This window comes from Gopherus evgoodei, chromosome 1 (genome assembly GCF_007399415.2).
Source record: "Gopherus evgoodei ecotype Sinaloan lineage chromosome 1, rGopEvg1_v1.p, whole genome shotgun sequence".
NCBI classification, from domain to species: Eukaryota; Metazoa; Chordata; order Testudines; family Testudinidae; genus Gopherus; species Gopherus evgoodei.
This window is the reverse complement of record NC_044322.1, coordinates 170,786,883-170,858,971: the sequence shown is the minus strand read 5'-3', so window position 1 is coordinate 170,858,971 and position 72,089 is coordinate 170,786,883. Positions and strand designations below refer to the sequence as shown.

General features: G+C 41.2%; 1 long non-coding RNA gene across 1 annotated transcript; it reads left to right on the top strand.

Annotated features, from left to right (window-relative positions):
• Nucleotides 1–15,738: 15,738 nt before the first annotated feature.
• Nucleotides 15,739–34,489, top strand: LOC115646495. The gene is made up of 3 exons (XR_003999035.1): nucleotides 15,739–15,825; nucleotides 18,385–18,395; nucleotides 34,479–34,489. It is a non-coding gene; the product is annotated as an uncharacterized LOC115646495 (long non-coding RNA).
• Nucleotides 34,490–72,089: the final 37,600 nt, after the last annotated feature.

Sequence of the window (72,089 nt, the reverse complement as noted above, 5' to 3'; positions counted from 1 at the left end):
ACGTATTGGCCGCCACTTCCAGCAGCTCCCATTGCCCTAGAGCAGCAATTCACAGCCAGTGGGAGCCACGATTGGCTAGACCTCTGGACAGGGCAGGTAAACACACCCGCCCGGCCCTCCAGGGGCTTTCCTTACACAAGCAGCGACCTCTGTTTGAGAAACCCTGCATTACAGTGTGACTACTATTGTTAGTATGTGGACAGTATTCTGCCATGAAATTGATAGATCTAGTGAAAACAGTAAGGGCTCAGCTGGAATCTTGTCACTAGGGCTGGTCAAAATTTTTAATTGGGTTTACAATTACATGAAACATTTCTTAAGAAGTGTTAATTTTTAGCCAAAACCTTTTTGTAAAAATACCAACAAGTCAAAATTTATAGTGAAAAAAATCTGACTAGCTCTACTTTTCCTCATTTACTCACCTTCCATTTCCACCGTTTTACATTTCATGTGGACTAACTAAAATCAACACATGTAACCTAATCGCAGCAAAAAACAAAGTAGCTCAGCAAAGAGCATGAACAGTTTTCAGTCAGTATTTTCAGTGTGCATCCCACTTTGAAGAAACCAGGAAAAGATGAAGGAAGATAGACCTTATATTACGTTGGTGCAGTTGCATGAACTTCAGTGAAATTAACTCCTAATTTAATTATTTTTGGATATTCTTCACTAAAATATTCCAGTTGTGACAAACTGGGTAATTGACCATTCAATACATAAAATTAACTTTAATTTAAAAAAAATCATAGAAACAGTGAAGATAAATGATAAAATAGCATTTAAGATTTACCTTTGTATCATCTATAAATAAATGTATAAAATATTTGCATCATTTCAAATATGCAACCAACTCAGGAGGCAGTCAGATAGCCAACATGTTTGTCCCATGGAACAATAGATAAAAATGTTAATAAATTATGAATATTTCTACTTAAAGAGAAAATTAAGGAAGACTCAGTAGAATCTAGAATCTTTGTACCGAGTTCTTGGCATGAAATGGTGTAGTTTCTAGATGTCAAACATGCTGGCATCTGTTTTGAAAATGTGTGTGTGGAGGTAATAATGGTCCCTAAAGTTTCCATAATCTAAAGACAGACAGACTTATAATATCTACATTTCTATGTGATCTTCTGGCAGAATTAAGATGAGGGAAAGCTTGCAATAAATGACCTCTGCCCATGGCTCTTGGTGGTCGTCTTCATCAAGGGACTGCTTCCTGCAATGAGCTCTTATGAAAGCTGAAAGCACTTGGTTCCCATGGGGAGAAGACAACCCTCAAACTTTGCAGGTAGCACTCAAAACATTGTAGGATTGGGCCTCGAAATTGTAACAAAGACAAACCTTGACCTGGTTCCGTTGCAGAAGTTTAAGTGTTAAGCAATTTTCTTCTGTTTCAGATTTGATGAAGAGGATAATTCAATATAGGTTTACATTATATTGTGATACATAACTAGTGGTTTCATGCAAAAAATAAGAACATACATTCTGCTTAATATTTGATTGCAGGTTAAATGGCAAAAAAGGATATCCTTATCCAAGGCAGAGCAAGTGATTCCATTTTTAACAGTATGAGAGTGAACATGTATTTTCTTTCATTGTTGTTTTTGCTAAATGTTCACCTAAAAGTACTTGAAAAAAGTATAAGACAATATCTCATAGAGGACATTTAAAAAGACAGATTAATAAAATTAGAACAAAAATGATAATTAAACCATAAAACAGGTCAGAAATTAAACGTATTCTTGTTTATATTTTATATAGGATTTATAGATGACTAACATCTATCTGTGGGACAGTTTTGCAAATGACTTTTGCAGGTAAGGTTCTTACTCTTCCGAATTAATCTCCAATAGTCATTCCTCCAAATAACCAATTCACGCTTAACCCAATTCTTGCCTAAAATTTGCCCACTCACACTCCCCTCACTGATGGGCAAGTAAAGTATCATTAGCTTCTCGTTATCTTAATGGCAAGGGTAGGTGAAAGCAGATTGATTGGGTTGGTAAACACATGATTGCTTTACAAGGCTGCCTTATGGAGTCTGTCTCATGTTTCTCCAGAACTATTGTCTCTGGTCATGTTTTCAGGAATTGTAGAGATTCAATCAGAGCAGTCCGATGCTATAATATACAAGCTTTTAGAAGCAGTACTTTTTGGGAGCCTTGAAAACACGATAACTCCTCTCCCACTTTGAATTGGCTCCTCTCTTAAAAATTAATAAATAAACAAAAATATCAGTAGTAGATACTTAGACCCTCCTGCAGAAGAATGGGGACCATTGCTGGACTTCTGAACACAGTGTTTTCAGATAAGAAATGGTTTATGGTTAAGATGGCAGCCACAGAGTCAGAGACAGGTATATTTTTCCAATATCTAATCTTTAACATTAGAAAATGAAAAATGAAGATGAAAGTTAAGGGTCACGCAGAGGCTTCTATTATGGTATTCATTTGTGGGGTCATTCCTTCCTGCCCCATTTCCGTAGGTCTACAAAAATTATTTTAGCCTGTGAGCCTGTTTGTACTCCTTAATGAATCATGAAAGGGAAGGAGCTGTTCTAAGGGCTTGTCTACACATAAAATGCTATACCAGCACAGCTGTAGTTTTTCAGTGTAGACACTGCCTATGCTGATGGGAGAGGGTTCTCCCTGGGAGGCAGTAGCTAGGTCGATGAAAAAATTCTTCAATCAACCAAGCACTGTCTATTAAGAGACTTGGGCTGGCTTAACAACGCTGCTCAGGGGATTTGGATTTTGCACACTGCTGACCAACATAGTTAAACTGACCTAATATTCTGATGTAGATCAGACCTAAGAACTTTGCCCTTCCAAAACAGGGTGTCCTCTCTCTTAGATGCTTCAGCCTGCCTTCAAACCTAATAGGTATTTGTGACTTCTGTAGCTTGTGTGACATAGAAGACCACAGCTACTGTCTGCTAAAACCCCCCCACAAAACCAGCTGTTTATTAAGCCGATGGGCATTCTCATAAGATGATGCTTCTAACAGAAGCAGCCAGATTTCTATACAGCCAGATTTCAAAGTCTGACGTTTTACAGTATAGCTTAATATTGCCAATTATTTACTGAATTTTACCTGATCCCTCTTCCATGATGTACAAATAATGCAAGAGTTCAGATTACTGTTGATGAAATGTTTGGCATCATAAGTGCAATGCTATAAAAAGTCAAAGAAGAAACAGTAGTCACACTAAACATGCACTCAGACAAAACTTGTCCTGTAAAGTCAGAGTTTAAGACCAGAAATGACCACCAGATCATTTCATCTGACCTTCCGAATAGCATGGGCCGCCAACATCACTCAACACTCACACACTGAACCCAACAACTGAAATGAGACCAAATTATTACAGCTCACAGGAGACTGGACTATTATGTGCCACAGGCAGAGAATAAGAGGGACCGAGGTGCAACCCTCAGGCAGAAAAATGATAAAGTGAGGTATACCAAGAAATCCTGGCATACAATCTGCAAGATCACACTGCAGAATAAATTGCAACCCCTGCATAGATTATTAAATGGTGAAAATCACAATAAAAAGGTTACACACATAATAGGTCCTCCTTAGGGCTGGCTCTGGTTTCTGCAGTTCTAGACAAACTAGCACCTCCTCTATCTACTTCCACTCTCACAATCAAGTTACGAGCTAATTTTGCCTCCCTTGGTGTTTGTCTGTTGTATTTGTATTGTAAAAAGAGCACCACATTCTCCAGCTCAAGATCCAATGGGCTTCGTCCTTATTTCTGTGCTGTACTGTGTAGGTTGTTTGAGGCTTCAAGGCATGTATTTAATTTTTCACTAAAAATCTCTTTGTCTTTGTTTTGTGTCTTAACTTTTCCCTCTTCAGTTGGATGGGTATCCAATCTCTAAATGTTTCATTCTCCTCCAAATAGTTGCAGAAGAGTAGGATGGTCATCCAAATTTCATGATTCTACAAGACTGGACTTGAAATACAATTAGAGCAGGCCCTTACTTCCGGTTAGATCAGAAATGTCTCAGGCATAGGTGCTGACTCCATGGGTGCTTCAGGACTTAAGCACCCACTGAAAAAAATGAGAGGTGCTGAGCACCTCCCATGAGACATAGTGTTGCTGACAGTTTCATTCAGAAAGCTACAGTGACACATAATGTCTTTGAACTGAGACATTAGAGAAGACAGCTTGTAGGTGAATGCAATGATTTTAATATACTGTAATTTATGATAATCTAACGATGTAGTTTCTTACTATTTTAACAATGATTAAATTAAGATACCCATGATAGACATATTCAATAACTAGAGTGTGAAAGAAGTGTATAAGTATGCTGAAAATAGCCTCCCTCCAAAACTCCGCCCTCCAAACACACACATGCACACACACACCCACACACCCCCCTCTCTTCAAAAGCACCCACCGGTAAAAACAAAAGTCAGCCCTTGTGGCCTCAGGAACAGCCCTCCTTGAGATATTTTAGCACTTAAGCTTTTAGCTGAAACCAGAAAACACAGAATTGGATGACCACAACAAATAGTTGGAATAAAAGAGTTATCCAAACCTCAGGGAAGACTAGATGTGAGTTTTCAGTGAAGGTTCAAGCCAGCTTTTCCTTTAGTCAAACCTGAAAAGCATTTATTTGGTTGTCCGTCTGTAAACTGCTAGTGATGTAAATGTTAATCTTCTTTTAATCTCATTTGCTCTGGAAGTTTAAAATCCTTTTGACATAGTTATCCAATTTTCAGTCGAGTGATATGTCAGGACAAATTCACAACCAAACATTCCTTCAAGTTCCTTCAACAAAGCTTACCATACTTTCCAAAATATGATTTATATAGCAGGTATCAAAAATGGTGCCTTATTCTTCAATACCTGTTAATATTATGGTAGGTTTTTTGGAGGTGGGAGGATCAGCTTCTTGGCTGGTACTGTGAAAGTTGGTATAGCTTTGTTTAAATAAAGAGAGCTACACTTGTTTATGCCATCTGAGGATTTGGCCTTGAGTTTCAAAATTTTATTTTCCAGTTCCTACACTGAAATTGCAAGACTGCTGAAGCTTCTAATTTATAAATCCACAACATTCCATTAGGTTTATCCTTACATGATCCTAGTCTCTTAACCAGTTACATTCCCATAGTAATAAAAAACAAAACAAAACACAAAACAAAACAAAAAAACCAGAAAACAAACAAAAAACACCCAGCCTGACTGCAAATACTATTAGAAACTAGATTTTTGGTTACTTTCATTTTTATGGCCTTACAACAAGTTTGTCTGACAAAATTTACATTAAGAACAAAAGGATTGAAGGAAAAGGAATCCAAGTGTCAAATCTGAATGATGACAGGATTGTGATATGGTGACTAGGAAACGAATAAAGTGATTACTCTGTTTACGGAACTATCAGGTATTGAATTGAAGTTAACAGTCAGATGTTAAAAAACTGTGACAAACATCAATTGCATAGTTACTGCATAATTAATGTGCTACATTTAAAAAAGTATTAAATACAGGATAACTACCATAAAAATAATGCTAACATGGGACAGTGGGGAAAAAATCTCACACACACACAAATACTGGATCTTGCAGCATGTTGGTAATTTTTGCTTCTTTATTGAATTTTGTTGTTCACATTTTTAGTTTAGAATCACAGGCAATTTCTATCACACCATTCACACATACAAAGATAATCTTTTCCCAGTGAAAATCACATCTTGTTCCTTTAACTCAGCCTTATCCAAATGGTCTCTCCAACAAAACAGAACAAAGATATGAACTCTTCTGCTAAGCCCCTAGTAAATACATCTTTCATTTAAGTTCTGAAATGCCAAAGTAACAAAACGTTGGCATCTGGGCACTTAAAAAAAATCCCCTTGCCTTAAAACACAGCAGGAAGATGGCATACTAATATTGAGCTGATCAGAAATTTTCCAGTAGAGCACTTTCAATCAGAAGACGCTGATTTGTCAAAAGCAAAACATTTTATGAAAACATGCAGATTTAACAAATGCTCATTTCAAAGGAAATTAAAAAATGCTTCAGTCAGGTCAAACCATTCCATTTAGACCTTGCCAGAACTGAATGTTCGTTCTCCATTTCAAAGCTATACTTCATTTCAATTTTTAATTTTACATTATCCATCTCACAGCACACAACACAGCAACAAGAAAAATAAAGCTGAAAATTGGAATTAAACATTTAGAATTTATAGAAAATTAAGTGTTTCAATTCTCCTGAAATGAATTTTATTTCTTGAGAAGTATTTTTTGTGTTTTTACCCATTTTGGAGAAGTTTCAAATTTGCAGATTCCCCCATAAAGTTAAAATCTGGTTCCTACCCAGCTCCAGTTTTGGCAAAGGCTGCAACTTTTTAACTTAAGGGAAGTTTAACAGTAAATCACAATTACAATTGAACAAAGCCACTATTCTCAATCTAAAATCCCCAACTGTTCATCCTACCCATGGCTAACAAAACAGGTTCTTCATTGCTGACAGTCTCCAGAAGCAAAAGGTGAGTTCAGCTCACACCATTCACTACCCAGCGCATATTTTGTCTATTTTGCTCTAGCCTGGGGATACATTTTAGAACATTAGCCTCCAATGCCAGCAGTTAATTAAATGCCAACAATAGTGATGGAAAAACTTTGAGAGATTTGGAGGTTAAGGAAAGATTTGGATCGAAAGAGTACACAGACATATGGAAACTAATTCTCTAAAGCATCCTCCCAAGATTGATCTGGCCAATCTCTTTCTCTTCCCCCAACTTTATAACAGTCCCTGAATTTACTACACCCAGTTTCCCTCAAGCTTTCATGCTCCGCTCTCCACCACCTCTCCCAGTCAAGGTATGTCAATAATCTCCCAAGTCTGATATGCATGGTCACAAACGCAGCAAGTACAGTCAGACAAATGGACATAAACCATAAATTAAAGTCCTGATGAACAAAGAGCTCCTGTAAGAAATGTCTAAAGCAATTTAATTCATATGGTACACCACAACAGACCATTTATATGACATCATTTATCTTCTTACATCCATTCTGAAGAGCAAATCTATCAGCAATTTTATCAATATGTTTTGGATAAAGAGATTGTTTTGGAGGTGGAAAGTTCCATATTGAGAAGAAGAGAGAGATTGTGAGACTCTTCAGTAGATCATACCAACAGGAGAGGCATTAGGGTTATTGGAGAATCAGAGAGGATGAGAGAGCATGTTAGCCATGCTGTGAACCTCTATACCTGTTCTGTCTTTCTTGCTCTTTTTTTTCAAATTTTAAAATAAAAGTTCAGAATCAGTTTGTTCAAGAGAAAAACAATAGCTTGGGTTGACGTTTACTTTGTCTTGACCCAATTTGTTTTTCCATCTGTATGTGTGGGCATGTATGTATATATATATATATGCAGGCAGGTAGGTGGGCAGATTGGTAGGTAGGTGGGCAGATTTTAAGAAAGTTTTAACGTCTCTCAGTGTAATGGAGCTTATATTCTATATTTTGGTTTTAATGCACATGAAATGTTTTTGTCCTACTGATGTAATTTTGCATTTAAAGAAGATATCCACAGATACTGTTTGCATTGCAGGAAAAAACATAATTCCGTGTTGACCAAAAGAACTGCAAGACTAGCAAAAAAATCTAACAAATTGCATGGGGTGAGCAACATGTTTCCTGCTTACATTTGTTTCCTTTGAAAACCAGCCACTAATGTAAACAGCAGCAACATAATGTTTTCAACTCTGCATTTCAAAGGAGACTGGAAGAAATAGATCTAAGAAGGATGTGCATTAATAAGTACCTTTTCTAAAGTAAAGATGTTATTGCAGCTTGCTTCATGGGACTTTGAAATGAGAGGAGTTGGAAAAACCTGGGATCTCTGTATTGGTTTCAAGATGCTCTTCCACCTACTTAAATTCAGTAGGAGTAGTGGGGGTGGACGGGAGTAGAACACTATAAAAATTATCATATATTATGATCTCAGTGGGTAGATTTCCATATCACAAATATCAGTCACAACTGACTACCTTAAGAAGCACCATCATGTTTTTTCCAGTGTCACTCCTAGTCCTCACTGTAGGGAAGGAGACACCCATAAGCATATACCAAACCAACTCATTGTCTTCTTTCAAATCCCTTCATAAAACTCTCTGACATAGTGCCTACAACTTGACAGTAGGCATAGTATACCAATTGCTTGACTATCAGGATTTTAGTATTGTCTCATTGTTTCCTTGTGCTGCAGCCTTGCCTATTTGGTGTGTATGTGGTCTTGTTTTAAGCTCTTTAGGCAGAGTCTGTCATTTTATTATGTATATGTACAGTGCCTAGCACAAGATGATACTGAACCATGACCATGACTCCTAGGTGCTATCACAGTACGGTACCAACAATGCAAGGACAGCTTCAGGAGAAGGCCAAGGAATGCAGAGATATGCAGTTATCACTTTTTCACCATTAGAGGTAATCCTTCCAAGACAAGATTGAGGCACATTAGCAGCACAACATGCCAAAGCCTCTACTTTTGCTGAACATATGAGTCAATACTTCTTTTCTGGATAAAAAGAGAATTCCATTCTCTGGCATTTTATAAATATTTTCTCCTCCAAGACCTAAATTCACATTAAAAATAATGATTAACCATTTCAGGATTGTTGCCGAAATGTTGAGTTTGCTTAGCTGTGAGCTAATGACAGCCAGACAGGGATAAGGAAAGGTTGCTTTATTTTGCAGAAGAAAGGAGAGTTTTGTACCTTGGTATAAAAAATTTTATTTTATACAAAAACTAAGAATTTTTTAAGCATATTTATATATAGGCTTTGGTTGTGTTAGCATTTGATTGGTGGTTAGCAAACTTTGCATTTTTGCAATTTGCTTAGCAAAAACCAGCTTAGGACCAGTTTTAACTGTTTTAAGACTGATAAGGGAAGACAGTTTAAAAGTTTAGGTGTTTTAGATTTCTTTCATGGCATTTGTTTTCCAAGCACAATATGAATTCATCGAGGGAAGCAAACAAACAAACAAACAATCTCATTTCACCCACACATACTCCTGCCTTGAGATCCTCAAGCCTCTGTCTCTGTCACCAGATAGAGTTCAGTGAATACAGAACAGAATAAGAGGATTATGATGATGCAGTGATGACATTATGGAATACCTTGGCTCCTTCACTGCAGCACTTGGAAGATCAACAGTGGTTGGCAGTGGAATTAATGGCCACATTTCAGACTCTCTAGTTATTTTGGTAGTGAAAATCTGGGAGGTTTAGAAGGGGCTTATTTGCCAGAGCTTGAACTTCCAGCATGTAACTTCTCTGAAACCTCATGTCAAAACAGTAATAATCTGAGTTTCTATACAAACAAACTCCATTTTATGGCTGAGATCACAACAGATACAAATAATGTTCTGGATCTCACTTTAAATGAATATAGCTTTGAGATTGGCTGAATATAACTCACTTCCTCCCTTTTTCTGCAGAACCCGCTATAGGGTGTAGAATGTGCCACCATCCTAAGAACAGTATGTTCTCCCAATGCCACTGGAATTCACATAAGCTAAGCAAACATTCGTGCCACCAATTGCCATTTTAAGAGGTCTCAAACAATATACCTTGGATTCCTGTTTCGAACTGAGCTCATGGTACTTCTTCTGAAGGTCAGGAAATAAACATATCATGGAATTAAATTGGCCATGATTAAAAATTATGTGGAGAGAATTACAGGAATAGCTATTGTTAACAATAAGGGGAGAAGAGTGCACATTTTTATGATCACCATAGTTTCTGGTTATCCCTTATGTAGACATGCAGGGGCAGGTAGGACGTGCCTCAACTCCTGACCAGCCAACAGAAGGCCCAGGAAAAAATTCAGCCCCTATGCTCAGGCGAGAACAGGGACTACTTCCCAACTGAGAACACACAGTACCCCAGAGGATGTGGGCAAAGGTAAGGAGTATGCAGGGCCATGGCTCCACCTCCTGCACACACAGCAGCTGAACTGGCTGGGATTACCAGTGCTGGAAGGAGAGTAATGTTACACCAGTATTCCCTTACACACGGAGGAACTCCAGGAGGCATTCTGATTTCCTGAGGCAGATATACCTTGTCAGACTATCTATACTCCAATTAAAAACTATGGTTGGCCTGTGACAGTTGAGCTGGGTTTGTGGGCTTGGGCTAAGGGGCTGTTTAACTGCGGTGTAGACATTTGGGTTTGGGCTGCAGCCCAGGCTCTGGGACCCTCCCACTTAATTTAAACAGCCCCTTAGCCCGAGCCCAAGTCAGCTGCAGGTGTCTAACTGCAGTGTAGATATACCCTAATATTCCTCAGGGGCAGTGCAGCTCCAAATTGCTCCCAAAGCAGGGCTGTCTCTAAATGGTAAAATCCAGTTCTAACACTACTACTTTCCCAAGATACACTTACCAACCTCATAGGTGCTCTAGAATTTATTTAATGTTTGTAAAATTACCTTGAGATCCTCAGATGATAGATGCCATATACTGGAGTCAAAAATATATTTTTTAATTATTTTAAGTAAGTCTACAAGGTGTCTTTCTATAGTTCTGATTTTTTAACTTCTGTACTTTTTCTCTTTCTTATCTATTGCTCCAGTTTCCCTCAATAAAAATAATCCATAATATTCTTAGGCAGCTCCAACCACTCTGATCATTGGATAGTGCAATAAAGTTACCCAGCCTATATCTTCTTTATGGGTCACATGAACTTTACCTGAAAAGTTTTTATGATACAGTAGAACCCCATTTATCCAAGCCTCCATTATCCAGCTGACAGCCCAAGCCCCACCTCTCAGGGCTAAAGCTCTTTGCCTGTTCTTCAAATTATCTGGATTTTTCATTATTCAGTCTGGCTCTGGTCCCAATTAGATCAGATAAATGGGGTTCCACTGTATTTTTTTAAAATACCTCTCACATGCCACAGTAAAACATGACCTGCTTCAGGTAAATCTAACTGCATATAGTAAAGTTATTTATTGTGCTCACAGAAGTATTAAAACAATTCTGCAAGATGTATCCTGTGAGCAGGCCCCTTAAAATCAATGAGGGACCTGGTTACAGGATCATAGCCTCAGTCTCATCTGTATTGCATGACAAACATCAGACAAGACATAAAACACACTCTCAAGAATCATTTTATGCACTTTCATGTTTTGTATCATTTCATTTATCTGACAGGTATCATTAAGGAAACAATATTTACCGGTTTAATCTCATTCTGTATAAAATGATGCTTTGTTCTTTTTCATTCATTATTTCTCTGCCCAGCTGAGTAGAGAGACTAAATTAATTAGCATCTACAAAAATCCCTTCAAAAATGTCACAGCTGCTATGAAACAGCAGACCCTGGAAAATAGGAGAATGTAGATTGAGTTGAAACATAAAAATATGAACCAGAGTTTATCTTCTCTTAGCCTTTTGTTTTCTGACACATTCTGTGTGATTAGTAGGGTGACCAGATAGAAAGTATGAAAAATTTGGACAGGGGGTGAGGAGAATAGGTGCCTATATAAGAGAGATTCCCAAATGTTGGGACATCTGATCACCCTAGTGATTGGGGCATGTTTCAAACACTTGCCACATAAAACTTCTTGGAGAAAAAGCAAGAAACTATTCTTGAATCTTGCCTACATAAGCAAGGGAGTACCAATTCTCAAGTAGACCTTTTGAAAGCCTGCCTATTGTTTGCCAAAATAAAGACTGCACAGTCTTTTCCACCTACAGTGCTACAGATCCTACCCAACTCACTGTGAATAATATTTTTAAAGAAAAAAGTACAATAGAGAGATTGGTAGCAAACAGAACCATCACCAAAATACTCTACCATGGGTGATAATCAGTACCTAGTTTGGGTACTACACATAATACAAATAAAGCAGATGAAAATGCCCACCAAAAGTGGCCTAACCATTAGTGAAGAGAGATTAAATACTTAACATAGCTACCTCAGGAAATACATTAAACAGATCAAGGATTGCATGCTTCTACTCAGAAGAGTCTAATATAAAAGGTTAAATCCTGGGCTTCTCACTATATTTGAACAGTGGGTTAGCTGATATTGGAGGAGGGGCAGGGCAACTTTATCCTGTCCCGTCTCCCGCTCCCTCCCCACAATGACTGCAAAGCAAGAATGGAGCTCCTCCACAGCCACAATTGCAGCCTCAGAGTTGCAATAGCCCCTGCCATCTTGCACCATGTTGGACCGTGCCTTGGGGGGGACTGCCTCGCCCAGACAGTCTGTTTCCCGCATACTACTCCCACCTATGGTTGTGCCCCATCCCCCAAAATTGACTGTGTAAATGGAACAGGGGCACTGTGCTTCCTTCTCAGGCCAGCTGGAATCACGACACTTCACTATGGATTCAGGATTGGCCTGAGCGAACCCTACTGACAGCACACAACAAGCAAAGCAAACACGCATGACTGGAGAAAGAAAGAAAAGTCTTTCCTACACTGACCATTACGAGGAATTGGGTGTATTTTATTTCCCAGAAACCTAGTTAATCTACACACTACTACTAAGCCTTTGGCTGTAATTTGATATCTTTGGCTTTTAATTTGATATCAAACCTCTTTGTATTGTTTTAAAAGGTTTGGCTCTCAATTTTTTGTAATCCTTTCCTAGAGGTTTACAAGAAGTTTTCTCTCCCATCCATTATATCCTCTTTCCAGAGTGGTCCAAAAGTTCAGAATGAAAACCAAACCCATAAAGTTTTATATTTCTTTTGTTTAAAAGCTGAAAATCAAACCATGTAGACTAAGGCTTTGGTCTGAATCCAGGTCTAATTTGAATACACTTGGATTGACTCATGGTTTTGCACCAAAATACCAAAGTCGGTTTGACATGACTTTGATGCATAACGAAACTCAGGAACCCAGAATCAGATGGACTGAAAGTCCAAACACACATTTGCATGAACCCCTGTGAAGCAAAACCAGCAAGTTCTGCACATCTTCCAGCCATTTTCTGTTTGGCAAGCACTGTTTTTCCTCTCATTTTTTCAAATGAAGTTGAAAATTGGTATGGCCAGTTTAATTTAACAATGCTTCCACTTCCAGAGCGTCTTACCAAACCAAGGTATCATATAGCTTATATCTATTACATGCAAGATTTATATCCTGAAGAGTTTGGCCAATTATTTAGGCCTGTTTCTTTCTATGCATCAGCAAACTTCTTCCTCCCAGCAAGAACAAAACACAATGCTAAAGCAAAAAGTAGGAGAGTATACGCAAAACTGGGTAGATAGGATTGATGACCTGATAATGAAGGACAAGCATAAGTACTACCTTTGCTAATGGACGCAGCAGCAGCAGCACAGAAATGTCAAGTGCAGGGAAGAGGAAAGGGACAAGTGTTACTATGTTGGATGGGGGTATTGCCAAGTTGGGCCTGCACGTGGGAAGATAGTGGGGGCAGATTTTGCTGGAGTAGCCAGTATCATAGATTGTAGAAGATACATCTCTGAAGTACAGAGGGAGGGAGTTAGAGATTGTGTAGGAGGCACTGTAGACAATGCAGGAAGAATGCAAATTGTTCCAATACTGTAGAATTTTCACAGCTATTTTCCTATCCACACAAGAAAGAAAAATAAAAAAAAAATGTTAGATAAAAGGCATGATTCTTCCCAGCCTTGCAACTTGTGTAGTCATCAACACCAGCAGGTGTATAATCCCACTAAATTAGAATGGCATCCATGTTTATGTAGTAAATTATGTCAATGTAAATTGGACATGATATCATTCTATTTGAAAGCATTATATATCCATCAGTGTTAATAACTACAAAATTTGAAAAGTCAGGAGAATTAGGCACAATATTTCTCATTTTACAATTTACCTATGAATTTGAATAATTAATGCATGTTTTACAATCACTATGGTGTGCTGCACTAGCTCATATTATGAAGGTAATGGTTTTCAAACACTTTTTAAAGAGCAATCATATTTAATTACAAAAATATGAGTCATTTGCAATTACAACAATAATCTTTGGTCCTTCAATAGCTTAAGATGGGCTCAACTGATTTTTTTTAGTTTAGATTCTGTAAATGAAAACTTCTTTCTGAAGCTTCAGACTTTGTGAGTCCCTTTTTAGCCCTGGATTATTTATGACTAAATTATAAACACAAAGCTAAGATTTTATAACAAATGCTCGAGTCACACTACTCAGCATTAATACCCAAGTTTATTTAATCTTATAACTGAAGTAAAATTCCATCAAAGGAAAGCTGTCAAGCAGCTGAACCAACTTTTATAAGCATGAAGCTACAGTCAAAGCAGATTACACTAATACATTTATTTCTGGCATAATGTGATTGCATCAAAACAGATTTTAATTGAAATCCTTGTGCATGAGGAATGATCATCATTCTGCAGTATATTGTCAGATGAAAAAGGAAAAATGTGTATGTTACAAATATTTGGCATTTCTAATGATGGGTGCACAGTCCCTAAAACCAGCAAAATGGGTTTCTGTAGGCATTGACATTGTATTTCCTCCCCATTCATAATTTCTCTCTTAATATTGAAGGTTCCTAGATTTATTCAAATGTTCTCTTGTAATAGAAATAAAATAGTACAATTTGATAGCTTAAAGGTGTGTAGCAGATTACCTGAATTCCTCTTAATTCTTCTCATATCCATTCTTCTCTGTACTCAACTTTCATTTTAATTGTGATTGAAGGACAAGGTGGTCCAATCCTGCATCTCACTCTCACCAATCTCCTATGGATTTCATTAAGAATTCTGGTTAAGTAAGGAGTTCAGGATTGGACAAAGACTTCTCAGTGGGAAGGTATTATGCTATCTGCAGGGCTTTGAAAGTCCTCTCTAACTTTTGGATTGAATATGGGCTACTTAAAAAAAAACCCCAATTTTGCCATCCTTGCTTGTTGATTATAATCTTACTACACAAGTACATATTCTCCTTTTGGAGTTTGCCAGGTCCTGGAAAGCTGGACTGAACCTGTAGGGGACCTACTCTATGGATACCCAACAATAGCTCCAGAGCATCCGTACACTATTTCCCTGCCCGTTTAGAAAGTCTAGGGTTGGAACGAAATAGATCGCAAACTTCTGCAAAAAGCAAACAGGAAGCCTTCTGATGGGGTGATTTAGAGAGATGGTTTGCTGGGCCAGTGAGGAGCCAGGACAGATTAGTCCCTCATTGGTGGGGACAGCCTGACTCAGAGACAAAGGGAATAGGTTTAGTTTCAGCAAAAAGAACAAGGAATACTTGTGGCACCTTAGAGACTAACAAATTTATTTGAGCATAAGCTTTCGTGGGCTAAAACCCACTTCATCAGCTGTCCGCAGTGGAAAATACAGTAGGAAGATATATATATATATATATATATATATATATATATATACAGAGAGAACATGAAAAAATGGTTGTTGCCATACCAACTATAATGAGACTAATCAATTAAAGTGGGCTATTATCAGCAAGAGAAAACAAAACTTTTGTAGTGATAATCAAGATGGCCCATTTCCAACAGTTGACAAAAAGGTATGAGTAACGGTAGGGGAAAATTAGCATGGGGAAATGGGTCATTACACAAAGTAAAAACTATCAATGCCCAGTCTTTATTCAAACCTAATTTAATAGTGTCCAGTTTTCAAATTAATTCCAATTCTGCAGTTTCTTGTTGTTTTTGAAGTATTTTTATTGGAGAATTGCGACTTTTAGGTCTGTAATTGAGTGACCAGGATGATTGAAGTGTTCTGCAACTCATTTTTGAATGTTATAATTCTTGACGTCTGATTTGTGTCTATTTATTCTTTTGTGTAGAGACTGTCTTGTTTGGACAATGTACATAGCTGTTTGTGCCTGGAGCTGAGAGAGAAGCAGAACAGCTCATGGAATCTCTAAATAACCCTCACTCGCGATAGTCAGACAGTTCCAGCCCTGAGGAGACCATTGGCCTGACAGGGAGAGAACTGACCTGGCACCAGCTCAGGACTCCAGGTCAAGGAACCAGAAGAGAGCTCTACCCACACAGGGCCGCCCAGAAGTGGGGGTGGGGGGCAAATGGGGCAATTTGCCTCAGGCCCCGGGTCCTGCAGGGACCACCACAAGAATATAGTATTATATAGTATTGCAATATTTTTTTATGGAAGGGGCCCCCAAAATTGCTTTACCTCAGGCCCCCTGAATCCTCTGGCGGCCTTGTGCCCACCCAGGGATGAAAACAGTGTAAAAAGGCCCTTTTAATTCTCTTTAAGCCAGCCAATGTTTGCAGTGCTACTATATAAATCCCTGCATTTCATCCGCATGGAAAGGTGTGAGGGAGGAAGCTGGACATTCTGGTGCAGTTGTGAATAGTCTGAGGTGTAGAATTTGTTGTATTATTGTTTTACAATGTATTTGTTGAACTTAACCCTTTCCTTCTTAGAGCCTGTTTTCTGTCCCCAGTAAAGTCCCCTTTCTTATATTCTTATTTTGAGGTGTGGAATTTCATTTCCTAGGATTTTCATTATTGTATTGGGTCTCGTGTACTGGGTCATACTCTTTGTTCAGAGCAATAATATTAATTTCCAAAAGGACAACACCCCTTGTGTCCCAGGCACAGAGCTTGGCATCACAATAAAGAATCCATGACCCGATCCATGTAACGATGGGAGAGGGGGGAACCACTACATTTAGTAAGCGTGAGGGAGGGATTATATACAATAGAACCACTGTTTTAGGGATTGAGTTAATAAAATTAAGTAATGAAATTGAACATCTCATAAGTACAGTATGTATGGTGCATAGGTTGCAGTATAGTGCACTGCATCACTTTCTCGTCTTTCAAACCACAGCAAAGTGATTTCCAGTGCACCAAAGATATTGGAAAGTGACTGGATATTGACTTAATCTTAATCAACATTACTTTTGTTATGAGATATTTTATCCATTGTGAAAAATAGTTCCTTATAACTGGTCATTTGAGACTGGTATTCATAAAAATTGTAGTTCTCCTATAATCCACTAATTCCAGCAGTACTACTTGTAGGGCAGTAAACTTTGCTCGCAGGATCAGAACAACAAGTAGGTCCTGAGATGAGTGTAAACCACTGGGAATAAAAGTACACAAAAAAAGAAAAAAGCATTATTCTTTCCAATACATTTGTTCAAAGTTAATGGAGTTTCATATACAGAACATTAAAACATATGCAGTGTTTTATGCCAAAATTTGTTTTATAATGTAGGTCCATTTATTGGCTAAATTTATGTAGGAGTGCCTCAGAGAAATCTTATGTAATCCAGCCAGGTGAAAATGGATGTTTTTTATAACTAATTGTTGTTGACCCACCTACATGGAGTGATTATGGTTCATGCCTTGAATTAATTGAAGAGTTTCAGCATTCTTGTGCTCACATCTGTCTTCCATTATGTACCTATATCTGCGAAAGAAGCCTCAGCTAGAAGACTAGTTCCAACTAGTCAACTCAGGCTTTCAATTATGGCAGGTTTTAGATTTGAATCTAGAATTTTGGAATGCAGATTATTTTCTAAAATTATACCCATTCTTCAATCCTCCATCCTGCCTCCTTTTGGCTTTAAAAAAGAATCAGGTTTGAAAGTTATTAACTGAACCAAGATATACTTCTATGTCCAATATTACAAAATGCAATCTCTCTTAAAAAAAAAGAGAATTAAAATGATATACACCCTAAATATGACATCTGGGGAAAGAGATGCTTGCATACAAATGCAAAAGATTGTCCAAATCCCAATCTGTGTCCAAATTTCTCAGACAGCCTTTACCATTGCTATAGGTCAGACCAAATCCCCAGACCTTAAAGACTCCAAATGTTGTTTTTCAAGATCTGGACTTGAATTTTATAGGCAAGGCCCAAATCCAAGACATACACCTGGGTCAAAGTCTGACTACTCAACACTTACAGTGAAAGTAGTATGCCACCAAAATCCTATTTATATTACAAATTCTGAATGAAGAAGAGTTATTGGGCTCGATTCTGCACTCCATTATGCAGTAGAACTCCCATAATGAAGTCACATTAGGGCTTTGGTTTTCATGGACATTACCTGAAGTCCCATCTCTGAATAGGGGACCTTTTAAGAATAGCATTAGCCTGTCAGAATAAACCCATGATTGTGTATTACTGTTACATTTTCTACTCAGTTGTTTCTGAAATAGCTCATCCTTTTCTTTTTCATTAATAATGGGGGCTGGGACACATGACTTACAAGGAGAAGTTGAGGGAACTGGGGCTATTTAGTCTGCAGAAGAGAAGAGTGAGTGGGATTTTGATAGAGGCCTTCAACTACCTGAAGGGGGGTGTAGTGGGGTAGCTGCCCCACTCCTGAGGAACAGGGATTAAAAGCAGCCCTGGGGAGGGCTGTGGCTGGGAGAAAGCAGCTACTACAGGAGGCACCACAGGAGTGAGTCCCGCACCATCACAGGGGGTTTCAAAGAGGATGGAGTTAGGTTGTTTTCAGTGGTGGCAAATGACAGAACAAGCAGCAATGGACTCAAGTTGCAGTGGGGTAGGTCTAGGTTGGATATTAGGAAACACTATTTCACTAGCAGGGTGGTGAAGCACTGGAATGGGTTACCTAGGGAGGTGGTAGAATCTCCATCCTTAGAGGTTTTTAAAGTCCTGGCTGGGATGATTTAGTTGGTGTTGGTCCTGCTTTGAGCAGGGGATTGGACTAGATCAATGGTCTCCAGGGAGTGCGCAAGAGGATCCTTCAGGGTGCAGTGCTTCAGCAGTTCAGGCAGAAGTCCAAGCAACTTTTTTTTTTGCTTGGGGCAGCAAAAATGGTAGAGCCGGCCCTGTAGCACGGCAGGGGGCGTACACTCAATGATTTTTCACTGATGGGGTACACAATCAAAGAAGCTTGGAGACCACTGGACTAGATGACCTCCTGAGGTCTCTTCCAACCCTAATCTTCTGATGATTCTATGATTAGAATTCTATTATTCTAATAGGTTTGGTAAAAAAAAAACCCTTTTCACAGAGGAAGGGCTGAGTCTCAGTGGACGTGTCTTCACTAGGAAACTAAGTTTATTCACAATTAATGGATAATGATGAGCATGACTTGCTCTTTTGTACACTAACCAGTCTCGTTCAGCATTCACATAACTTCTCACAATCCTTTCTAAGCACAATAAGATTTCTTAATGAATAAAAAGCCCAATAAGAGGTGATGGAAGTAAATATCTTCAAGATCATCTCTGCAACTGATAACTTTTTGCTCTCCTTCACCAATATGGGGTGAAAATACAGTAAGATTCACCTCCTTTTAAAATCTCTGATATCACTCATACTTGTGAAAAAATGTATAACAGACATAATTTATACCTGAGTAATGCCTATACTATGAATTTTTTTAAGCTTTGTATTTTGAATTATTAGACACAGGCAGGGCTGGCTTCAGGAAATGCGGGGCCCAATTTGAATACCTGGTGGCAGACCGGGTCTTCAGCAGCACTTCAGCGGTGGGTCCTTCACACACTGCGGGTCTTTTGTGGCACTGAAGGACCCACCGCTGAAATGCCAAAGACCTGGAGTAAGTGAAGGACCTGCTGCTGACGTGCTGCTGACGTGCTGCTGAAGACCCAGACTGCTGCCGGGTGAGTACAAAAAATTAAAAAGGCTCCAAAGTTAGGCACTCTTCTTTAGAGTGTGGGGCCCAATTTGGAGGAATCAGGGGAATCGGCCTAAAGCCGGCCCTGGACACAGGAGTATATCAGTTAAGAACTTCAAACCTGATTCCTGTTTAAAGCCAAAGAAAAAAATGCTGTCAGACTGAAAAAAATGCTGGAATAATCAATATCTATTGGACTGACTCACCAAGTTGAGTAGTGTTCTCAGTTGCCCCAAGATACTATGCTGGAGAAAGCTTCAAATAATGTTTTGATTTAGGGAGGTAGAATACTCAAATGGATAGGGCACTGGACTAGGCATAAGGAAACTTGAGATCCAGTCTCAGTTCTGCCAATCACCTCTCTCTCTGTGCATCACTGGTGTCCTCTCCCACCCTCTTGTCTATTTAGATTGCAAATCCTTTGGCTTGGTGGCTGTTTCTTAGGATGTGTTTGTATCATGTGTAAGCGTGGGAATGGTCCCGCTGTTGTGGGGAACTTTCCTGGCTTCTGCACTACCCCGGTGAAGTGGGCTAGCAAAAGGATCTGAGTCCTCGCTCCCACTTCCTTTACCCAGAGGTCTTCCTGCCCTTGAGGACTCCCCTTCCACTCTCCTGTCTGGCAGAGTCATCCTAACCCCAACGCAGCTGGGCCCAGGATTTCTGGGGGGCTTGACCCCCAACCCTGCTGGGGTCACCCAGGACAGGGGCTAGGGCATCCCCACTCTCTTTGCACTGCGCACCTCCCTGACCCACTGATCACATCATACAATTTAAAGCAAATATAAGTTATTTAATTAACAATTAATTTTAAAAAAGAATAAGGAAAAATGGGAAAGGTTAAAGGAAAACACATCACGCTGCTCTGTGGCAGAGAACATCACAAACAGTGTCTCTGGAATGTCAGGGCAGTTCACAGTCTGTTCCTTGTAGGTCCCAGGCCTCCTTCCTAGGCCCTGGCTGTGCTGCAGGGACACTGCAGGTTGGACACTTGCTCTGGCGGTGGCCACACACTCTCAGGCTCTAGGTGGCAAGACTCTCCTCCCCAGGGTCACCCCCGCCCCATCGGGGTTATGATCCCCCTCCAAGTCTGGCCTGCAGGGCCTCTTGGCTGAGACGTCTCCCTGTGCTGGGCCCACTATGCAGGGTCCCCCTCGCTCTCCTCAGCTGCTCACCGCACCCAGCTCCGGACCACTCCAGCCCCAGCTCCAGCTCCAGCTCCACTCTGCCTCAGCACGGCTGCTGCTGCTGCTCTGCCTTCAGCTCCCTGGGCTGCTTTTCTAGCCTCTCTGGCTCCAGTTGCTACAGCTCTGCTCCCAGGGCAGGTCTGCTCTGCAGGCTGCTTCTGTGACTCTACTCTCAGCTCCCACCTGCTTCCTGGGCTGCTTGTCTGGCCCCTTTGGCTCTGGTTGCTGCAGCTGTCCTCCCAGGGCAGGGCTGCTCTCTTTGGGCTGTGCTCTGGCTTTGGGGTTGTAGCTCTGCTCCCAGCAGCTTAGCTTGGGCCCCTGCTCTCTCCTTAGCTCAGCCCCACTCCATCTGACTCAGACAATTCCAGCTCACACACGGAGCACGGGACCCCCCTGGCCTCCTAACTCCTTGATTAGCCTGCCCGCCCTGTCAATCAGGCTGATCTGGAGCATTGGTCTCTCCACATTGTTCCTGGAGACTGTCAGTCTCAGGCTCCTGATTTCCCATTGACCCCTCCCTTTTTAGTGCTGGAAGCTAGCAACTAAACACCCCCACTGAATGTTAATAAGGTGGCAACAGTCCCCTTACACATGCCTAACACAATGGGATTCTAATCTTGGTTGGTGCATCAAGATAACACAAATAATACCTGGTTAGGAATAAATAATTGTGTTATTGGCTATTTATCTCAGGCGTGGCTGGCTAAAAAGCATGTCAAGAAGAAAACTCTTATAGACAGAAAGACATTTCCCAAGAGAAGAGTCAGAAAGGGTCAGGCTCCATTTTGGGAAAGACGGGTTAGGTTGTCTGAGAGTTTAGATTCCCCCTCATGGTGGCAACATAATGTGTATGAGGTAGTGGTTCAGAAATGTATTATTCTGCCAGCATAAAGTAATGGGCTGACACATTTGCTAACAAAATATCTGTTCTCTTGAAGGTGGCAGAGAACACAAAGAAGTATTTGAAAACTTATTTACTTGTCCCTACAAATAGAGCTGTGGTCTTTCAAAGGAAAAAAAACATGAAGATTCTATTTGGGCACAAGAGGATTAAATGGCTTGAACAACAGATATTATAGCCTCTCCAAATTATCTTTTCCCCCACATACCCTGAAAAGCCTCAACAAAACAAAAACCACATACTTCTGCAAAATAAACTTATGAGGGAAAAAAAAATCCCAAGCCATACTTTTTCACTGCCCAAGTTAATATATGTAAGACAATTGTTGATCCTTTGCATGTACATTTAAATTCAATTAAAATTGGCTTTTTGCAATTGTTATGCTACAGAAGTGATTTTAGAAGAACTCTTTCATAAGCTTGCTGGATTTAAATCTGTTTTTCTTAGGCATGCTCTTCAGGCCAGGCCTGTAGTGATGCTGGGCTTTCTTTGTATCATTATTTCCAGAGTTAAAAGATATTTTGTTTTGCAATTGTTTTGTAATTTCAACAGGACAGCAGGCATTTCTTATTGCCTTTCACTTTGTTTCTCTCCTTGAAAAGCCTTCAACTTCCTGCTGAGAGTAACAAGCTGCTTTATGTCAATGCTTCTGTTAGTGAGGATTTCTATTTTACATTTTCAAATTCTTTCTTCTCTTGTTCTCAGTGGGGCCCCCTCAATGGCCAAAGAATTGATCAGTTGCATAAAAGAGGATGACCTATTGTTTCCTTGCTACCACTTTGCCAAGTGTAGGCACCTGTTCCCTTTAGAGTATGAGCTGAAGTATATTTACATCAGTATAATCCTGAAGTTGTTTCAGCGAGTCAGTAAGTAGGCCTGTTTTCTTCTTCTGCCCTGGTCCTTTTATGCTACTACAGTAGTGTAAAGGGGCCATAAAGAAGATAGAAGCTGGGATAATCCCAGTGGAAGGGCTTCTCCATTGCTGACATAGCTGCCAAAATGGCTGTAAGCCATCCCTAGCACAGGGGAAGGAGGGTGCATAGTATGAGCCTGTTGTGCTCTGCTATTCTTAGTTGGCAGATGGCTCCTGGAAGGTCACTGAAGCCTCTGTGTAAATTGTAGCCCTGCCTGTGGTCTGTTCAGGATTGCTAAGTAGTCAAAAGGAATAAAAGGTTGTTTAAAGGATCACAGATTCAGAACCAGTGGATTTATACTGATTTACAACAGTGTAACAGCACAGGATTTACTTTGATGAACCATGGCTTGCCTCTCTAATCCCATCCCCCCCATGCTATTTTTATTATATAATTACATTACCAATATGGCTGCAAAAGTATTCTGCTCATGAAGTTTCACTAAGCTACAGAAAGACTAGTGTAAAAAAATAATTATGTAGAGACCGAGGTTGGGATCTGTGGTGTTCTGTTTTCATGTGAATATTCACAATCAAAAGTGCAGGATATCCAGTCCAAAACTTCACTTTACTGAGGATCTACGCAATTCACGCTAGTTAAATATTTGTTTATTAATTCATCGGTAAAATGCCATCTGGATTTCTTTATTTTTTCCTGGACAGTCTTTATTAACAACAGACACATGGAACCACAGTCACTGGGTCATAGAGTGCATCACCACAGACAAGTCTTTGAGCATAAATTATACTGCTGCTTCTTATAAGAAATCTGCTAGGAACCATGAAGACTATGCACTGGTCTACCATTCTTTATTCTTCTAAAAAACATGATGCTTCTTTATGCAATTATGGCCTTTGCCCATGACTGAGTCTCTCGAAATGGTACCACCCAGTATGCAACATGCATTGGAGACATAGGTGTTCATAAATCATCCAATTACATGTTGTAGCATTGTACATCTCAACACATGAGCGTTGATCCACATCAGTAGCTACACATCCCCCAGCCCTTAAAAAGCACGTATCAGCACTACAGGTCATCACTGAGTGATGGGTTCAGAATACAGGACAGGATGTTATTGAGCTTCTTTTTATTAATCATGTTGCATGAACAAGCAGGAACTCTTTACATGTAATGGACACATTTAAAATAATATCCATTGTACATCATTAAAGTTGGCAGACTTATGTCTGAGAATTTGTAAGTAATTTTGATTATTACTTGGCAAAGAGAAAAATCATATCACTAACTTGGGTGTCCCAGCTATGCAAGCAACATCAATTACCATCATAAGCATGCATTTTCACCCGTTCTCAGTCCTTTAAAAATGAAAGGCACAGGTAGGTGTGAATTCTAAACACTTTACTAGTTCTTTAGACCAGTGTTTCCCAAACTTGTGGCACTGCTTGTTTAGGGAAAGCCCCTGGCAAGCCAGGCTGGTTTGTTTACCTGCCGCGTCCACAGGTCCAGCCGATCACGGCTCTCACTGGCTACAGTTCGCCGCTTCAGGCCAATGGGAGCTGCTGGAAGTGGCGCGGTCTGAGGGATGTGCTGGCAGCCACTTCCAGCAGCTCCCATTGGCCTGGAGTGGTGAACTGCGGCCAGTGGGAGCTGCGATCGGCTGGACCTGAGGGCGCGGCAGGTAAACAAACCAGCCTGGCTCGCCATGGGCTTTCCCTAAACAAGCGGCATCACAAGTTTGGGAAACACTGCTTTAGACCACTGAGACCTTATGTTGGGTTCTCTAAGAGGCAGTAGCAGCCATTTATTTAAAAAACAAAAACACAAAACAAAACAAAACCGAGTCCCACCTCCCGCTCCCACATACACCAACTCGCAAACTATTGACTTACATAGCTGCAAGGCTCATTGAGACCCAAATGACCTTCTCACAAGGTAAGGCCCTTAGACTTCAGGACTAGCATCTTGGTAATAAGTAACAGTTTATTGCAGTACAAAAATGAACCACTTCTACAAATATGACAAGTTTCAATTAGTGTGATCATTAGACAAAGTCTTTTTAATGTACAAATGCTTTCCCTCCAACTTGCTGTTTCAGCTCAGGAAGTGTAATATTGGAATACCTTCATATCTGAGCATTCAATCACCATACAAAGGTATTACAGTATGCATAAAAATCTTTGTTTTACTCCCTACACATCTACTAATACTGGGAAGATTTTCAATGCATATTGGATATCTTTTTGAGTGCAGTCAGAACAGCATGACAAATACTGTAATAGATCCACTTTCAGGGGTTATTTCACCCTGGTAATAGTAAGGAATGGCAATTAAAAAGACATTATAAAATTTTGAAGCTTACAGGAATCCTGGCAGGTCTTGGTTGTACTTGCAGGACCAAGTTTTCAGAAGCACTCAGCACTCTCACTGAGGAACAGGTTTTTGAGAGTGCTCAGCTCAGTAGTTAAGTATACATCTCTAACAACCTGTGTTAAGTATCAGAGGGTAACCGTGTTAGTCTGGATCTGTAAAAGCAGCAAAGAATCCTGTGGCACCTTATAGACTAACAGATGTTTTGGAGCATGAGCTTTCGTGGGTGAATGCTCACTTTGTCAGATGCATGGCATGCATGCATCTGACAAAGTGGGCATTCACCCACGAAAGCTCATGCTCCAAAACGTCTGTTAGTCTGTAAGGTGCCACAGGAACCTATGTTAACTACCTGATACAACTTGTGAAATTTCCTTTAAAAAAAAAAGAGGGCCTACTGGCAGCTGAAGAAGGAATACTCCTGGGTTCAGGAGGTACAAGACAAAAAATATGGATCATAATAAAAGCCTTAAATAACTCAGTAAAGAAGTGCATGATGTTACTCTAGCCACTCTGTTTGTATTTGTAAAAAAATAGCATTTGAATTCTACTGTTAATAAAAATATCATGCACGTGCCCTGTGTCTGAAGGCTGCTTGCTAAGCTACTCCTGAAAGAAAAATGCTTCATAGAAAAAAGCATCATACGAACACCTGTATATTTTACAAGGTTTAAAAAATTAGTTACGAAAAAATGGACATTTTCCCCACCCCAAGTGTTAATACAGGTTTTATTTTATTAGCTATTTTTGCTTCCGCATGAACAATTTCCTCTTTCCTTTTCCTAAATTTAAAAAAAAAAAAAAAAAAAGGGGAAAAACTAAGATAACATCAGCTGGTCTCTTCTCTTGCCACCACTTATTATTGGGTGTGCATGAATCAGTGACAGGTGCTACTATAGCATCACTTCCTCAGTATGTGGCTTGCTTCTTTAAGCCAAGTGCATTTTGGCTCCAGTATCAAGACTTTTCAAGTTTTATAAATATGAAATACCCTTCACAACATGCCCTGTAATAAATTTCAGGGCATACAATGAAAAAGTCATAGGTTCCCAGAGGAGTCTTACAAAGGAGGGTAGTATTCTGTTAAATGAGGATCTACAGTGTACATGAATTCCAGTTGTAACTATTGTGACTAGTTCTTGTACACACTTGAGTGAGCATGTCCCCAACATAATATTTAATTTCCTCCTGCTTTGTGGGTCTATGCAACCTAAATCTTACTGACATGACAAGATGCACCTCCTTCTTTATGTCAATCACACCGCAAAATAACAATTGTCCATTAAAGTGTGATTACAAATTAGCTTTATGTGATTTTGGAATTTACAAAGCTAAGGGATTTCCTTTTTACTTTTTTAGTGATATTTAATTTAGATTTAGTTTAATATTTAATACTGCATTTTGAAGAATTCTTCTCAAATTTTTGAGGATTTAGTCACTGAGGATTGTTCCAAGAGATTCATTCTAGTTCACACAGGAATTATTCTGGGGAAGTCCCATGGCCTGTTTATACAGGAAGTCAGACTAGATATCACAGTGCTCCCTTCTGGCCCTGGAATCTAATCTATTTCAATTAGATAGTATAACAGTGCATCTCCATTTTCTGAAGTAATGAGAATAGGGACGGTCAATTAAGGGCTAAATTGTGCAATTCCATTACAGTCAGTGGTGACAGGGTGGAGTGGGAAACTGTATGTCTCAGGGGATTTAATGGAGTACAAATAGAAAATTCAACTCTAGCTTGGGTCAATAGTGGTCAAGTTGTTATCATCTGAGGTTCCTCAGTAGATGCAGCTGGTGCGCTCAGCCAATTCCCAGCAGACAGACATCCATGCATAAAAGCCACAATCAAACTGGCACAGTTATTGAAAGCCTTAACAGAGAGGCCAAATAATAAATAAGGCATGGAGACTAAGCTCTTCTTCCTGGAGTAACTCAAAAACAGTCACGGCAGGTCATGACCAAGGTATTCCAATAACATAGTGTAAATAAATTTACACTGCATTTTACCTGTCCTAGGCTAAAAGGACCTCAGTTTTCAAGGCTATCGATCTTGCAACTGTCACATGCAATAAGTTAACACTGTAAATAAAGGAAAAAATTCAAAACCAAAACTTCCTGCTTTGAGACTGAACATGTGACCTTCACATCAAACTCCAATCGTGATCATACCAGAGTTCTAAAATAAACTACCACACATGCCGAAGGCATCTCCAGCAATGCTACACAAGTGGTGTACATACGCACTCTACTGTCGTATTAGGGAAGGGGTAGGCAACCTATGGCATGCGTGCCAAAGGCAGCACGCAAGCTGATTTTCAGTGGCACTCACACTGCCCGGGTTCTGGCCACCAGTCTGGGGGGCTCTGCAGTTTAATTTAATTTTAAATGAAGCTTCTTAAATATTATAAAAACCTTATTTACTTTACATATAACAATAGTTTAGTTATATCTTACAGAAAGAGACCTTTTAAAAACATTAAAATTATTACTGGCACGCGAAACCTTAAATCAGAGTGAATAAATGAAGACTCGGCACAGCACTTCTGAAAGATTGCCAACCCTGTTTCAGGGGCTTCACTTCAGCATCCCATCCCAATTTAGCAATGCACATAAGCACATTCTTAAATTTAGATTTTAAGGCATGTGCTTAAGACTATCAATAACCTAATCCCAGATTTGGACCTTAGCGTCCAAAATATGGGGGTTAGCATGAAAACCTCCAAGCTTAGTTACCAGCTTGGACCTGGTACTGCTGCCACCACCCAAAAAATTAGAGTGTTTTGGGGCACTCTGGTCCCCCCAAAAACTGTCCCTGGGGACCCCAAGACCCAAATCCCTTGAGTCTCACAACAAAGGGAAATAAACCTTTTCCCTTCCCCCCCTCCAGGTGCTCCTGCAGAGATACACAGAAGCAACCTCCGTGAATCTAAGCAGAGGGAGTCCACCCTCTCTAGTTCCAGTCCTGGAACAAAAAGCACTTCCCTCTTCACCCAGAGGGAATGCAAAGTCAGGCTAGTAAATCTAACACACCCAGATTTCCCTCTGACTTCTTCCTCCCACCAATTCCCTGGTGAGTACAGACTCAATTTCCCTGAAGTTCCTCACTAAAGAAAAACTCCAACAGGTCTTGAAAGAAAGCTTTATATAAAAAAAAGAAAGAAAAATACATAAAACTGGTCTCTCTGTATTAAGGTGACAAATACAGGGTCAATTGCTTAAAAGAATATTGAATAAACAGCCTTATTCAAAAAGAATGCAATTCAAAGCACTCCAGCAACTATAGACATGTAAATACAAAAGAACATAAAAATCCCCTATCTGATCTTTGGTACTTACAACTGGGAAACAGAAGATTAGAAAGCAGGAAATAGAAAAATCCTCCTCGTAGCTGAAAGAGATTCAGGCGGAAGACAAAGAACTCAGACACAAACTTCCCTCTACTCAGAGTTGAAAAAATCCTGTTTCCTGATTGGTCCTTTGGTCAGGTGCTTCAGGTGAAAGAGACATTAACCCTTAGCTATCTGTTTATGACACACCCCCCAAATTGCAGACACTGGGAAGCTCACTGGCGGCGATTTCCTTCTAGAACTTTAAAATAAACAGATTAATACAACACATGCACCTTTACATATACCACTAAGTATATAACTAACAGACGTCTACATTTTAAGAACAATTTTTAATTACTGAATTCTGGGAAACTCTTACGGGAGAGTGCATCAGCTACTTTGTTAGAAGCTCCTGAGATGTGCTGAATTTCAAAATCAAAATCTTCGAGAGCTAAACTCCAACGAAGAAGTTTCTTGTTGTTCCCCTTGGCAGTATGAAGCCACTTTAGTGCAGCGTGGTCAGTTTGTAGCTGGAACCGCCATCCCCAAACATATGGGTGTAGCTTTTCCAGGGCATACACAATGGCATAGCATTCCTTTTCACTGACTGACCAGTGAGTTTCCCTCTCAGACAGTTTCTTGCTGAGAAACACGACAGGATGGAAGTTGTGATCTGTTGCTTCCTGCATGGGAACTGCTCCTATACCACGCTCAGATGCATCCGTGGTTACTAGGAATGGCTTGTCAAAATCCGGGGCCCTGAGTACAGGGTCAGACATGAGCGTCGCCTTAAGCTGGGTAAAGGCCTTTTGACACTCATCAGTCCACTTAACTGCATTTGGCTGGGTCTTTTTGTTCAGGTCGGTCAGTGAGGCAGTGATTTGGCTGTAGTGTGGTACAAATCGCCTGTAGTACCCAGCCAAGCCTAAGAAGGATTGGACCTGTTTCTTTGACCATGGGACAGGCCACTTTTGGATAGCATCCACCTTGGCCTGTAGGGGGTTTATGGTTCCTCGACCCACCTGGTGCCCCAGGTAAGTCACTCTGTTTTGGCCTATTTGACACTTTTTGGCCTTAACAGTTAGTCCAGCCTGCCTGATGCACTCAAAGACCTTTTCCAGGTGTAGTAGGTGTTCGGGCCAGGAGTCCGAAAAAATGGCCACATCATCGAGGTAGGCAACTGCATAATCTCCCAGTCCTGCTAGTAGACCATCTACCAGCCTCTGGAAGGTGGCGGGTGCATTTCGAAGGCCAAAAGGAAGGACATTAAATTCATACACCCCCGCATGGGTGACGAATGCTGACCTCTCCTTGGCAGGTTCATGTAGCGGTACTTGCCAGTACCCCTTGGTTAAGTCTATTGTAGAGAAGAACTGGACCCGTCCCAACTTTTCCAATAGCTCCTCGGTGCGGGGCATTGGATAGTTGTCCGGACGAGTTACCGCATTTAGCTTACAGTAGTCCACGCAAAAGTGTATTTCCCCATCTGGTTTGGGTACCAGAACCACTGGAGATGCCCATGCACTGGTAGATGAGCGGATTATACCCATCTGTAGCATGTTCTGGATCTCCCGTTCTATAGCAGCTTGGGCATGAGGAGACACCCGGTAGGGTGGGGTTCTAATTGGATGAGCATTACCTGTGTCAATGGAGTGGTATGCCCGTTCAGTCTGTCCTGGGGTGGCTGAGAACAAGGGGGCGAAGCTAGTGCACAGCTCCTTGATTTGTCGCCTCTGTAGACGTTCCAGGGTGGTTGAGAGGTTCACCTCTTCCACGCCACCATCTTTTTTCCCATCGTAGTAGACACCGTCAGGCCACTCAGCATCATCTCCCTGGACTGTAAACTGACAAACCTGTAAATCTCTGGAATAGAAAGGCTTGAGAGAATTAACATGGTACACTCTGGGCTTTAGTGAGGAATTGGGAAATGCTATGAGGTAGTTCACAGTTCCCAGGCGCTCTTGGACCGTGAATGGCCCTTCCCATGATGCTTCCATTTTATGGGCCTGTTGTACCTTCAAGACCATAACCTGGTCTCCTACCTTGAAGGAACGTTCTCTGGCATGTCTGTCATACCAGGCCTTTTGCTCTTCCTGAGCATCCTTTAGGTTCTCTCTAGCAAGGGCTAAAGAGTGTCGGAGGGTGCTTTGTAGGTTGCTTACAAAGTCCAGAATGTTAGTTCCTGGAGAAGGCATAAACCCCTCCCATTGCTGCTTCACCAACTGTAATGGCCCCTTAACCTCGTGACCATACACAAGTTCAAACGGTGAAAACCCTAAACTGGGATGTGGTACAGCCCTGTAGGCAAACAGCAACTGCTGCAACACTAGGCCCCAATTATTGGAGTATTCGTTGATTAATTTATGTATCCTGGCCCCCAAAGTTCCATTAAACCTTTCCACCAGGCCATTGGCTTGATGGTGGTACGGGGTGGCAACCAAGTGGTTCACCCCATGCGTGTCCCAAAGTTTTTGCATGGTCCCTGCCAGGAAATTAGATCCTGAATCTGTAAGGATGTCGGAGGGCCAACCTACCCTGGCAAAAATGTCTGTTAGGCTGTTAGGGCCAGGCACACAGTGTTAGCCTTGGTGTTGCCTAGAGCTACTGCTTCCGGCCATCGGGTAGCAAAGTCCACGAAAGTCAGTACGTACTGCTTTCCTCTGGGTGTCTTTTTTGGGAAAGGACCCAGAATATCCACAGCTACTCGCTGAAATGGGACCTCAATTATGGGGAGTGGCTGGAGAGGGGCCTTGACCTGGTCTTGGGGTTTTCCCACTCTTTGGCATACCTCACAAGACCGGACATACTTGGCAACATCCTTGCCGATCCCCTCCCAGTGGAAGGACTTCCCCAACTGGTCCTTGGTTCTGTTCACCCCAGCATGGCCACTGGGATGATCATGGGCTAAGCTTAAGAGCTTCCCCTGGTACTTAGTTGGAACCACCAACTGTTTTTGCGGCTGCCATTCTTCCCGGCGTCCACCAGAAAGAATTTCCTTGTATAAAAGTCCTTGGTCTATAACAAACCGGGATCGATTAGAAGAGCTGAGAGGCGGTGGGGTGCTCCGTGCTGCCGCCCAAGCTTTCTGAAGGCTGTCATCTGCTTCCTGCTCAGTCTGGAACTGTTTCCTTGAGGCTGGGGTCACCAGTTCTTCCTCAGACTGGGGACTTGGGCTTGGTCTCTCTGGAAGCGATGTAGGTGATGGGGTTGTTTCCGTTGCTGGTGAACCGCTCTCCGCTGGTGCACCTGAGGGTATTTCAGGCTCGGGCTGAGCCTTTTGGGTATGGCTGTCTGTTGCTTCTGCCAGTTCTGGCTCGCTGACGCCCTCTGGCGTTGAGTTTGAAGATGTGGTTGCACTTGCTGGTTCTGGTTGCTGTTCCAGTTCCGGGCCTGGGACTGGAGGTGCTGTGGCTGTTTCAGTGGTTGGCATGGAATCCGGGTCCACTACCTCTGTCTGGGTCTCTGGTAACGCAGACAGGGTCTCTGTGGATGGCTCAGGAACAGGAATGGGTCTGGAAGCTTGCCTGGTTTGGCTACGTGTAACCATTCCCACTCGCTTAGCCCGCTTCACCTGGTTGGCCAAGTCTTCCCCCAGTAGCATGGGGATAGGATAATTGTCATAGACTGCAAAAGTCCACATTCCTGACCAGCCTTTGTACTGGACAGGCAGTTCAGCTGTAGGCAAGTCTACAGCTTGTGACATGAAGGGGTAAATTGTCACTTGGGCCTTTGGGTTGATGAATTTGGAGTTAACGAAGGATTGGTGGATAGCTGACACTTGTGCCCCCGTGTCTCTCCACGCAGTAACCTTCTTTCCGCCCACTCTCAAATTTTCCCTTTGCTCCAAGGGTATTTGAGAGGCATCTGGGCCTGGGGATCTTTTGTGTGATGGTGGTGTAATGAACTGCACTCGGATGGCGTTCTTTGGACAGTTGGCCTTGATATGTCCCAGTTCATTACACTTAAAGCATTTTCCATCTGATGGGTCACTGGGTCAAGGTGAGTTACTGGAGACTGGTGAGGTGGAAGAATAGGGCGTCTGTGGCTTTACTTGGGTTGTATGTGGGGTCTTTGGCTGTCCTCGGTTGTAGGGTTTATGGTCGGTGTGCCCCCTGGGGTATTCGTTCCCCTTGACCGTAGCTTTCTTGCTTTCTGCCACTTCCATCCATCTGGCTCCAATCTCCCCCGCCTCAGCGAGATTTTTGGGTTTTCCATCTTGTATGTACCGTGTTATGTCCTCAGGAACACCATCCAAGAACTGCTCCATTTGTATGAGGAGGTGCAGTTCTTCCAAGGTTTTAACATTGTGTCCTGATATCCAGGCCTCATAATTTTTCCCAACGTAGTAGGCGTGTTTGGGAAATGACACATCTGGTTTCCACTTTTGGGTTCTGAAACACCGACGGGCATGATCCGGGGTGATCCCTATTCTGTATCTGGTCTTGGTTTGAAAAAGTTTATAGTCGTTCACGTTCTCCTTAGGCATTTCAGCTGCCACCTCTGCTAAAGGTCCACTGAGCTGTGGCCTCAATTCTACCATGTACTGGTCTTCAGGGATGCGGTACCCAAGACAGGCTCTTTCAAAATTTTCCAAGAAGGCCTCGGTGTCATCACCTGCCTTGTAGGTGGGAAATTTCCTGTGCTGTGGAACAATCATTGGCTCAGGGTTGTTAGGGTTGGCTGTGTTTTGTTTAGCCTTTTCTAATTCCAGGGCCTGCCGGTGGGCTTCCCTCTGGAGTTCCAGCTGTTTTTGGTGGTCTGCATCTTTGGCTGCTTGTTCTCTTTTGTAGGCTGCCTCTCTTCTTGTTCTCTTTTGTAGGCCGCCTCTCTGGCTGCTTGTTCTCTTTTGTAGGCTGCCTCTCTTTCTCTTCCTCTCAGTTCCATCTCTTTTTGTTTTATTTCCAGTTGTCGCCTGTGTTCAGCGTTTTTGAATTGTTCTTCTGCCCCCCTTTTTTCCTTGGAAGTCATAGTTCCTGTTTTCTTGTGTTGGGGTGCCCTCCGGTGTTTATTGTCTGAACTGCAGGCTCTGTTGCCTCCTGGGGTCCGCTTAGCAACAGTGCCTTTTTCCCTTTCTTTCTCTAGCTAATGTTCAATGTAAAGTAAAACAGAAAAACCACTTTATTTGCATGTATATAGTGCTGGTACTTGCCTCCTAATGGGAGGGCTATTGTCTGACAAAAGACCCAAAATAGTCTCTTTAATGGTTGCTTGCTTAATATGCAAGCCACAGCTGCCAGAGAGAGCAGAAAAAAAATTCTCTCTGGTTCCCTTTTAAAACCAAATTGTTTCTCTCTGCTAAAAACCCCCTAGTAGAGAAAAGAAAAATATAATATTCCTACTGGCTTCTGGATTCTATCTTTCCCACTACGCTGCACACCATGTCAATAACCTAATCCCAGATTTGGACCTTAGCATCCAAAATATGGGGGTTAGCATGAAAACCTCCAAGCTTAGTTACCAGCTTGGACCTGGTACTGCTGCCACCACCCAAAAAATTAGAGTGTTTTGGGGCACTCTGGTCCCCCCAAAAACTGTCCCTGGGGACCCCAAGACCCAAATCCCTTGAGTCTCACAACAAAGGGAAATAAACCTTTTCCCTTCCCCCCCCCTCCAGGTGCTCCTGCAGAGATACACAGAAGCAACCTCCGTGAATCTAAGCAGAGGGAGTCCACCCTCTCTAGTTCCAGTCCTGGAACAAAAAGCACTTCCCTCTTCACCCAGAGGGAATGCAAAGTCAGGCTAGTAAATCTAACACACCCAGATTTCCCTCTGACTTCTTCCTCCCACCAATTCCCTGGTGAGTACAGACTCAATTTCCCTGAAGTTCCTCACTAAAGAAAAACTCCAACAGGTCTTGAAAGAAAGCTTTATATAAAAAAAAGAAAGAAAAATACATAAAACTGGTCTCTCTGTATTAAGGTGACAAATACAGGGTCAATTGCTTAAAAGAATATTGAATAAACAGCCTTATTCAAAAAGAATGCAATTCAAAGCACTCCAGCAACTATAGACATGTAAATACAAAAGAACATAAAAATCCCCTATCTGATCTTTGGTACTTACAACTGGGAAACAGAAGATTAGAAAGCAGGAAATAGAAAAATCCTCCTCATAGCTGAGAGAGATTCAGGCAGAAAACAAAGAACTCAGACACAAACTTCCCTCCACCCAGAGTTGAAAAAATCCTGTTTCCTGATTGGTCCTTTGGTCAGGTGCTTTAGGTGAAAGAGACATTAACCCTTAGCTATCTGTTTATGACAAAGACCCATAGACTTCAAAGTTAAATAATGCTTAAGTGCTTCATTGAATATGATTTACTTAAGGATATGCTTGAATGAGTCGTTAACTGTACAATATACTGAGAAATCACCTCTTTTAAACCTACTCATTTAAGATCCAAAATCTCAGCCACATTGTTGGAAAACAACATTTAGGTCGTGTGTGTGGAGGAAAGGTGGATAACAGATCATAGATACCAAAAAAATACTATTTAACCGACTTGTTTCTGGGTCAAGGACTGACAATGGCAGCTCAAACTAGGACTTCACACAAGCAAAGGCATACCAAAAATAGCTGGAGCAAAGAATATCCACATATCTGATTTAGCTATCAAGACATGGAGGCCTAGAATAAGTGACAAATATAGATATTGATTAAAGCTACTTTGTACTTTGAAGTGATAGAAAAGGACAGCAGTGTGGATACAGCAGGATTTGTCCCAAGTTTTTGTTTCCACTTTTCAAGTGGTTAAGGTTAAAACAAAATATTTGAATGACGATACATAAGATACAATATTTTTGTAACCACAATATAACCATAGGAAAGCTGAAACGGGGGAATTTTTTGTTTGCCATGTATTTAATATATTTCACAATTAGAGCAATAATTAAATGTGACTACATTGTTATGCATGATATAATCTCAGATGGGAAAATGAAATCACACAAAGTGTTTTTAATTTTGAATACGTCAGTAAACCACCAAATGTAAAGTCTATTATTGCAGACTGTGGAAAATATTTCTGAAGAGATGCTCTTTAAATTTTCCCTCCCTCTAAATACCAGGATTTAAAAGATCATCTTTACAATAAAAAGGATGAATATCTAACTGTCAGAATAAAACTCTCCTGGCTCCAGACTGTAAAGTAATTTCAATTACCAACTCCCATCCTCTATCCAATTCATGCAATGCAAAGACATTGTCTGAGTGCAGTGGCAGCCACCATTCCATTTAAGGGAACTCATTTTTCATCTTAGAAAATATTAATTCTCATATGTATCAAGAAGGTTTATTGAAGTCATTGAAAACATTAGGATTAAGAGCCATATTGTGATAGACCTTCCCAAGGCTATGAACATTTAAGCAGTCTTCTTATTCACAACTCTATATACCTAGCCCAGACAGAGCGAGGCAGAATTGAAGCCCCTATGATTAAGGAGAGGTAGGGGTACACATAATCTTAGAGTCTTGGCCTTGGCACACCCTCCCTCCATTTGGATGCCAGCCACATGCAGGGTAGTAATCTGCACTCTGTTAGTAATGGACATACATGCTCTATGCAGCTGGAAGCCAGTCTGTTTCTTAGTATTTCTCCTGGGACAGTGGAGATAGACAGAACAACAGAATGAGAGCTGTGTTCAAAAGGCACTATCTAGCTCTGAGTAAAGATACTGCAGCAAGAGACAAAATACATAAATACTAGATTTGATGGATTATTATCCACCCTCAAGATCCACCTCTTCTGCTAAGCCTACAAGAAGCCAGTCAATTTTTATTAGGCAGGTAGGTCAGAAGAGGATATATGACACTTTGTACATATTTTAATCCCATTTTCCCTGCCCTGGGCAGGAAGTACAGAGAACATCATAGGTGACTATCTTCCCATCAGTATGCTTTTCTCATATGGTGGGAAGCCACCGAATATCCTAACTGAAGCCTCCTAGTAGTCTTCAGGATTAAACTTGGGTGGAGTACTTTGCAGTAATCTATCTTTGATACAAAAAGAGAAGCTAACCACCATGTCAAGGTCTGCATCACAAAGAAGAGATCATAATCTCAGCCACCAAGCGCACAAGCTTTGGAAACAGCAGCCTTCTTTCAGGCTATAGAGATATTGCACTTACAGAGAGCCAGACATGATGAAGTGCAATGAGATTATTTCCTAAATAAGGGGCAGAGACCAGAGAGAGTTGTGGTGTCCAGGAAGAAGAAACAAAGCTCACTGAGGTCCTAGCCATGGAAGATCTGATTATACTTAGCTGGAGACAGAGACAGGAGAAGGAGGAGGAACGGGGTTTAGAATTGGGCATCTGGATTAAGGGGGCACTTTAGATCAACTTTTTCTTTTTTACTCTCAACACGTTTCACTGTAGCAGCAAAAAAGGAGCTTATATTTGGGCTGACATTTAGGTGTTTCCAAAACAGCCTGCCAACTCTAAGTATCTTCAGCTTCTTTAGCAGGGGGAGGGGGGATGGGGAGGAGGACGGGGGAATCACAATACTAAGCTTTCATTCTTAAAACAGCTATTCATGTGACCTGTTATTCTGCTACAGACCAAACCCCCTTGTGCCTTACCTCTTCTCCTTTTCAGTGTGGTATCTATATAGACTGTAAGCTTTTCGGGATAGGGACTGATCATATTTTGTGTATGGCAGTCAAACGTAATTTTGGGCTTTTTATAAGTAGGCAACAATGCAGTGTAAATTTTCTGGTTTTAGGTTCAAAACAAAAAACAATAACAAGAGATTTGATAAAACTTCACCGAAAGCAAAATGTGTGAAGGCACTAGCAGGTCTGAATTTAGACTAAAGGTAACAGCAGAAATGAATAGCAGTTAAAGAAAATGGGCAGAGAGATTCAGAATGTCATTTAGCTCCTTAAGTACAGGCTAACTGAAAGGATGATTAATTTGATATATGTCTAATTTTAGCTGGCAGCTGGAAAAAGAACAATTAAGAATACCAAACTCTTTATCTATTAAATGAGTACATTTAAAACAAAACAAACAAACAAAAAAAGCAGTAGCAGCTGCAATTAAAAAAAAACCAAGACACAAACACATTAAGTTAGCTCATGTAACAAAAGAGGCATTTGCTATGCACACTTCACAATCCATGGTAAACCCCATCTGGGCCTAGGAAGCCACTGACCACAGATTTTACACTGTCTTCCCCAGAACTGTAAAAGCAGCAAAGAGTCCTGTGGCACCTTATAGACTAACAGATGTATTGGAGCATGAGCTTTTGTGGGTGAATACTCACTTTGTCGAATGCAACTTCCCCAGAATTACTCATGTTACAGGGCCTGGTTCCTAAAATGGTGTGCAGAGTGGGAGTCAACCCTCAACAATCCACCTATAGTGTTTCTGTGACAGAGGACAAAATCAGATTTGCTCCAGAAAGCAAGGGAAGTGGCTTAGGATAGCCATCCTTAACCACAAGACCTGCTTCCATTCATAAGTACCCAGAAAGCTGTGATAGTTCAGGTTACCAAAGGGATGTTCCAGCAAGAGTGCGCCTATAGCCTTATGCACATCCTCCATCCATCTTTCAGACACAGGTGAAGAAGTGGTAGAATCATCCTCAAAATCCTGTGCCAAGTTAACCAATTAGGCAATTATGTGGAGATATTCCCCATAAAAGAGTAGATGAAGCAGATGGTCTCAGTGAAGTGCTTTACCCAAGCAGGCAATAAGTCCTACACAAGGCAATGGCCTGTGGAACAGATATTAAGGATGGGGAAGCGGATTAATATTTACTAAGGCACTATCCTCAGATTCTACATTCCTTTTTGCTCAGACTCATGTCAGCATTTCTGTCATGACCCAGTATCTCAAACTCCACAGGTTGGGACCTATAGGACTATTTTTTAAAAAATAACAAAACAAATACATTAAGTTCAGTAATAGTTTCAGTTGTTTATGGGCACACCACAGCAAAAGATACACAGGAGTATTATATTTTTAAAAAATTCACATTGATAAGTCAGCTAGAGAGGGACCTAGCCTCAAATCTGAGCCATATAAGTCCCATACATGCAAGCGGCATTGGAAAAACTCACCAGTATCAGTAATCTAAACAATGAGATTTTTATGGGCAACCACAGCCAGGTTTAGTACGTATGAATCCTATCAACGGGTTGATTTGAAAACAGAAGCTAGAGAGTTGCTAGAGATGATCTTTTGGCTGATTTTAAATCTGAGGACAAGATGCTGTTCGGATGCTCTAATGCTTCTATGTTGGTGTTTCATTATCTACTGTATTTAGGGATGGATCCCTCTGAAGGTTTGCTTCACCACAGGCAGGTCATTTAAACACTTATTGGACTCCACCTCTGCATTCTTGCTACTGTTCTGTGCACAAGAACTAGTCCATATAGAATGAAGATGTCCAAGCATTAAAAACCATAACACATTTTTAATAAGAGAATTCCACCTCTCCATATTCCGTACTCCTCTACTTACTTTTAATGTGAGATGGGGTCTAAAGCATACACAGACGTTCTTTTCCACTGTTTTCCAGAACTGACAGTTATTTACATCAGTTATTACCATCAGTAATACCCTCATATGTCAACACTGCACTGAGAGTGCCTCTAAGAAAAAAAAGAAAAAAACCTCAAGTTTTCCCTCTGCAATAATTAAGTGTATGGAATTTCCCTCTTGGAGAAAAATACACAGCAAAGAAATATTACACACAACACAAAAGAGAAATATTTTAGTTTAGTGCCAGTAACTGTTTATTGTTTTAAAGGTGTCAAGTATCAGAGGGGTAGCCGTGTTAGTCTGGATCTGTAAAAGCAGCAAAGAATCCTGTGGCACCTTATAGACTAACAGACGTTTTGGAGCATGAGCTTTCGTGGGTGAATACCCACTTCGTCAGATGCATGTGACGAAGTGGGTATTCACCCACGAAAGCTCATGCTCCAAAACGTCTGTTAGTCTGTAAGGTGCCACAGGATTCTTTGCTGTTTTAAAGGTGCCCACTGAGTTTAAGCAACATGAAAAGAGAGCACCTCTTTCCCTTTGTTCTTTAGCGACAATGTTCAAATATACTCAAGGATATGTACATTTTATCTACACAGCAATTCTCTCCTTAGTCATGAAAACACAGAAATATGGAAACATTTCTTCCCGCTTGATATAGACAAGCAATGATAAAGCAAGAACAGACAAGGGTAAAGTGTGATTAGAGTGTAACTGTATATCCCTACTGATTCTGCTAGACTGAGCAAAGGGATTTGGCAAGGATGTCAGAAAGCCATAGATAGAAGAGCAATAAGCACAAAAAGTGCCCTCTGTTCTAATTAATAGCTTTCAGTCAGAGTGGTAGATGGTTGGAAGGAGGATGCAGGGTGGTATTAAGACAGGACTTGAATTCTTCAAGTTTCCTAGTCTTCAATAAAAAGACTTATTTTTAATTATTTTAATATAAAGAGGTGTTATTGGCTTAAAAAGTTTTCCAACACAAGCCAGTGCTTCACGGTTCACTCCAAGGTGTAATGTATTTTTGTACTCAACTAATCTCAGCTATGTCACTAATCACAACACTTTCACATCTAAACTTATTTTTTCTAATTATATATGTTGTAATCAATCTTTCTCCACACAAACACAACAAATTATAAAGACAAATTATAAATATATCAATAAAATGGTCTAGCGTTCTTCCTTCAGTTCTAACATGCTAACCTCTGTGATAGGAATATAATGAAACAAGCTACATTCTTCTAGTTTGTACTATTGGCAAATTCTATTGGATAAAATCTTTGTCAGATATGTTATACAATAGATTGAGGTTGAATATTTGTGTTATTGAAGATTTATAGTCAATAAGTGACAAGTATACCTACCTCAGAAATATTACATATCTGGATACACATACTGGAGGTGAGAGCAAGATTGGCCTTGCGGTTAAGGTACTGGACTAGAACTTAGTTCTGTGCCAGACTTCCTGTATAACCTGGAAAGAAAGAATCTCTAAAATGGGTATTCTACTTGAACTTCCTCTGTCCTACTCTTTGTCTTGGCTATTTAGGCCACAATATGACAAACATACTGTGATACAGCATGGCCAGAGGGCAGCAGGAGAGGGTTAGAAGGGAGCCTTATTCCCTGTAAGGGGAAAAAAGTTTGCTATAGATTAATTAGTGGACCTGAAGCCAGTTAGAGCACCTGAAACCAGTCACATGATAAAAGTCCCTGCTTCAATCAGACAGTGTGGGAGTTGGAGCAGAGAAGAGTTTGAAGGGAAGCAGAGGACAATTTGAAGAAGTCTGCGGTGAGCTAAGAAGTCCAAGACCCTAGCTAAAGGGGCACCTGGCTTGTACAGAGGGAGGGCAGGAAGCCCCCTGCAAGCTGAAGGGCAGGAGAGGGAAGTAGCCCAGGGAAGGAAATGTCAGTTCAAGTGGTTTACCACTATCCTCAGGGTCCCTGGGCTGGGATCTGGAGTAAAGGGCGGGCCCAGGTCCCTCTCTCTCCACTCTCCTCCTCTAGGACACTAGTGGAGCAGTTAATATTCCACTGTAGGGGCAAGAAATGGTGCCCTGAACCCCCTGTAAAGAAGAGAAAGCGTGAGACCCATCAAAATAGTGCTGGCCATTTCCCACAATACACATGTCTAACTGTTTTCACATGAGCACTGACTTTGACAGGATTACTTACACATACTTAAAATTAAGCATACCAGTGTTTACAATATTGAGGTCAGACTGTAAAAATCCCTAATGAAGGGGTTGTTTACCATGAGTTTGTACACAGCCCCACACAATGTGGCCCAGAGTCAGCTGAGGCTTTTAAAAACTAATTTATATTATAATCCTAATGTTAATCTACTACAAATATACATACTGTAAACACAATGTATAGATCAGGGGTTGGCAACCTTTGACATGTGGCTCACCAGGGTAAGCTTCCTGGCGGGCCAGGCTAGTTTGTTTACCTGCCACGTCTGCAGGTTCAGCTGATCGCGGCTCCCACTGGCTGAGGTTTGCAGTCCCAGGCCAATGGGGGCTCCTGGAAGTGGCATGGGCCAAGGGATGTGCTGGCTGCCGCTTCCCGCAGTCCCCATTGGCCTGGAGTGGCGAACCGTGGCCAGTGGGAGCTGTGACCGGTCAAACCTGCAGATGCGGAAGGTAAACAAACCAGCCCAGCCCACCAAGGGGCTTACCCTGGCGAGCCACGTGCCAAAGGTTGCCGACCCCTGGTATAAATGGTTGTGAAAATAGAAAGTCACACTTGCTAATACAGTAGAGAAATAGTGCCTTAAAATACCACTTGTTCTGCCAGGAACTTCCTGTCCTGTATCATGAATTCTATTGACCAATATTAAGTTCCTACAAAGGATCCTCCCTTGTTACTTGTCAGAGTGTTCCTTCCAGCACAGCAGAACAATGTTACCATAACTGAACAGATTACATTTACAGTTTTCAGACCTCATCTCATCTTCAGAGTTGAAACACCACTTGGTCAATGATGCGCTGCCATTAGTACCGTACTGCTCACAACACCAGACTGGCAACTGACATGCAGCGTCCCAGGCAATGGGACTCTCTGCCGGTGGTAAAGGAGACATTTCCCCCTAGTCAAGTCCCCTGCATCACTATAGGGAGGAAGGGTAGACTGGCTAGGGATTTTGAGTGCTGGTTAACTTATTTTCTTGGTTTGGATTCAAAGCCAGTCATGCTCCACAGCTTTGGAGTAGTTATTTATTCTAAGTTGAAAGATGAATCTCTATGAAATGCTTAAAATTTTCACAGCCTAGGTCCAAAAGTGACTGAGCAGCACTCTGCCTCCACACTGATGTATCAGAACCCATGTTATATCAGCCTTGCAGCAGTAAATCAGGATTACTCTAAGTTAGTTTCCATGTAGACAGCTGGCAGAACTCATGTTTTTCTAGTTGTCTTTTCTTAATTCTCTGGAAAATAGCATTTAAAAATACATTTTAACTTAATTTGTTAGGAGGAGACTTTTCCATTTCATTATCTGTTTGTTTTTTAAAAAACTTTATTGGCACTGCAGAAAGCTATTTAATGTACATAAGACACTTGATTCTTTTTTCTTAAAACACTGAGTTTTTAGAAAGACATGTAATGAAAGGAGAAAAAAATTACCTTTGAGATGAATTCTCAAACAAAAAATTGTTCACAGAGAATATGTCCAAGAGGCAATGTCTATGTTTGTCTTCTATTTGATAAATTATGAATGATTAAAAGAAGAGGGTTGGAATAATCCAATTTTAATAGCCTGTTATTTCAACTATAATAGCAATAGTTGATTATATGTTTATTTTTTCACTTTTGTCCACTGTTTTACAATTGCATTACCCAAAAATGTAATGAGTCCCTCAGATTATTTTGAATAAAACAAAATTAGAAAGTAACTGTAAAAGTTCAGATTCATAATAGACTTAGGGCAAAATTTCTAACATTTAATAGTTATCAATACAAATTACCTCCTAGACAGAACTGACAGCACCAGTTGTCAATGACTGCCATTTTAAAGTTTTTAGCTGCTATAAATAGGATTATTAAATAATTGTTTTTGTGTGTGTGTGTGTGGGGGGGTTACTGCAAATGTCTGAGTGGGAAAATTGGTGACATTTACTGGATTAAACTGTAACCCTTCCAGAGAGTCTTATTAGTAAAGTTCCTGGAGTCAGTAAAATATCAAAGTTACCATGCTGCCCTGCTCTAGCTCTCAACTCCAGAGTCCATTATTGTAAATACACTAGCAGGCTTCCAAAAAAAAAAAACTGTATGCAGAGGGAGTAGTAAACTGTACTACATATAGTTAGTTTTAAGCTATATTAGTGAAGGAACATAAAGCTACAGCACAGACCAAATAATGAAGTTCAGCAACAACCACAATAAATAAATAAATAAAGTAAGCATACTTTTGGAACTGGATTATGTAGGTTTAGGTCTATTTCCTACAGATACATTACTTTATCTAGGCTACATCAGAATGCTTTTCCTTCTCCAACTAAAACAAAACAAAACTGTGCTTTCTCAATAAGTTAAGGTCTGACCTCTGATTGGCCACCCTTTGGATTAAGTGTCTGAAAGGTTGTCTGTCTAATCTAGATTAGAAATTTCATGAGGTGCAGAGAGAAAGAGAGAGAGAGAGAGACTTCATCTTTGCTTTGAACACTGTCAGGCATGCTCACTGTACTCAGAATAGTTATTAGTATTACCATAGCACCAAGGAGCCCTAGTCATGGACTGAGACCCCATCATGCTAGGCACGATATAAGAGAACAAAAAGACTGTCACTGCTCCAGAAAATTTATAATCTAAGTATCAGACAAGTGGTGCACACAGATAGATGGGGGCATACATGGAAACAGTGTACATTGGCATGTGGCCAGCATGATAGGAAATTGTATCATCACACCAGAAGCCTAACCATTGTCAAGAGGTTCCCCCCAGCCCCCCGGTAGGCATTATGGCAAATGAGAGAGTTTTGAGGAGGGATTTGAAAGTGGATAATGGGATAGCTTTGTAGATATTTATGAGGAACTCCTTCCAAGTGTGAGCAGCATGGGAAAAAGCAGAAAGGTGCTTGATTAAAAATTTAAACAAATGGATGATGGAGACAGATACCATGGGTCAAAACTGAGACAGAGTAGGGGTAGATTGTGAAGGGCCTTAAAAGTGAAGAGAAGCAGCTTCTGTTTAATGCTATGGAGGAAGTGAAGCCAGTGTAAGGATCCAAAGATAGGGGTGGCCTGGGAAAAATAACAAGGTTGGAAAATGACTTTTGTAGCAGCACTCTATGGACAGAAGTGCAACAAAATTGTATGTGTCGAGGGCAAAGAAAAGATATCTCAGTTATGGCAACATGAGCTGATGATGGCCTGGAAGAACATTTTAGTTGTTCGTAGTTAGTATCTTGGCAATACTATGCAGAAAGTATTAGCAAGTTTTAGACATAGCCTGGATATGAAGACCTAGAGCGGTCCAAGTTGAAGAGGATGCCCAAGTTACAGGACCAAGTGCTAAGCAAGATGTTGGTTTTGTCCAATGATTGATAAATGAGATCTGGGGGTGGGGAGACTTAGGAAAAAAGATTTAAAACTCTGTTGTAACCATTTTGAGCTTGAGCTAGAGATAGCAGCTAGATAGCCATGAAGAGATGTCAGAGAGACAGGATGACATTTTAGTTTGGGTAGAAGGAGAGGGTTTTGGAAAAGAGTGTGTGTAGCCAACAGAGAGATGGTACTTGAATTTGTGTTTGTGGATGAGATTACACCACTATATGGGGCAGAGGGAGAAAATAAAGAGACCAAGATCAGAGCCCTGTGAATCCCCACAGAAAGCTGGAGAGTGGATGAGGAAAATTCTCTGAAGGATCAATTAAAGAAGTAGAAAGCGAACCAGAAGATGACAAAGTCATGATAGCCAAGTGTGGACAAAATTTCAAATATCATGGCTGATTGTGTCATAGAAGATGGCAATACCTTTTAATTTTGGAATAATAAGTAGGAGCTAATTTCTGTAGGTTCCATTTATGTGATAACTAGGGAGTGAATTATAGAAGTGAGCAAATAAGATAGTTACATCATTCACTAAAACTATGAAGTCAAACAATTAATTAAACTCTGAAGACAGACCTTCATGAAGGTCTCTGGACTTTGGCTCTGGTGTGCTAACAAAAGGAATGAATCCTCCACAGGCAGAGGCCTCAACTGAGAAAGATATGGTGCAGAATATGGCAACCATAATGACCAGCCAACAACAGGAGTCACCCCAGTGCTGCATTGTAATCAGTTACAGAGAGACACTCTCCAGAATAAATGGATCTCCCAATGTTTTTAGAGCTAATCACTTATACTATTAACAGACCTGGAGAAGAAAGCCTGTGAAGAAACTTGAGCACAGATGTTATGCATTCATGGCATCTCATACCACTCAAGAGGAAAGTGTTTTGTATAAGCTGGAGCTTCTGAATGAACTTTTATAGTATGGTTGATTTTAGGACAACCCTTAGAGTCCAGTCCAGAAGTAACAAAGACATGGATGAAACTGAGGGCTCTGGATTAAAGACCAACAGTTGCAATCTCCTGGCCATCTGGAGGTGGTGAAAGGCATCATCAGTCATTGTTGTAGAAGTCCACTGACAACAGTAGATTTAGCAAGTACATCTCATTTAGAAAAAAAAAATCTCATTTCACCTCACAACCTATCAAAAGGCAAAAAGGTGCCCAGAATGCTCCAGGAGATTAAGTTTGTGGAACTTGAGGAATGCTCTCCACTTAGGGGCTGGAGCGTTTAAGCCCTGGTTTAAAGGGCTGGGGATGCTGTCTTGAAATCCCATGGACCTTCCAGGTTGAATGGTTCCCTGGTGAGCTTGGAGTTACTAGGACAACAGCCCACCAGCACTTATGTAGTAATTTGCCACCACTCTACAAATAGTGTGTCTCCTCAAAAGACATGCTGTCACGGTTTCCTTCTCCCTTTTTGTGCACTAACCTTCTCCAACAGGAAAACAAATGCAGAGGAGTTGGAGTTACTGCAGTCCTCTAGTGTTGACAGGACTGCATATGCAGTACTACGTGGCTGGCCCTACATGTCATCATCTTTTGATAAAACACTCAATGACTCTTATTTTATGTCCTCTTCTGTATCTCTCCCTCTCAGTTAACAGGTCTCACCACATAAATAAATTCACACTTTTCAACATAAAACAGGATTCCACAGCCCACCAAAGAAATATTATCTGCTCAGGGCCCATCATCAGTAAATACTAAAGCCCGGTATTGTAGCCTGAAGGTCAACTTGAAGCTCAACAGGGGAGGGACCAAACTTTGAAGATACTCATCTGCAAGGACCCCAACTCTAGCCTCCTAGGAGTTTTTAAAGAGGGACTTTTACTAAACATCTCAGCTGATCTCATTAATCACATAGGGAGGAAGGCACTCTCTATGCTAGCCAGTTACCTCTGGGGTGGAGCATTACATTTATATTCACTGTAGCCATTTATGCCATAAATTGTGTACTGTGTAAGATTAAGTTAAACAGAAAAAACACTACTTTTTAAAAACTGTAGTTCTTTAATTTTCCCATGAAACAGTTTAAAAGTCACTGACTAGCCCATTGATACTGTGGTGTTAAGCATTTCAGATTTTGAAACATGTCAAAGGTTAAATAATTTAGAACCCAACATCTTTTTTGATAGTGATCCCTAAATGCATATTTTATTTTCTTATGAGATTATTTTAAGAAATACTATTGGTGATAAAGAGGAACAGTAGTGAACTTTGTTAGTCTGTCCTACAGAGATATAAACAAACAATAGAAATGTGACTAACTGTGGTTAGATCTTGGAAACATAAGCTTGACTTCTCCACATTTACCTGCCCCACTACTCCAAACTGTTTATTAATGACTGATGTCAGAAGGAAATATATCCTCAGAGAGAAGCACTCATATGCCAGATTCTCTGGCTTTTGTTCCATAGGAATGAGGTTCCACTTAGCAACATAGAGAGAAACTGAAGTTCCTTAGAATGAGACAACACAATTTGTCCATCTTTACTATATTTACTGCAAATACAATTTGTCAATGTCAAATTAACATTTTACATTTACCACCTTTGGAACTGTTTAATGATCCCACTACAAAAATCCACTTGAGTATTTATTACTGATGGCTGAGCGAGTTTGGCTAAAATAAGAACAAGCTTGAAATTTTGGTTCTCTCTTAAGTGAGCAGAAAGACATTTGGCAATTTTGTTTTAACAGTAAAGCCTTGACTCTGAAATTTCTGGTTGGAACTGGAATTGCTTAAAAAAGTAATCCAAAAGGTTGTTTTTGTGAAAACAAAGACACACACAAAAAAACCCAGAAGGTTTGAATGTTTAATACTCTAAACCTTTTAAGGCTTGAGAATCAAATATTTGATGGATATTTCTTCTCTGAAGCCTTCCTCACCTAGGAGACAATAAGTATAATCAGGAGACAAAGGCTCTTGATCTTTCTTGCTTTAAACCCCAAATAGATTCAACAATGAAAAAAAACAATGTTATAATTTATATGAGTAGTCTGGATAACCTGAGACTGCCTACTCAAGGATCTGTATGCAATACTACAAACATACGTACACACACACACACACACACACGCACACACACACACACATGCACACACACACACACACCGGCATATAATTCAAATGGGAGATGGTATTCAGCTGTCAGAGATGAATTGGAGGTTACACAAATATATGGAATATGCAACATACATTCCTAAATCCTACTTGGAATGCCCATCTGTAACTTGCAATGTTTGAACTCCATGGGTTTGGAGGAAAAAATCAGGATTGAGGAACATGTGTATCCTATAGTTCCTTCTCATTTGGCTGTCAGTGTTTGCTTTTGTTTCTATTTGTTTATTTAGGTGCACAGTATATGTGGGCCACAGCTAGTATTAGGCACTTAAATCTTCATATTTGGAATATTTTATTTTTCTTCACATGGACCCAATTTCTCTCTATGAAACAAAAATAAAGGAAACGTACCTTTCCACCACATCACTTTTCAGTCAGATCCACATATTTTCCCCTTGAACTGTTTTTGAAACTAGGAGTTTAGAATGCTTTCTTCTTTAACTGTGCCAACTGACACAAAAACAATTGAGCCATTAGCAAGTTGCAAGATTATCCAGAGATAATTCACAAAACTCATGTCTATGGATAATATTTGGTCCTCATGTGTTCCTTATGAGATCATCAGTCTGGGGCAGGCACTCAGAACAGATCTCCACATTTAACAGAGTTCCACATGTCTTGGTTAGTGTCTGAGCCTGTACTGTTGGGTTAAACAGTGAAACATCAACAGAATCATAGGACTGGAAGGGATCTTGAGAGGTCATCTAGTCCTGTCCTCTGCACTCATGGCAGCATTAAGTATTATCCAGACCAGGGGTCTCAAACATGTAGCCCGCAGGGCTATTTCCTGTGGCCCACCAAGTGGTCCATGCCCACCCCACCGGCCTACCTCCAGGCCAGGGGTGGACAAACTACAGCTGTGGGATTGCGCCCCTCGATCCCCGCACTGCTCCCTGAAGAGTCCATGCAGCCGGCGGGCAGGGGGGGCAGGGGGAGGAGAAGCAGAGGGCTCCGTCCCTGTGTTGCCCTGGTTCCAAGCACTGCCCCCTACCCCCATAGCTCCCATTGGCTGGGAACGGGGAACCGCGACCAACGGGAGCTTTGTGGGAGGTACCAGGAGGTGCGGCAGCAGCGTGCAGAGCCCTGCATCCCCCCTCCTCCAGGGGCTTCAGGGACATGGGTTCCAGCTACTTCCCAGAGCGAGACCGGGGCCAGGAGCCAGCCCTCTCCCTGGTGTGCATCGCTGCCACCCCGGAGCCCAAAGCCATTCTGCACCCCACCCCCAACTCCCTGCCCTGAGCCCTCTGCCTGCACCTCAACCCCCTGCTGCATCTCACACTCCTTCTATGCCCTAATCCCCTGCCCTGAGCCCCCTGCCTGCACCCCAACCCCCTGCTGCACCCCAACTCCCTGCTGCACTCCAACTTCCTGCCCTGAGTCCCCTACCATATCCCACACCCCAGACCCCTGCCCTGAGCCCCCTGCTGCATCCCACACTCCTCCTGAACCCCAACTCCCTGCTCTGAGCCCCCAGCTGCACACCACACCCCAATCCCCTGCCATGAGCCCCCTGCTGCATCCCACATCCTTTCTGCACCCTGAGTCCCCTGCCTGCACCATAGTCCCCTGCTGCACCTCAATTCCCTGCCCTGAGCCCCCTGCCACATCCCACACCCCTCCTGCACCCCAACTCCCTGACTTGAGCCCTCTGCCACAACCCTATTGCACCCTCTGGGGGCATGGAGGGGGTGGAGTTGGGGTGAGGACTTCAGGGAAGGGGTGGAGTGGGGGCAGGGCCGGGGGCAGCGAGGCAGGGGGGGTCAGTGATGCAGCCCTTGGGCCAGTAAACTAGCCCTCATGTGGCCCTTGTGGTCGTTTGAGTTTGAGACCCCTGATTTAGACCATCCCTGCTCTTAAAAATCCCCAATAATGGGAATTCCACAATCTCCCTAGGCAATTTATTCCAGTGCTTAACCACTCTGATGGGAAGTTTTTCTTAATGTCCAATTTAAGCTCATTGCATCTTGTCCTATCCTCAGAGGTTAAGAAGAACAATTTTTCTCCCTCATCCTTCTAACAGCCTTTTACATACTTGAAAACTGTTATATCCCCTCTCAGTCTTCTCTTTTCCAGACTAAACAAACCCAGTTTTTTCAATCTTCCCTCATAGGGCATGTTTGCTTGGCCTTTAATTTTTTTTGTTGTTGTTCTTCTCTGGACTTTCTCCAGTTTGTTCACATCTTTCCTGAAATGTGGCACCCAGAATGGGACACAATACTCCGGCGGAGGCCAAATCAGTGCGGAGTAGAGCGGAAGAATTACTTCTCGTGTCTTGCTTACGGCACTCCTGCTAATACGTCCCAGAATTATATTTGCTTTTTTTGCAACAGTGTTATATTATTGACCCCTATTTAACTTGTGGTCCGCTATGACCACCAGATCTCTTTCTACAATACTCCTTTTTAGGCAGTCATTTCCCATTTTGCATGTGTGCAACTGATAGTTCCTTCTTAAGTGGTGTACTTTGCATTTGTCCTTATTGAATTTCATCCCATTTACTTCAGACCATTTCAAATTATAATTCTATCCTCCAAAGCACTTGCAACTTCTCCCAGCTTGGTATAGTACACAAACTTTAAGTGTGCTCTCTGTGCCATTATTTAAACACTGATGAAGATATTGAACAGAACCAGACCCAGAACTGATCCCTGCAGGACCCAACATGTTATGCTCTTCCAGCATGACTGTGAACCACTAACTACTCTCTGAGAAAGGTTTTCCAACCAGTTATGCACCTACCTTATATTAGCTCCATCTAGGTTGCATTTCCCTAGTTTGTTTATGAGAAAGTCATGTGCAAAAGTATTAAAAACTTTACTAAGGTCAAGATATACCATGTCTACCGCTTTCCCCCTATTCCCAAGACTTATTACCCTGTCAAAGAAAGCTATCAAGTTGGTTTGACATGATTTGTTCTTGACAAATCCATGCTGTTACTTATCACCTCATTATATTCTAGATGTTTGCAAATTGATTGCTTAATTATTTGCTCCATTATCTTTCCAGATACAGAAGTTAAGCTGACTGGTTTGTAATTCCCTGGGGTGTCCTTATTTCCCTTTTTACAGATGGGGTTTATAGATAGGCTTGCACCAGTGTCCTTAAGAAGTGAATTTGGCTGTGTGTAGGTCTATATGTTCATCACTACTTGAGAGGTGTACCAGGGACCTTTGAGCTGTAGACTGCTGCTCTATAAGATGAGCTAAAGGAAAGTCATGGGATTTGCCACACTTCATTCGCCCATGTTGTCTTTAGAAGCAGACAGGGCTATACTGATTCTTTACAGGAAGGCAAAAGACCCGTAAGACAACAGGGCAAGAGTGCCACAGTTTACATGAAGCAAACATTTTATGACACCTTTTAGTGACAATCAAATTGAATACAGCACTTCCAGAGGAAGACCTCCCACATGATCCTTTTCCTTCCAAAAGAATCACACTAGGAGGACGACACAATGGAGATTGGATAGCTAAGAAAGATTATGGGAAATTGTATTTAAAATGTTATTCATCTATGTAATACTGTGAACTTACAAGGCACTTTTCAATTAACACAACTTAAAACATTTCTCAGCAAACTGGAAACATGCTTTCATGGTCCATGACTTCATCAGTCTATCTTATCTTTGCACAGTTTGAATTCAGCTTCCCCCTGTCCTCTTGTATTCTATTTTGGTGATGAATGGCCTCTGGAAAACTCTGGGTGTGGGTAAACTTCCTCCCTCATTAGGGAATGGAGGACTTTTTCCTATCCCAAGCAATATTTGTTGCCACACCCCTTTGATTCACAAAGCAATTCTGTGCTTTGGATACAAATGTTCTCAAAGTATGTTAAGTGACAAAATATAAAGGATTAAGTCATCTCCTCCACCTCTTTCTGAAAATGCCCACAGATACACCTCTGCATTATCATACAGCTGAAGTTCTGTGGATTTTGTGGGGAACAGCCAGTCACTGAGCCAGGCAAGGCTGGGAAAGTCCTGCATTGATCCTGGCAACCCCCTCAAAAAACTATTGCTCCTTTAAACATGAACTCTCACTCTGCATCTTTTGTCTGCTAAAAAAAAACAACAACAAAAAAGTGAGGTCTAAGTGCATTAACTTCACCTAGCAATAGTGCTGGTGGATTATATGTAGCCTGAGTATAATATGCTGCTCTGTCTGTAAAGTGTCATTTTGGACTTTCAGCTATTCTGCTGTGTGAATTCTGGATCTCCCGTGAAAATAATACTAGCCTGTGTGGTATAGTTTTGATATGAATAAAGAGGGACTCCAATCATTTTCACTTGTGATACAAGAGTTAAGAAAGAAAAACACAAGATATAAAATTTACACAGAGGTTGCTGTTTAAAAAGTTTTCCAGTTTTGTCTAAGGGTGTGCCTACACTGCCACTTTCAGCACTAAAACTTTTGTCTTCAGGGGTGTGAAAAAATACTCCCTTGAGCGACAAAAGTTTCAGTGCTGAAAAGCACCAGTATAGACAGTGCTCCCGGCGATAAAGCTCCCACCGGGTGTAGTTTTTTTTTTTTTCAATCACAAGGAGATCTCTCTCCGAGCTATAAAGCCTCTCTACAATGCCTATGTCACAGCACTGTCACAGCCACGCTGTCACGTGGGTAGTATAGACATAACCTTAGATAAGGTTAACTCTGCATTTGCTGTTCAGATAGAGAGAAAAATCTGGGGCAAGATTCACTTATTTAAGGTGTTTTAAATGTTTTAAATGTTTTTAAAAGGTAATCACTGTTCATTATCCCAGAATAGCTTGCTGTGAGAGTCAAACATTAAACCCATCCTTTGTGAAATACTATATTAAACTCTTCTGCCAGGATATGCAGTCACGCAGACAGCTGCATGGAAGGTCTGGGGTTGGGAGTGGTACAGCTCTGCCAGAGGAGCTGCTGGTGCGTGGCACTGTCTCCTGGAAGTGGAGGCCCCGCGTTCTGCTCCTTTCACTGCTGCAGTCCCCAGGAGAGCCCTGCGGTTCCACGGATATCTGCATCCACCGGTATACATTTGTATCTGCACCGGGCTCTATCCATTAGTGTTGGATAGTCTATGCAGGCAATTTGGCCTCCCTGTCTCTTACTTTAGTGCTCCACATTACTATAGCATCTTTACTGAATTTGTCCTCAAAACCCATGAGATAGGGAAGTGCTATTATCCCATTTTGCAAATAGCAAATTGAGGTACAAAGGGGCCAAGTGACTTGCCCAAGGGTCACATGGCAAAGCAGTGACAGAGCAGGGAATTTAAGTCAGGTTTCAAGTCCCCACCCAAACTGATGAACCATGCTTCTTCGCCCTGGAGAAAAATGCCTCACTGTACTCTCCCTGGACTAGTGCAGCTCCATAAATTACCCAGCACAAAATGAAAGATGTTAGTCATCCCTTAACACTATGCTATCTTTAAGATGTAGTATAGAAGGTAATTTTGTTCAGTGTTTTAAACAAAGAACAAGAGCCCCGAGAAGTATTTTTTGGTTTCCCGGGGGAAAAAATCAAAGCAAAGAATACATTTGTCAAGAAAAAATTAAAGAAGATTGTCAATACTGTGAGATTACTAAAACATGAACACTAATAAGTCACCAGGACCAGATGGTGTTCACCCAAGAGTTCTGAAGGAACTCAAATGTGACATTGCAGAACTACAAATCAGCCACTGTACCATATGATTAAATGATAGCTGATATGATGCAAGGGCAATTGGTTGAAACTAAAATAAAGAACAGAATATTCAGACATATGTGAATATGATTTGATGGGGGGAAAAGAGTCAATACAATTTTTGTAAAGGGAAATCATTTGTCAATCTATTAGAATTCTTTGAGGGTAACAAGCCACATATGGACGAGGATGATTCCCTTGATACAATGTACTTGGACTTTCTGAAAGCTTTTGACAGGGTTCCTCTCCAAAGGCTCTTAAGCAAAGTAAGCTGTCATGGGATAAGAGGGAAGGTCTTCTCATGGATAAGTAACTGGTTAAAAGATAGGAAACAAAGGGTAGAAATAAAATGGCCAGTTTTCACAGTGAAGAGAGGTAAATAATGGGGTCCCCCAGCGATCTGTACTGGGACCAGTGCTGTTCAACATAGTCATAAATGATTTGGAAAAGGGGTACACAGTGAGGTGGCAAAGTTCACAGACTATACAAAATTATTCAAGATAATGAAGTCCAAAGCTGATTATAGAATCATAGGGTTGGAAGGGACCTCAGGAGGTCATCTAGTCCAACCCCACTGCTCAATACAGGACCAATCCCCAGACAGATTTTTGACCCAAATCCCTAAATGGCCCTCCTCAAGGACTGAACTCACAACGCAGGGTTTAGCAGGCTAATGCTCAAACCACTGAGCCCTCCTTCCCACCCATTACAAACAAAACTCATAAAACTGGGTGACTGAGCAACAAAATGGCAGATTAAATTTGATGTTGATAAATGCAAAGTAATGCACATATAAAACGATGGGGTCTAAATTAGTTGTTGGCTCTCAAAGATTTTTGGAGTCATTTTGGATAATTCTCTGAAAACATTTGCTTAGTGTGAAGCAACAGGCCAAAAAGCTAACAGGATATTAATAACCATTAGGAAAGGGATAGATAATGAGACAGTAAATATCATAATACCTATATATAAATCCATGGTACACCCATAACTTGAATAATGGGTGACCAGAACTGCGAACAATCTCAAAAATGCTATATTGGAATTGGAAAAGGTACAGAGATGGGCAACAAAAATGTTTAGGGGTAAGGAACAGCTTCCATACAAGGAGAGACTAAAAAGATAGAGACTTTTCCATTTAGAAAAGAGATGACTAAGAGGGGTTATGGTAGAGGTCTAAAAGTCATGAATGGTGTGTAGAAAGTGAACAGGGAAGTGTTATTCACTGCTTCACATAATACACGAACCAGGGTTTGCCCAATGAAATTAATAGACAACAGGTTTAAAACAAACATAATGAAGTACTTTACACAACACACAAGTCAACCTGCAGAACTCATTGCCATGGAATGTCATGAAGACCAAAAGCATAATTGGGTTCAAAAAAGAACTGGACCTGTTCTCCATTAACTTATCAATGACTATTAGCCAAGATGGGCAGGGACACAACCCCATGCTCCGAGTGCCCCTAAACCTCCTGCTGTCAGAAGCTGGACTGTACAACAGGGGTGGATCACTTCATAATTCCGCTTTTCTATTCATCCCCCCTGAAGCATCTGGCACTGGTCAGTGTCAGAAGACAGGATACTGGGCTAGATGGACCATTGGTCTGACCCAATATAACCATTCTTATGTAATATGACCAATACATTGCTACAGGATACAATAATGGTGTTCAAGGTTTTGTAACCCTTATACTATTTGAAGGTGTCATAAACAGATAGCTAAGGGTTAATGTTTCTTTCACCTGAAGCACCTGACCAGAGGACCAATCAGGAAACCGGATTTTTTCAACTTTGGGTGGAGGGAATTTTGTATCTGAGGTCTTTGTTTTCTGTCTGCCTGCTTTTCTCTGAGCTTTGGAGAAGTAGTTTCTGTTTTCTAATCTTCTGTTTCTAAGTGTAAGGACAAAGAGATCAGACAGTAAGTTATATGGTTTCTTTTCTTTGGTATTTGCATGAATATAAGTGCTGGAGTGCTTTGATTTGTATTCTTTTTGAATAAGGCTGTTTATTCATATTCTTTTAAGCAATCGACCCTGTATTTTGTCACCTTAATACAGAGAGACCATTTATATGTATTTTTTCTTTCTTTTTATATAAAGCTTTCTTTTTGAGACCTGTTGGAGTTTTCTTTTCTGGGAAATTTCAGGGAAATTGAGTCTGTACTCACCAGGGAATTGGTGGGAGGAAGAAATCAGGGGGAGATCTGTGTGTGTTGGATTTGCTAGCCTGATTTTGCATTCCCTCTGGGTGAAGAGGAAAGTGCTTTTGTTCCAGGACTGGGAACGGAGAGGGGGAGTCACTCTGTTTGGATTCACAGAGCTTGTGTCTGTGTATCTCTCCAGGAGCACCTGGAGGGGGGAAGGGAAAAAGGATTATTTCCCTTTGTTGTGAGACTCAAGGGATTTGGGTCTTGGGGTCCCCAGGGAAGGTTTTTCAGGGGGACCAGAGTGCCCCAAAACACTCTAATTTTTTGGGTGGTGGCAGCAAGTACCAGGTCCAAGCTGGTAACTAAGCTTGGAGGTTTTCATGCTAACCCCCATATTTTGGACGCTAAGGTCCAAATCTGGGACTAAAGTTATGACAGAAGGTTCATTAAATTAGTTCAAAACACTTTTTTGCTGTAATTAAACTTATGATTATCCCTCCCCCGCTCCCCATTGCACCCTTGAGAATGAATAAATTTTTCAAAAATAAAATATATTCTTACCAAAATGAAACCTGTGCTATGTATTAAGGATAGAATTCCCACACCCACTAATCTGTGCCAGCCTCAGTATAAGTGTCCCCTCTCTGTTGCCCTTTTCAATTCATTTTCTCCCTACTTTGCCCACTCTCTATTGTTTTCACCCAGTTCCTTTCATTAAATCTCTTCCTACCCTGACTATCCCCCTCCACACCCCCATTTTCCGAGAGAGTCTTCTAAATGTACTGTGAATTCAACAACATTTAAATTGAGCTTTTCAAAGTCAGAAAGTTTGAATGGGTTTGAAATTAGAAAGTAAATTAACTTTGCCTAAGTAATAGAACAAAGTGTAGAACAAAACATTAAAATATAATGGGATTAATTTTAAGCAAAATTATTTAATCTTTATAATAAACGTGTGTCTCATCCATGACATGTCTATACATGAAAATTAAGTTATGTTTAACATATGTCATCACAAACAACTGAAGGTTCTAGAATAGACAGGACAAATCTTTGTTACTCATCATGTTTAAGTCCTAGGGGATTTAACAATCCTAGCAACAAAAGCTTGTGTCCTGCCTACCTTAGACTCTAGAGTCTTGTTAGTAATGGACATATCCTAGCTGAATATATAAAGGCCTTTTTGAGTTTACAAACCTCAGAAGGCCTTAGATTTCTGCTTTTCTAGCAGGTAAATCTAGTTGGGGAAAAAATTGCAAAAAACAAAACAAAACAAAACAAAACAAAACAAGCTCAAAATGTGAGGGTTTTTTTGGACATTTCTAGCAGGCTGACTTCGCTGCAGAAAAGGTAGCTCTGACCTGGACCACGTACTTAGTTGGGAAGAGGAGATGACAAAAGTGTAGAAAAACTATACACAGCGAAGATCTTTGATCTCCAGTGTCTGGCAACAACCAGTCAATGGTTCTCCTTTCAGAGCTTAGGTTCAAAAGGCTGGGTTTTGCATAAACAGGGCAATTTGCAGGGATTCCTCAAGAAACCCATTTCATGCTTATTCTCCCAGCAGTCCATGCCTGTCTGGCACATTTCAGTATCCACATCCTTACACTTTCCCAGTGTCACAGAGAGCACCACTTCCTTCTACCAGGCACTTGGGGTACAGAGGGGCAGCTAATGTGAATATGGCTAGAGTGCCAGCACAGATGCAGAGGAATCCCAAAATTGAGGCAGGTGGTCTGCCATTTGTTTCTCCACTGAGCTGTGCACACCATAGGTTTCTGAAACTAAACCTCCTGTTTATTTCACAGTCCTTCCAGCTCCTCCTCTCTGAAGGGAAGTATAGTTGAGTTACTATGAAGAATACAGTCTGAAAGACATGGGGGAGCTTTTCCCTCCTAGGGGAAGGGAGAGGCTAGACAGTACAATTGTATTCCAAGTATACGAGTAACATATTTTGAAAGAAACCTTTCATTTTCACTTGTTTAATACAGATTGAGAATACCAGACAAAGACAGAGGAACATGCCAGTCCCTTTATCTCCATTATTAATCATTTATAGGTGAGCTTGTTTTTTTATTAAATTGTTATACAGTGAATACTAATTTGGAGTCACAAAAAAAAAACAAAACTCATTCTAGTTCAACTTCTATATTTTAAAATACATGCAATAGTTTAATCGTACTGTGTTGGTACCAAGTATATTTTCAGTTAGATAAATATACACTTGCACCTATGTTCCACTGAGTAACCGCAAAAGTTGTAATTACTAGGGCTGTTGATTAATCACAGTTAACTCATGTGATTAACTAAAAAAAGTTAATTGTGATTAATTTTTTTAATCATGATTGATCACAGTTTTAATTGTATTGTTAAACAATGCCAATTGAAATTTATTAAATATTTTTGGATGTTCTTCTACATTTTCAAATAACACAGAATACAAAGTGTACACTGCTCACTTTGTATGTTTATTACAAATATTTGCGCTGTAAAAAGTGATAAAAATGAACAATATTTTTCAATTCACCTCATACAAATACTGTAGTGCAATCTCTTTACCGTGAAAGTGCAACATACAAATGTAGATTTTTTTTGTTACATAACTGCACTCAAACACAAAACAATGCAAAAACTTTACAGCCTACAAGTCCACTCAGTCCTACTTAGCCAATCCCTAGGACTAAAAAGTTTGTTTACTTTTATGGGAGCTACTGCTGCCCACTTCTTATTCACAATGTCCCCAGAAAGTGAGAACAGCATTTGTATGGGACTTTTGTAGCTGACATTGCAAGGTATTTACGTGCCAGATTTGTATGCCCTTCATGCTTCGGTTACCATTCCAGAGGACGTGCTTCAATGCTGATAACTCTTGTTAAAAATATGTGTTAATTAAATTTGTTACTGAAATCCTTGAGGGAGAATTTCTCCTGCCATTTTACAAGCATTCTGCCATATATTTCATATTACAGTAGTCTCAAATGATGACTCAGCACATGTTGTTCATTTTAAAAACACTTTCACTGCAGATTTGACAAAGCGCAAAGATGGTACCAGTGTGAGACATCTCTCGACCCAAGGTTTAAGAATCTGAAGTGCCTTCCAAAATCTGAGAGGGATAAGGTATGGAGCATGCTTTCTTAAGTTTTAAAAGAGCTGCTTCAGTGCAGAAACTACAGAACCCGAACCACCAAAAAAGAAAATCAAACTTTGGCTGGTGGCATCTGACTCAGATGATGAAAATGAATATGCATCAGTCCGCACTGCTTTGGACTGTTATCTAGCAGAAGCTGTCATCAGCATGGAAGCATGTTCTCTGGAATGGTGGTTGAAGCAGGAAGGGACCTATGAATCTTCAAAGCATCTGGCATGTAAACAAACTTGTTTTCTGAGCGATTGTCTGAACAAGAAATAGGATTTAGTGGACTTGTAGTCTCTAAAGTTTTACATTGTTTTATTTTTGAAGGCAGTTTTTTTTGTACATAATTCTACATTTGTAACTTCAACTTTCATGATAAAGACATTGCACTACAGTACTTGTATTAGGTGAATTGAAAAATAGTATTTCTTTTGTTTTTTTACAGTGCAAATATTTGTAATAAAATAATTATAAAATGAGCAATGTATACTTTGTATTCTGTGTTATAATTGAAATCAATATATTTAAAAATGTAGAAAATATCCAAAATATTTAAATGAATGATATTCTATTAACAGTGTGATTAATTGCATGATTAATTGTGATTAATTTTTTTAAATCTCCTGACAGCCCAACTAATTACATAATCCTCTGTGAGGCAGTCTGGGAAGCACTTACACAGACCCCAGCAAAGAACTGAAGAACAATAAAGTCATTTGTTTTCTAGTAACAGTTGTGGGTTTCTTTTAAAAGAGACTAGATTGACTATACTGCTAGATGGTTTTCTATGATTTTACTTAGCACAAACAAAATAGCCAGTTATCCCAGCTGGTAGGTTTTGGACAAAAATCAGATCAAAACCATTTCAACTGGATTTCCTTCTTCCCACCCTACAATCACATGAGGCTCATAGTCAGCTCACTTGTTTGTCATTTTCTGTAAAACAATTATAAGTCTTTGAGCTTCCCTAGGACATACAAAAATTAGGTTGTTTTTCCCCTCCTAGCTCTTGACCTAAATCTAATCTTTGCTTACAAAGTTGTAGTTCCCTTAAACTTTCAGTGACGTACTCTAAAATGTCCTTAAATCATATTTAAGTTGCCATTTTTTTTACTTAAATATTTGTTTAGTAAATTGGTTAATGTAAAATATTTGATAAGGTAGAGGTACTAGTAAAGGTGTTGATTTTAGTACTCTGCATTATGATGATACCAAATGGGTCACACTGTTAAACTGATCATGAACCTCAGAAAAAAGGAAACAGATGGCAAACAGGATTGTCAAAGGGCCCAAAGTAATCAAATTTTTAACATGATCGCAGCCATCATGGTTCCATTATTTCTTCTGTGTATAAGTTAGGAACAGATTCTATCAGAACAAGAGATAAACCAACCGGAATTGAGATAAGTGTTGATTTATTAAATACTCATGAAGACTGGATCCCACAGGCATTTTCCCCCTTTATATAGGCCAAAATGGGCAGTAAGTCTTCCAATAGAAAAAATATAATCAGATAGCTACTAACATTCAATACTGAAATATTACTTTTAACAGACTTGTTTCGATAAATTCTGCTTGTAAACTACTTTGATGTCTCAAAATGAAATCCTGGCCTCACTGAAAATCAATTCAAGTTTTGCCATTGACTTGAAAGGACACAAGATTTTACAATTCAGTATAAAATATTCTGTTTCATTTGATGCAGTGAGGCATAAGGCATCATAGAACCACGTATGGACCATTGTTTATCAGGGAGAATCTGTGTTTTGACATAGGTTAGAACAACCTGACGTTTGCTGTAACCTACACCAGCTGGCAATGATCTCTAGAGGATCATAGCCAGCTGGGGAAAGCTGGAGGACAGTGTGGTTTTGATATGCCCCTCCCCACTCTTAATATTATCTCTATAGCAGGCCATGGTGGGGCATGTCTAGAAGGCATGCTAAGGGAATTTTCAGCTGGCTAGTTCTGGCTGCCCTCTGATTCCTTTGTACTGCCAGCGGGATGCAAACAGGCCAGCACATGGGACAAACCCTCTATGCGTAGTAACTTTCAGAGTTATATTAGACAGAATAAAAATAATAAAGAATATAAAATTCTTGTTTTAGAGCTTATTCCAGCTATTAACTAAGAATCCTATGGGTAGATTATTCCATCCTTGTCCATTACAGCATTCCATATGGTGACCATGTTTTACAACAGAAAAGGACATTTTGAGTGTCCCCCTCCATGCAGCCATCAAGAAAGAGGGTCAGTAGCTGCAACCTTCCTTTCCTCTCCAGTGACCTGTTCTTAAACCTTTAGAGATCACAACTCACGTTGAGACCTACACTTGGTGATATCAGATAAGATATCGGCCTAGATGGACCACTGGTGTATTACAGTGGCATCTAGGAACATCAGTCAAGGATCAAGGACCCATTGTGCTAAGCACTGTACACACACCAAGAAGGTCCCTGAGACAAAGAGCTCACAACTTACATGCTAGACAGGACACAACTGGTGGATGAAATAGACAAACAGGAAGTAAGGTTTTGGGAGAATAAGGTAACTATAAGATGAATGGTTTAGAAGAAAAGCAGAACACAACTCACCACTTCCCTAAACAAACAAATACTTTGCAAGTCTGATGGCAGAGGAGTGTTTTAAGGAGGGATTTATAAGACGATAAGGTGGTGGGTTTACAAATTGTCAAGCTGGGAGGGAACGCATGGGAGAAAGCACAGAAGTACTCAAGGAAGAAGCTAGCATAATTGTCAGTGCTAAGACAGGAGGTCGGCAATTCAACAAGCTAGTATATCTGAGTGCAAGAAGGCGAGGATGATGAAGAGCCATAAAAGCAAGGAGCTTGTATTTGGTTGTAGTAAAAAAGCCACCACCTGGGACGATGTATGAGCAGAGCAATTGTAACGCTGACATTATAACCTGGCCCTTGGCGGGCGCAGGGCCACCCAGGGGGGCAAGTGGGGCAATTTGCCCCAGGCCCCAGGCTCCGCAGGGGCCCCCAAGAGAACAGGCTAGGCTCCCGCCCTAGCCCGATCCCACCTCTGCCCCTCACCCAGAGCCTCAACGGATCCAGCAGTGTCCCTAATCAGCAGTGCACTGTGGCTCCAGTGGGACTCCTGAGCTCCCAGCCCCGCCCCCTTACCTTGTGGTTCTGAGCGGGACGGAGCTCAGGAGCCCCGCCGGAGCCATGCCGCACCGCTGTTCATGGACACTGCTAGATACGACGCGCTAAGGCTCTGGGTGAGCGAGGCACCAGGGGTAAGAGGCCGGAGCCGGGGGGGAGGAGTTGGCTAAGGGGCAGGAAGTCCTGGGGACAGTCAGGACACAGGGAAGAGGCAGAGGTGGGGGGGGCGGTCAGGGGACAGGGAATGGGGGGGGTTGGATTGTGGGCATTCCAGGGGTTTGTCAGGACTCCGTGGGGGGGATGGATAGGAGTCGGGGCAGTCAGGGGACAGGGAGCAGGGGTGTGGTCCCAGGGTGGTGGTGGTGGGTCTCTGGGGGATGGTGAGGGGGCAAGGAACACGATAGGTCGGGGATTCTGAGGGGGGCGGGCAGTTGGGGGGCAGAAAGTAGGGGTGTCAGACAGGGGGCAGGGCCAGGCTGTTTGAGAGGCACAGCCTTCCCTACCCTAAAGCTCATTCAGCAGTTTGAGGCTTGCAGAAGAGCCAAGCTGTTAGCTTTTCCATTAGGGCTACCATCCCTTTCACTTCTCAAATGCCAAATTATAGTCTATATTTAATTTCAGTGCTATAGGGAGATTCATGTCAGGGGAGAGTAGCTTCATTTAAAATTAGCCACTGGGGGAGGGATCGCATGAGAAGAGCAATATCCTGCACCACCTGCCTCCTTCCCGACAGTACTAAGGGAGACACTTCCCCCTCCCCCCCCCCCGGCATTCCCTGAGGCTTCAGAGGATTTAATTCAGTGGTTCTCAAACTTTTTTGTCCTGGTGACCCCATTCACATAGCGAACCTCTGAGTGCGACCCCCCCTCCATACACTGAAAACACTTTTTTATATATTTAACACTATTATAAATGCTGGAGGCAAAGCGGGGTTTGAGGTGGAGGTTGACAGCTCGTGACCCCCAGTAATAACCGTGACCCCCTGAGGGGTCCCGACCCCCAGTTTGAGAACCTCTGGGTTAATTTAATTTTAGCACTCTGTGTCCATTCACATGCATGTGCTATTTTGAGCATGTCAGTTTTCACAACATAGGCTCATCCCAGATTCTGGAACAAGCTCAAATGCTCAATTCGTGGAGTTTGTACATAAGCTATACTAAAGACAAACCCACAGTAACTGTCTCCAGTTTGTGAGGGACCCCATGGAGCCAGTCTCTAGGAAACAGATAAATGCATGGAGATTAAGTCCATTAATGGCTATTAGCCAGGATGAGTAACGAATGGTGTCCCTAGCCTCTGTTTGTCAGAGGGTGGAGATGGATGGCAGGGGAGAGATCACTTGATCATTACCTGTAGGTTCACTCCCTCTGGGGCACTGGCATTGGCCATTATCGGTAGACAGGATACTGGGCTAGATGGACCTTTGGTTTGACCCAGTATGGCTGTTCTTATGTTCTAACCTAAATGAACCCAAAGTTATGGAGACAGATATGAGTCAAGGAAGCCAGCAGAGTATGAGAAACCTGGAAAAATCTCTGACTGGATGGGCTCAGGCGTTTGGTCACAAGCTGAGGTGGTTCAAAAGTTTTGGATTTTTTTAAGCAGAATTTTTTATTGTTTCTTTAAACAATCAAACACAGCAAGCAGCAAACATTTGGCCGCACACTTCTGAAACCCCAAACCGTATTCAGGTTTTGGCAGACTAATTTCAGCTTTTTAATTAAAAAAAAACCACAACAAATTTTGAAGGAAAGCAAACATTGTCCGTGATTTTTTTCTGCTTTTTAAAAACCCCTAGTTTTCGATCCAAAAAAAGTTTTGACAGAAAATATTTGTCCAGCCCTTTTAATGAGCTTTAGTGCCTTTTAGCACTAGCTGATGTTGAGAACCAGCGATACCTTGTAAAGAAGTTTTCTCAAAGCTGGATTTGTGCTGAGATGCAGAAGGTTTATTTTTCCCAGGGCTGCCCCTGGTAGGGAGCAAGTGCGGCAATTTGCCTGGGCCCTACAGGGGTCCCCACGAGAATATAGTATTGCAATTTTTTGTATGGAAGGGGCCCCCAAAATTGCTTTGCCCCAGGCCCCCTGAATCCTCTGGGCGGCCCTCGGCAGGCGGGATCGAACTGAGGACCTCTGGAGTTTAGTGCAAGAGCCGGTACAGCGTGAGCTAAAAATCAGCTTGCTGTTAAATAAGGCTGTAGAGCAAAGTCATTAATCTCTCTCTAAGTGGTCTCAGTGCCATTAGGTGGGACAGAACACCACACCCAGGAGGCATGAGGGTTACACAATGACTAGGGAGATGACCCTAGCAGCAGCATTTTAAATGGACTTACCTCAATGCCAGAGGGGAGCAGGATACAGCCGTTGAGGTATGTCTAAGGCCTCAACTGCCATCTCAATATCAAAAGCCAAAACCACTTTCTAGGCCATCCTGAGTGCCAAGAGCACTGGCTCTCCCATACTCAGCTGTCAAAACCTCCAGTTTCCCCCTGACAATTTCTACAATGCACATACTAGTCAATGCAAAATTTGTAGGAATTGACATTTGGGAAGGCAGGAGAAGCAATAAAAATAAATAAACCAAGCAAAGTGAATGCCACAATGGGATACTGTCCTGATTGGACCATGTGTGGAGGGAGTGTATATGGAACAGAAAAGACTTTGGAGGGTTGCTGCTGTTTTATTTAGATCTCAACCTACACAACATGGGCTCTGAGTCTGCCTCAACAGTGGAATTAATAGTATCTGCCAAAGAAGCAAACATTGTGGATGGAAGCGAGTGAGCAGAAGAGCTAGTTGAAATTTTCATAATTTGGATTTCTTTTATGAGAAGTGTGTTCAAAATAATTTTGAACAGAAAATATTAAAATTTACTCAAGTTTTTAAATGACAAGTGTTTCTCAAAAAAAAATTCTGAGTGGAAAAAAATCAAAAGTTTGACACACCAGGCCAGTGAATCTGCTCCAACTTGGAAGTCAGCTGCCAGAGACTCCAGATCACAGAAACAGAAGCTACTGATTGGAGGGGAAGGGGAAAGTGAGGCCCCACTGGAGCCATCACTCCTCTAGCACAGTTCTAGATCAGGCGAGACATATTTAGGGGGCACTAGGACCCAGATGGTGCCTCCTCTCCCCATGTTGCCTTGGGGAAAACTGCAGAGAGGAGTTGAGCCAGCCAGGGACTTTAGGTGATAGGACCAGAAGCAGCCAAAGCAGGGACCTCTGGACATTCACACAACTTTCTAAAGTTCTGACTGTTCTTTTTCTGCCCTATGCTGATTGGTTATTTGCTCCCGCTCCTTCACGTTCCCCTGCCCCCACCTCCAGTGACCCGCCTCAGGGTCACTCTACACATGCCCCACTTACCGACTTCTCCTGTGTCCTGTCCCCCTTCCACTGCCATTTAGCTCATCACTCCTAAGGAACATTCCCTCTCCACCCCCCCAAAAAAAACATGTAACTAGCATGTTTGCCACCATCACATTGTTCTCTCTGCTTGTGTGCTCTACCCTTTTCCTCTCCCCCCATGCTAATCTGATCCAAAACTATGAGATTGTAGTCTCTTTGGGGGTGAGGACCATCTACAGAGTACTGTTTGTACAATGCCTAGCACAATGGGGCCCTATTCTTGTTTGGCCCTTCAGCACTACTGTAATAGACATGGTAGAAGGGGAATTAAAAGGCCATTGGGTGTCAGACTTGAGGGGAGGGAGCAGAGTGCATGTTAAGGGGAAGTAGGAAAGTTCTGAGTGCAGGGAGGTTGGGAGGAACAGAGTTATGCACAGTCTTGAAAGTCAGGACCAGGAGTTGGAACTTGATGCTGTAGGCAACTGATAACCCATGAGGTAATCCGAAGAACAGAAGATTAAACAAGGGATGAGCTCCAAATTGTGAGTGGGGTAGAAGGTATTGTAGCAACTCAACTCTGGATGGACTCAAGGGTGATGAGGTGAGAATCAGGGAGACCAGAGATAAGCGTGACTTAGATTGTGTTTACTTGCATGCATTCACTTGAACACTTTTTATACCAGTGGTGACTAGAAGGCTCATCCAGGTCAGAGCCTCACTGTACTAAGCACTGTGCACAGTCTTACAGTAAATGGCAGCCCCTGACCAAAAGATCTTACGGTCTAGCAGCACATTGTGACTTACACATGTAAAGATGATGTTTTCTGAATAAATTACACATCCCCCACTCAGTTTTGGATAGCTTCTTTCTTACCTCCTGAATAATTCATCTAGGGTGATTTTTGCCTCTCCCAACAGAAACTATGTGCAATGCACAGAGGTATGCAATACTGTGCTATGACTTAGGAATTAAAATATGCGAGTTCAGTCATGATTTGGCTTCCTCCACAGCCACAAGTGAGATTTTCCGTTAGCTCTTTCACTTTATGAGCGGTGGTTTTAATATTCTTACCACTCTGTAAACATCCCAGCTTACAAGACAGAGTGAAAGCTAAAATGCTGACAAAACAGCCAATATGCAGCTCCTTGTGAGGAGCTTATGGGAGTGGAAAAGTAAATGGAAAGGTAGGCTGAAAACATTTATCTCAGGGAACTGAAACAAAAAGAGTAAATCCTTTGAAAAGCTGACCCACCTACGAGGAAAGGTACTTTTAAATAAATTTATATATAAGTGCCTTTCTTTTCAAAGAGCCATATCGAAAGCAATATTTCAATGTTTGTGAAAAGATTCATGAATCAGATGAAAGGCTCTTTTTCAAATGCCAATTATTTTTCCAAGAAACATTTGAAGAATATTTGTGTTTGTGCTAGAGGAGCAGAAGGACAGAAAGTCAAACACATTGTTCCATGATAGAGTTTCCCTGAAGTATATAGCAGGAGTGTTACATCATAAATATGGGCCAGCAACTGAAAGATAATATTTTGCTGACAGAGACTAATAAAAGTATTGTGTATCTGAGGTGCATAGGTTTTATGCTAACAAACTTCCCTACCTTTTTCAATGTTACAACAACATTATGTCTGATATTATACATTGGCACGTTATGCAGTAAGGGTGCATGAAGTTTGTGGCATGCATATCCATGGCCAGAAGACAACCAAAATGCAAACGTGTAATGTAATAGGCAGACAGTGTGACAGAATACTCCCATGTTCACTATTGTAATAATCTTTGTACAATGTATGTCTTGTGAGGTATCACTTGAAAACTCATAATTTGATAGTCATTACTGTCCTGCTAAAATGTGTGTCAATGCTATATGTGAAGTTATAACACCACACAGTGGCATCATAATGCATGTTCCGAACCACAGCCCTGCCCACACAGAAGTTGGCACACAGGTCTGCCTCAAACCAAAGAATGTGTGCTCTGCTTAATTTGCATTTAAGCAGAAAATAGTCATCAAGCAGGGAGGGAGACAGGGTAAGCTGATGCCTCAGCCAGGTGTAAACGAGACTGACAGGCCATTACTTGTTAAGTGGTGATTCTTTGGCAGGAAAGGGGTCAGGGGCAAAAAGAACCTACCTCTTAGCAAAGAAACTGCATAGAGTTCCCTTCCACACAGACTACCTGTCATCTTTCCCCACTTTCAGAAGTATTTCCAGCTGGGAGTAGGGCTATAAAAAGAAGGGCCAGACACTCCAAGACACCCCTCCTCCTCTCTATATATAGATTGATTCATTGCATAAGAAGGAACAAAGGAAGCAGCCATTAAACAGAAGAAGGAGTTCATGTTGATTACAAGAACATTCCATTCTATGATTTAGTTATTTTATGGAGCAGTATATAATGATTTATAAACATATTCAGTTTTTGATCTGATGGAGATGTAGGAGATATACTGAGTAATAGTAGCACAGTGTCTTGAACACCGGGCTGTTATATGGATTAAGAAATAACCCAAAAGGAAAAGTGTCACCTCCAAATCACCTACACCAAACAGATCTATTGTTTTTAGAGCTCTTTTAGTCACCTGGACCCAGATCCTTAAGGGGATTTAGGTGCCTAACTCCCACTGAGATCTGACCTAAGAAGTTTGGCAAATAAGATTATTGAGAGCATGTGGTGAGAAAAACTTTGCTTTTAATTTAACATATAATTTGTTAATTAAGGCATTAGTTGTGTTTTATCTTTTTTCCTTCTAACCATTTCTGACTTTTATGCCTCTTACTTGTATTCAATTAACATCTCTTTCTTTGTAGTTAATAAACTTGTTTTATTGCTTTATCTAATCCAGTGTGTTGAAATTCAACTGTTTGGGGAACTCCACTTGGGGTAACAAAACATTTGCATAATATGAAATAATGGACCTGTATATGTTTGTATTGTCCAGGAGAGGGCTGGAGGCTGTTTGTGAACAACTGAGGCTGGAAGCTACAGCAGCAAAGAATTATAAAGGGCACCCCTGCTTGGAGGTCAGAGGTGACACAGTTACTCAATCTGGATTGTACCCTAGGAATGTTCCAGAGGAGTTGTCCTATCATATTTATAACCCATGAGTTTGGCAGCCTAGATTTCATATCAAAAGAAAGTGTGCAACATGACCAGCATTTTATCTACAGCTATGACACATACATAGATACCAACGTGATTGATGAAGATTGCAGTCTCCTATGGCATCAATCTACTTTGAGGTATTGTTAAGGTGTCAGTTTTGCTAGATAATTTCCACGCCATTGTTTTTGCTTGCAGAAAGTTTTACAAAATAACTATATGGACATTGCTGATCTTATACCTATACTATTTAGAGAGGCTTATCTTCTGATATATCAGAGTACTGACCTGAGGAAAAATATCGTTTTCCTTCAGACAACATGAATATTTTAGTAAGATTAATTAGATCTCCATGTAATTCATTCTAGACCTACAGTCCATTAAGGAATGTCCTATATCCAGATAACATTCTTGGTTCAAAAATATTGCTTACAGATTTCTTATTTAGCTGACAGATGTGAACCTTCCACATGGGTAGGAAAGTCTAAAATAATTACATGTGTGTATACTGAAGGAAGAACATGTTATGTCACCTAAAGTTTAGGACTTCCCCCTCCCCATCCTGAAGCAATACAACTTGGAATCACAAAAATATATGTCAGTTCCTTTGTGAGAGCAGACTTTTCTGGAGAAAACTTTTTCCAAAAAGAACATGCTTGACACATGGATTAGGAAATCCACCTTGAGCCCATTGTAAGGAGTACTCTGAATGCACGTATTTCCTTGCAAAGTTAAAAAGGAGTTAGCACTTATAATTGCTAGGTAACAATTACTAGTGCCTACTAGAAACTGTGTTGTCAAAAAAGCATTTGGTTTCACATAGGTTTAAAGTCAGAGTTTAATGTCACGTCACTTGTTCCTCTTATGTACACATCTCAAATAGCAAATAGCTATCAGGACCTGCCTCCGGTGGTCAATAAACCAACACATTAAATTGATCTTCCTATTGACTAGTACTGGAGGTGGAATCTACCCCTAAGCATTTGTTACTACCTTTGTTTTACTTGTACTATTTTTAACAGTGCTAAGGGCACCTAGAGAATCAGGAGAGTGTCTTTAGGTTATAGCTGAAATCAAATTATTTGAGGTGGGCTAAAGGGTCTCTCTCCACAGGTTCCATCTCATTTGGCCTGAGAACCTTCTCAGTTTAGGCAGAGGGATTCTTGGGTAAAGCATTTTCAGATGGAGCATTCCAAAGTCCCTATTTGTGGGTGCTGTATTCAAGATTTGAGAAGTACTTACACCACTCAGGTCAGCCCATTTTAAGCCTTTCCTCTTTAATTTCTACTAGTTAAGGAACAGAGTGATTTGGAGGTGGGGTTTGTTTCCCATTTTTTAAAAATTATTATAACAGCTAGTTACCCTGGGCCATTAGGACAAGATGTTGTTTGTTTAAAACTGCAGATTAAAATAAAGTGAAGGAGGATGGTAAAGAGGCAGCTCTCCATCTCGACTAAAAGCAGAGGAAATGTATTTTCTCTCTCTTTTGGAGAAATAGTGCAGCCCCGATCTCCAACAATACTCTCTTCTCACTGTCTGATACTCCCTTTGACAAGATCACCTTGATAGCTGGTGCTTCAGGTCTCAATTTCCCCTTTTCTGGCTCCAGGCATTTCAGCCTCTGACTTTTGGATTGGCAAATTCCAGTGCTTCTTAGTGATTTGACCAGAAAGTCAAATCAATGTTCACAGCCCTTCAAGGGGGGTCAATAAGAAATCCAAAAAACGATCCAGCTACCTCATGCTGGGTACTCTGCCCAATTACAGGCTCAATTAGTTCTCCCACTCTTCATGTCAAGGGTTTTCATCCCACTTCTTTAGTGGGCCTGTGGAGGGACAGCCTGGGTTCCCATATTCTGGGTTCCAGTGCAGGACTATGAAGCAGGCCACTTGCTTCTCCTCCCTGAACAATTTGCTACCTACACCTGCCTCTAGATCAGTGTCTCTCAGCCTTTCCAGGTTACTGTACCCCTTTCAGGAGTCTGATTTGTCTTGTGTACTTCCAAGTTTCACCTCGCTTAAAAACCAGACATAAAAATACAAATGAATCACAGCCCACTATTACTGAACAATTGCTTGCTTTCTCATTTTTAATCATGTTTTATAAAATAAATCAATTGGAATATAAATATTGTTCTTATATTTCAGTGTATAATATATAGAGCAGTATAAACAAGTCATTGTCTGTATGACTTTTTTTTGCTACTGACTTTGCTAGTCAGTTTATATAACTTTTTGTAAAACTAGACAAATATCTAGAAGAGTTGATGTACCCCCTCTGGAAGACCTCTGCATTCCCACAGGGGTATGTGTACCCCTGATTGAGAACCACTACTCTAGATCCTTCCCACATCCCCTTCTTGAGCTCTGGCTCCCTGTCTAGGCTTGTTCCCTGGTCCACTGCAGAGAGCATTCTGGCACCATTGTAGGAGAGCCAGCCTGTAGGTTTGCCTCTGTAATGGAGTGCACTCACCTCTCGTGAGCGCCCTCTTGACCAAGTGCGCATGCCTGCACTGTCTGTCTGCACTATCCCAGAGCAGGGATGATGTCTTTGCCCTCTTGGGGCTTCCTGGCTACAGCTCTCCAGCTGGGCCACTATAGTTCATTTCCCCCTCTAGGGTGCCTCACTGTCCAGGCCACTTCCCCCAAGTAGCTAATGGGGTGTGGGGGGAACCCAGGCCTGCCCAATTCTCCAGCTCCCATCCCAGGGACCCTGTAGAGAGCAGCTGTTTGCGGTGTCTCTAACTATGTTGCACGGCTTCTCTAATTCTCTGGGCCACTTCCCCACGGCTCTGCGCCATCTTCATCTTTATCACAGGGCTGTGTCCTAATGTAGTCCCAGCAACCAACTCAGGGTTCCTTCTAGCTCCAGCAAGGAACTGAACTCTCTCTGGCCCTTCAGCCCTTCTTATACTAGGCTGCTGTGCCTTGATAGCCTAAAGTGGCTGTGTGGGACACAGCCACTCTAGGCTGCTTGGAGGACCCTCTCCACTGCTCTTTTTTTGTTCCCCCTTCATTTTTAGGCCGATGTTATAAACAGATATTTCACAACAAACTTAGAATTAGCAAACTACTCCTTAAAAATAAAAATAATAAAAAGGAAATCAAGTCAATACAGTCTTCTTAAAACACCATTAAAGTATATTGCACCAGATTTTAGGTGTTACCATAACCTATTTCTGTCACTGGCATTCTTCAGTTTAGGAAGCCAACAGTTTCCTGTGGCCATGATGTCCAAACTCATCAGTCTGAAAAGGCATGCCTTTGACATTTCTGTGAAGCAGATGTTGTTTTGCTAAAATGCAAGTGAGGTTTGTTATGGTCTTAAAAAGTCTATGACTTACTTTTCCAAGGTAGGTTCAGACTTTGTTTAAAAAACAAACAAACAACCCCCCCCAAGTCTGCACATTTGCCCCAAACAATATTTTCTTATGTACAAATATTTTTTAATATGCTTTTGACTGATACTTCCTTGCATTCCTTCTGTGTAGTGTCAGGGCTGCAGAACGGTGTGTGAATTACTGAACTTCGTAATTGCAGCTTCAGTGCAGTACTGGAGTGGGCTCATGACAATTAATTTTGTTCTGTTTCCCAATAAGAGCTAGACTTAAATAAAATACTTAATACAGATGAAATCATATTCCAGCTGTTGTGCATAATGGACCCTGACACAATGATGTGCTGGCAAAGCGCAACTGAGGCTTTCGTAAGTCTTGAGGGAGGGGAGAAGAAGGAATGTTTCAAAGCAACAGTGTGCAACATTCTAATCTCGTGATTTACAAGCATTAGAAAATCATTAAATTACAATAAATATGGCAAGTATGTGCATTAAGTTGAAAAGATATGAACCTGTTTTCTACAAACACAGAGTGTAGGCTAGTGATAATCCAACTTCAGAAGGTTCAGACTGGAGTCACCTTAACTAGTTTATCTCCTCTCCTTTCCTTAATTTTTAGTCTAAACACCTCTTGGGATTGGTCTAAAAGAAAATATAGTACACTCAACTCCCTCCGTCGAGATTCCTGGACTCTTTGTCAGGTTCTCCAACTTTTTATTTCTCATCACTGATTCCATCCCAATTTTAGAAAATTAAGACACAATGATTTTGTTTG